Source organism: Apium graveolens, chromosome 7 (genome assembly GCF_009905375.1).
Source record: "Apium graveolens cultivar Ventura chromosome 7, ASM990537v1, whole genome shotgun sequence".
In the NCBI taxonomy this organism is placed as follows: domain Eukaryota; kingdom Viridiplantae; phylum Streptophyta; class Magnoliopsida; order Apiales; family Apiaceae; genus Apium; species Apium graveolens.
Window position 1 is genome coordinate 5,283,171 of NC_133653.1, and position 72,089 is coordinate 5,355,259.

Consider the following 72,089-nt stretch of genomic DNA (forward strand, 5'->3'; position numbering starts at 1 on the left):
AAACCCAGACGTGAAAAAGACACAAAAGCTGGGATAAATATCGCACAAACTCATGACGAGGAGCCAGCTTTGTTGTTGACAGAATGTGAAGACGAACCAATTGACAACTTGTTTATGAATAAAGAACTCAACCTGCAGAAAACGGTGGAACAAAAGATTGTCAAAGGAGATCTCAACATATGGTATTTAGATAACGGAGCGTCAAATCACATGAAGGGGCAACGATCAATGTTTTCGGATTTGAGCGAGAATGTAACAGGGGAGGTAAGGTTGGGAGATGGTTCGTTGGTAAACATTAAAGGAAAATGCTCTATTATGCTTAAATGTAAAAATGGGGAGGAGAGACTGCTAAGGGGAGTTTATTACATACCAAATCTGTGTAACAATATCATAAGTCTGGGTCAACTTTTAGAGGAGGGTAATAAGGTGTTGTTGAGTGGAAATTTTCTGTGGGTTCACGATGTGCATGGAAGGTTGCTCATGAAGGTTGAGAGATCCGTAAATCGTTTATACAAGCTGGTCATTGAGGTGAGTAAACCATCATGTCTGATTTCTAAGGTAGAGGAATCATCGTGGCTTTGGCATACACTCTTGGCCATGTGAATTTTCAGGCCATGCATCTGATGGTAAAGGACGGGATGGTAAATAGAGTTCCAGAGTTAGCTCAGTCAAAGGAACCTTGCAGAGGGTGTCTAATGTCGAAGCAATCACGTAAACCTTTTCCTCATCATTCAAATTTTAGTGCCCCAAAAGTTCTGGAACTCATCCACGGAGATTTGTGTGGTCCAATCACTCCACCCACAAAATGAGGTAACCAATATTTCTTTCTCCTTGTTGATGATTATAGTCGAATGATGTGGGCTTACATTCTGAAAAACAAAGATGAAACTTATGAGGTGTTTAAGAAATTCAAGGCTGTGGTTGAAAATGGAAAGGATGAGAAAATAAAGGTGTTTCGATCGGACATGGGAGGTGAGTTTTTATCAAATACATTCCTTAATTATTGTGAAAATGTTGGTATCACAAGACACTTCACTGCACCTTACTCTCCCCAACAGAATGGGGTGGTTGAAAGACGTAATAGAACGGTCGTAGCTATGACACGGAGTTTACTGAAAGAAATGAAATTACCAGCCACTTTACGGGGGGAAGCTGTGCGCCATTCAATGTACATTCTTAATCGCTTACCTACTAGAGCACTATCAGGGAAAATGCCTTATGAAGCATGGAAGGAGAAAAAGCCAGACTTGGGGCATGTAAGAGTATTTGGGTGTGTTTTCCACATGAAAATTCCTAGTGCTCTAACTAGGAAATTGGACGATAGAAGCAGGCCTGTCATTCACCTTGGAAATGAACCAGGCACCAAAGCATATCGGCTTTATGACCCAGAGACTGGAAAAGTGCATGTCAACAGAGATGTTGTATTTGAAGAGACAAAGCACTGGACTTGGAATGAACAACAACAAAAATTGTTTCCTTCGTTTCCCATAGTTTCTAATGTGACAAGTATGTATGCAACAGAGTCTGGAACAGAAGAACAAAGCGATGTGGGAGATGCGCACTAGAGTACTGGAACACTGTCACAGTCTGTAACACAGTCACAACCATCAGATGAAGAGAGCAGCAGCACCTCAATCCCAGATATGTCCAGTAACGAGAGCAATGAAAACTCTGGTGCTTCTAGTAGCGATAGCACACAATCTAGTGGAGCATCCAGGGGTGACAACATACAATCAGGTGCTTCCAGTGACAGTAGTGTACCGAGAAAACTCAGGCCACTTGCTGAAATCTATGATGAGACCGAGGAAATCGAACTTGGAGATGAATTATTCTTCCTTGGTGTCAATGAACCTGTAAAATATAAATAGGATGCACAAGATCAAGAGTGGAGAAAGGAAATGTTAGGTCACACACTGTAGAGGGGGGTGAATACAGTGTATAGCACAATCAAATCGAACTTTAATAACTCAAGTAACAGAAAATAAACTTTATTCAAAACAATAAACTCTGTTACAGTATGGAACTGTCCTCTCTCAGTGATGAACAAATATCACGAGAGCTGCTAGGGTTACAATGAATAATCTTCTCGATAATGATAACACTTTTTGTGTAAACCCTATGTCTGTGTTTATATACTACACAGTTACAAGATAATCGCTAATTGATATGGAATATATTTCTGCGTCCTAAAATATATCAATCAGATATCTTTTCTTCCAAGTATTATATTCTTCATAGAATTCCTTCTCCATGCATATCTCTTCTTATGTTTGTCTCGATCTTCTCTTCCTGTAAATCAACTGCTTTCCTTATCTGAACGTTTCCTTTAAGTCCTGATATTATCTTCTGATAGATATCTCCTGAACCTTAAGTACTGATGACTTAAGTTCTGACTTCAGTATAAGTACTGATTTCAGTTAAGTACTGATTTGTCCTGTTCAAGTAAGATCTGAAAACTAAACATAAATCACATTAGTCATGACATTATCAAATATATCTAATAATCTCCCCCAACTTGTAAATTAGCATAATATACAAGTTAGATATTTGATGATGTCAAAAATATTAAGTACAAATGCATGAGAATTTGACTAGATAACTACAACTTACAGTCCTTAAAGCTTTACCAACTTTAACTTCTGATAACAACTTCAGTCTGTATTCATATCAGAATTTGAGCAGTTATAGATCTTGACTTGGCTTCATCTTTTGATCTCTCTGATGTCAGGAGTTGTTCTGAGATAGTTCTTTAACAAACATCTCTCAGCATATCTAAGTTCATCAATCATATTCCTTTTAGCATCTTTAAGTTCTGCAGAATCTTTCCCAGTTTGAAAGATTGCAGCCCTGAGATCATTAATTTTAGCTTTCTTTATGTCCTGATCCATTCTGATCAAATACGCCTTGTCAGACTCAAGATTGAATTCCACAGCCTTGTAACCCAGAAAGGTAGTTATAATCTTAGCAGAGTTAGGCTTCATCTCAACAATATCACCCTTGTGATCTCTGTACTTTGGAAGATATGTGCTATCAGATTTAACAGAATAAAGCCTTTTATGTCTCTGAATTTGACTCTTCAAATAGTTTGCGGCACTTTCTGTTAATATGTCATTCACTTGAAGTAAGAATAATACATGTTCCAATTCTTCAAAATACTTCAGTGGAATGGCATTTTCCCTTATATGATAAACCCTACCATCTGTCATGAAGTACAACAAAATGTGTTCTTTCAAGTAGGTATGGTAAACCATCTGTACAGATTCTAGTTGATTCAATCTTTCAGAAGTTGCTTCAATACCTGGTTCACTTAAGGAAGTTGGATCATTGGTTGTGTTCTGTATTCTTCTTTTATCAGCACTTCCCAATCCAGTTTTATCTCTTGCTTCCTTTCTAGTAACCACTCTTGCTTCAAAATCACTTGCAGCAGTCTTCAAAGGTTGAGTCTGTTTGGCTTTGGTGAATCCTGGTAGGAGTATCTTTGAAAGTTTAACATGAGCAATGTCAGAGGTTTCCTTTGATTTATCTTCTGATATCAAGTTAACTTGAGCTATGTCAGAGGTTACTTGCTTCTTTGAGATATCATAACTAACTCTATCTTTACTCTAAACAACTTGAGCCATGTCAGAGGTTGTCTTAGAAATTTTTCTTGGAGTCAGAGCAAGATCAGCATCTTCAACAGTAATTTCTTCATCCATAGGAGGCACATAAACCTTGATAGGTTCACCAATTTTCTCTTTGCCCTTATACCTTGGATCTATCTGCAATTGTGATTTAGCCTTGGTTGCTTCAGGATTTGTTCTTTCTTTTATCACAATGCCTTTGACTTTTGGAAGTTTCTTTTTACCAACAGAAGGTTCAGATTTAGATTTGACTTTTTCTGACTTAAGTCTAGCTTCTTCTTTCATCAGACTTTCCAAGTCCATTCCTGGATTCTCCTTTAGAAATAACTGTCTTGATAATTCTTCATCAAGATCCAAAAGTTCATCAGAACTTATCCTTTTACCAGTAGCAGAAGTAATTCTTTTTCCAGCATCAGAACTTGTCCTGTGACTTGTAATTTCAGCTCTTCTTGATGAGAAACTTCTACCTTGACCATGACCTCCACCCATTCCAGAGTTTCCCTGGTCATCTTTTTCATCATCCTTCCCCTTCAGTGTCTAATCAGTTTTGCATTTGGACTTAATTACTTTTTCTCTCTTTTTGGCATCAGCAGGTAAGAGAAGAGAGACAAGCAATTCCACTAAGGCTTGGATTTCATCGAGTTGAGATTGCTGAGAAGCTTGATTTTTCAAAATATCATCAATCTGAGACTGTTGCTTCTCTTGGGTCTTCTCAATGTAAGCAACTCTGTCAAAGGTAGGTTGAAAGAAACTTTTCTTTTCAAGTTTCTTAACTGTTTCTTGCTTGAGCAATTCTTCCTGAATTTTATGTAACTATGTATGAGTTTTTGAATGAAGACCTTGAAGATGTCTAGTACTCAATGCAGTGACTCGAAGCTGTGTCTTGAAGTCATCATTAATTAATATCTGATTAGCTTTGTCCAAGTGCTCAGCAAGAATCTTTTCAGATGGAACAAAGGTAACTGAGTTCTATTCCTTAGTCCACTCCTGTCCTCTAGGAGTTTCACTCCAAGGTACTGGTGCTTCTCCTCGTACAAACTTCTTGACTAGTTCAGATTTAGAAACAGTTTGTGGAGGTGCATGTCCTGAAGGACCAGCTTCATCAGCATCTGCATTTGAAGCAGCATCACCAGTATCATCAGCATTTGCAGCATCAGAACTTACAGAATCAGCATCTGCTGATAAAATAACAGTATGAGAAGCAATCGAGGCTTCAGCATCATCCTCTAAGTGCTGATCTGTTTCCAAGTTCTGATCAACAGCCATATCCTGATGCTCACCTATATTCTGATCATCAACATCTAGATGCAGAGAAGGTGTAGTAGACAATTCTGGAGTTTGAGTAGCATCAGTAACAGGTGTTGTTGATGTATTAATTGTTGTTGGAGCTTCTAAGTAGAGAACCTCAGGCACAACCAGGTTTTGAATATCAATTTCAGAACTTGTGCCTGGGTGTACAGGAGATACAGTTTCATGTACAGGATACACAGATGGTGTGTTTGCCTTGTCTGTAGCAGCTTCCTGAGTTTGGGACAATGGAGAAGGAGATGCAGTAGCTTCAGCAAATTCTGGTTCTTTTGAGATCAAAGATTCCTGATCTCCTTCCTTAGCTGCTGCTTCCTCATCATCTGAAGCTGGCCTTTTAGCTCTCTGTTTCTTGTATCTCTTTGAAGGTGGGGATTCCTTGCGAGGTTCAGCAGAAGTCATTCTTCTAAGCCTTTTGAGAAGCTTAGATCCCCCAATATCAGAATCCTTCTGAGAAAGAACCTTCTCAGCTTCTGTAACAACAGGTTCTGATACAGAAACCTGTTCCTCACTATCAGAATCATCTCTCAGAACAATCCTCCTTCTCTTCTGTGGTGTCTGAGGAACAGTCTTTGTCCTCTTGGGCTTGGAAGATGAAGGTTTCACAGTAGGTGCTGAGGATGAAGGGTGAGCTGTCTTTGAAGGTGTGAGATATGTTTTAAGATATGTTCTGAGGGAGGGTTGAGGTATAGATGTATCTATGGTTTGTTCTGATGGTTGGTGTGGTGTTTGAGATGTGGTGGTAGATTGAACATCAGGATAAACAGATCTATAGGTTTGAGGATCAGCATTTACCAGGATCTGTTTTACAGACTGAGGAATCTGTAAAGGTCTAACCACCGTTTTCTTAAGGTCAGCATTTACCAAGTCATTAAAGGCTCGTTTAGCAATTTTAAAAGGTGGATATAAGTCAGTGGTAGGTTGGGCTTCATCAGCACAACAGAAATTATATATAAGCTGACAAAATCTAGCAAAGTAGACAACAGTCCTATCCTCTGTCATCCTATCCCCAATAAAACCTATCACAGCACTTGCAAAATCAAAATGAGTTTGGTTAATAATAGCAAACCCGATGTGCTGACTCATTATAAGAATGACATCAAAGTTGGAACACTTATTCCCGAAGGCTTTAATGATGCAGTCGAAGAAAAAGCTCCATTCCTTTCTGATATGTGCGCGTTTCAACTGTCCAAGCTTAGCCAAACTCCTCTCATATCCCAAACTGGCCATGAGCTGCTGTAGAGCTAGTTCATCCGGTGTTGAGAAAATGCAGCCTTCTGGTAAATGTAAAGCCTTGCGAACTATACCAGGAGTTACCACATGTTCAGAATTATCCACTTCAAAAACAATGTTGGGAGAACCATTAGTACCACCATTATCAAAATGCCTAGTTCGCCAAAACGTCAGAACTTGTTGGCTTGAAAAGATGGAAGGCTGGGTCAATGCATACCCAGTTTCACTATGTGCAAGAAGATCTTAATCATCCACTTCAAAAACAATGTTGGGAGAACCATTAGTACCACCATTATCAAAATGCCTAGTCCGCCAAAACGTCAGAACTTGTTGGCTTGAAAAGACGGAAGGCTGGGTCAATGCATACCCAATTTCACTATGTGCAAGAAGATCTTGCACAAAATGTAACTCAGACGGAGCTTCATCATGATTTAGAATTGCAGCATAGTTGTTGGGAACAAACTTGGCTCCATCGATGATCAAATCCTTAGGTGCCATGAGAAAAATTAAAAATTAAGATTGCCTGTAAGGTGTTTGATAAAATGTCTGTATGAAAAACCAACGTCAGGAGATGAGAGAGAGTAAAAGCAAAGAAATAGAGATAAACTGTAAAAGTAAATAAAAGATTGTATAATCTTCTCTCTCTCTTACTTATACTTGGTTAAAAAAAATAACCGTTGGACACCTGTGATACATGCAACAATAACGAATAGTTAATGGGCACGGGAGAACAGTAATCATTACTTATCACATGCAATTTTTCAAGGAAAAAGCGTTCCACTTCCCCAGTAATCCCATTAATTGAGATAAGTCAGTTTTAATTCAAAATTTAAATTGTTCCCACTTATTTAATTATTGGTACTGCAAAATCAATATTCTGAAAAAAAAATCAAATGTGAGAATGACCAAAAAAAATAAATCAAGTAAACAAGTACTGATATTTAAAAATCAGAACTTAATTTAAATCAAAAATTAAAAATGGTCATCAGAATATGGATATATCAGGATTTAACAGTGCAGTAAAATTGCAAACACCTCAGAAACAAAATCTTGCAAAAATAAGAAATTCCATTAATATATTAAGAGAATACATCCATGAAATTGAAATTATATCAGAGCATTAAGAGATTGTCCTAAGCTTCTAAACCTAACATCAACAGCTTTTGTCCTTGGCTAAGAAGCCGGACAAAGCTGACGATGAAGAAAAACAGGAAGAAGAAAATAAATTATTTCTTCTTCCGACTCTCTATAAAAAGAATAGCGAGTCGTATGATTCGCTCTTGTTGGCAGAGAGTTTCCAGCCTTTCTTCTTCCAATCGCTCCAGATGGCGATGGTAGTCCATGTAAAAGAACAGGAGGTGTGTGAGAACCTCCTGGGGAACTGAGTCCCAAATCTCATCAGGAATGACAGTTACGTACCATTCCTGCTGCCAGTCCTCACAGCTCAGCTCCATGTTGAAGGTCTCATAGTTCAAAAACATATTGTAGTTGACCATTTTGTGTTGGTATGAAGGAAAGAAGAGTGAGTATGTGAGAAAAAAAATGATTTGTAGGCTGATTTGAGGTGTTGGTTTATATAGGCAAGAGAATGCCAGGAGACGCAAGGAAATTTAATTCTGAAAGGTAGAAATAATTCTACCTCGTCTCCCTAGACTGGGAAGAAGAAAAACAGTCATTGGAAAAGTAAAACAGGGTTCAATGTGCACAACAAACCAGTAAAAAAAAATTATTGTGCATGTACGTGTTCTACTAAGCCTAGTTAGATTGACTGTTAATATTCCACCCAAGCATATTCTGATTGAAAATGAGACTGTTTCAGATTTTAACCACAAATAAGCCAAGTAAAGGATCATAATTTAATATCAGAACTTAGACTTATATCAGAACTTAACAGTCATCAGAACATGATTTCTTAACTCGAAAAATGAATGCCTATCTTTGTGATTCTGCACACAAATTCTGATTTCGGGTATTCAGGACTTATTTATCAGAACTTCCATCAGAACTTGTCCTCAGAATTTATGCAATCTGATACATAAACTGTTCATCTAAAACAACATTGATCACCGCAGTAATTTTCATCATTCATATGGAGTGTTAGTGTGTGCATTAAGCTAAATATCAGACAAAGAGTAAGGTCTGAGTCACTTCAGTACATCTTAGAAATAAGGCATAACTAAAACTTTACTTAAAATCTGTCATTATTCTGAAGCCTACTATTGAATGAGTTCATGCATGAGTCCACCTCAACTGTTTTGTGCTTGTTTTATGCATCTTTTGAAATTCCATTGTATAGTGGCTTCTCAGTGTAAGTGAGTCACGACTGCTTATCAAAATTTATGCTATTAACGGAGTATTTCTTCAGTAATCATAGAGTGTGAAAAGTCACCAAGAAAAAATTATTTGCTTTTCTGATGCATATTACTTAATACCAGCAATGAACTTGGGTCGTCCCTTCCACATTTTTACTCTAGACCTCAAAGGAGTACCTGATTTTTATTTCTTTTTCTTTTACTTTTTCTTTTGATGAGTGAGGTTTAATAGCACTTAGTACATTCATCAAACTTACAGACATCAGATCTTAACAGATGAGAAGCATGATTCTAGTTTTTAACTTAGTAATAAGATAGACAAAGTAAACTGAACTAAGCTCAATATCAGAATTTGCTTGTGTCAATAGATTTCCATATAAATAATTACTTTTAACATGGGATTTCTAGTATATTGAAGACTACTAGGTTAGCATCAAGCACAGTTATCTTCATAGGATTGAATAGTCATATAAACAGTCATATCACTATCAGAGTTTAAAAATACACATCAGACAACAATCAGTACTTAAGCAATTTTCAATTAAGCACAGAATACACAAATAGAGTAATTTTTGTAAATACTGATCATAGAGTCTGATGCATCAGAACAAAAACTAAACAGTTTTAGAGAAAGAACCTGAAACCATTCCAAGTTCATTTACCAATCTTGTAAAAGTAGCTTCACACAGTGGTTTTGTGAAGATATCTGCTAGTTGTTGATCTGTTGGAACAAAATGCAATTCCACTGTACCTTCATCCACATGTTTCCTTATGAAGTGGTACCTAATGCTGATGTGCTTTGTCATTGAGTGTTGAACTGGATTACCTGTCATAGCAATAGCACTTTGATTATCACAATATATAGGGATTTTAAAATATGTTAACCCATAATCCAGTAACTGATTCTTCATCCAAAGAATCTGTGCACAACAGCTTCCTACAGCAATGTACTCTGCTTCTGCAGTTGATGTGGAAATCGACTTTTGTTTCTTGCTAAACCAAGAAACCAATCTGCCTCCAAGAAATTGGCAGCTTCCACATGTACTTTTCCTGTCAATTTTACAACCTGCAAAATCTACATCTGAGTAACCTATTAGTTTAAAATCTGATTCTCTGGAATACCACAATCCCAGATCAGCTGTTCCCTTAAGATACTTGAAAATTCTTTTCACAGCTGTTAAGTGAGGTTCTCTTGGATCTGCTTGAAATCTTGCACAAAGACAGGTAGCATACATTATATCAGGTCTACTAGCAGTGAGATAGAGTAGAGAGCCAATCATACCCCTGTAATCAGTAATATCTACTGATTTACCAGTATCCTTATCCAATTTTGTTGCAGTGGCCATGGGAGTGGATGCACTTGAACAATCTTGCATTCCAAATTTCTTCAGCAAATTTTTGGTGTACTTGGTTTGACAAATAAAAGTGCCTTCTGCATTCTGCTTGACTTGAAGGCCCAGAAAATAGTTAAGTTCCCCCATCATACTCATTTGATATCTTGACTGCATCAGTTTGGAAAACTTCTTGCAAAGTCTGTCATTTGTAGAACCAAAGATGATATCATCAACATATATATGAACCAGAAGTAAGTCCTTTCCATGGTTGAGGTAGAACAGTGTTTTGTCTATTGTTCCTCTGTTAAATCCACTTTCCAGAAGAAACTGAGCTAAAGTCTCATACCATGCTCTTGGAGCTTGCTTAAGGCCATAGAGTGTTTTATCAAGCCTGTAGACCTGATTAGGATATTTGGGATCTACAAAGCCTGGAGGTTGTTCAACATATACTTCCTCCTCCAATTCTCCATTGAGAAAAGCACTTTTCACATCCATTTGAAAGACAGTAAACTTTTTATGAGCAGCATAAGCCAAAAATATCCTTATGGCTTCCAATCTAGCAACTGGTACAAATGTTTCATCATAATCAATTCTCTCATATTGAGAATATCTTTTTGCAACCAACCTTGCCTTATTCCTTGTAATTATGCCATCACTATCAGTTTTGTTTCTGAATACCCACTTTGTACCAACAACAGATCTGTTCTTTGGTCTTGCCACTAGGGTCCGGACTTTGTTTCTTTCAAATTCATTTAACTCTTCCTGCATTGCTTGCACCCAATCAGCATCTTGAAGAGCTTCTTCCACTTTATTTGGTTCAGTCTGAGAAAGAAAAGAATTGTAAAGATATTCACTTGAAGTAGCTGTTCTAGTTCTGACACCTGTATCAGGATTTCCAATTATTAAGTCAGGTGTATGTGATTTAGTCCACTTTCTTGTTGATGGAAGGTTTGCTCTAGAACTGGATGCTCCCCCATGATCCATGCTATCTTCATCAACATTTTATGATGCTCCCCCTGAAACTATGCTCTCTGAGTTGGATTCTTCAGAATTTGAGTTTTCAGAATTATCAGAACTTGGCTTATCAGAACTTGATGAATCAGAACTTGAAGAGCCAAATGTATGTTCTGATGCTTCTTGAGATGTGGTTGTATCTTGAGTATGCTCCCCCTGCATAGGTGCATCTTCCTTTGGCGTAGTCACCACAGTTTCAATAATATCAGAGTTTAATCCATCAGAGTTTGCAGTATCAGGATTTAGACTGTCAGGATTTTCAGTATCAGAATTTAAGTCTTCATTTTCAAATCTCAGCTGATCATGATCAATAAAATCTTCAAGTCCAGTAATCTTCTTATCATCAAAAGAGACATTGATAGATTCCATGACCACTCTTGTTCTCAAGTTATAGACTCTGAAGGCTTTTGTGGAAAGTGGATATCCAACAAAGATTCCTTCATTAGCTTTTAGATCAAATTTGGATAGCTGTTTAGGATGAGTCTTAAGAACAAACACTTGCATCCAAATACGTGAAAATACTTCAGATTTAGCTTCTTTTTCTTTACCATCTCATATGGTGTCTTTCCATGCTTGTTAATTAGTGTTGCATTCTGAGTAAAACAAGCAGTCTGCACAGCTTCAGCTCAGAAATAGGTTGGAAGCTTTGCTTCATCAAGCATTGTACGTGCAGCTTCAATGAGAGTTCTATTCTTTCTTTCAATAACTCCATTTTGCTGTGGAGTTCCAGGAGCATAAAATTCCTGCTTGATTCCATGGTTTTTGCAGAACTCTTCCATTATCAAATTCTTGAACTCAGTACCATTATCACTTCTTATTATCTTCACAGAATCTTTGACCAACTTATCCAGTTGCCTGACATGATCAATCAAGATAGATGCCGTTTCACTTTTTGTGTGCAAGAAATACACCCATGTGTATCTGGTGAACTCATCCACTATGACCATAGCATATTTCTTCTTTGCAATAGACATGACATTTACTGGACCAAATAGATCAACATGCAGTAGGTGATAAGGCTCAAGAATCGATGATTCAGTCTTGCTCTTGAATGAGGATTTCCTTTGTTTAGCCTTCTGACAAGAATCACAAAGGCCATCAGGAGCAAATACTGACTTTGGCAGTCCTCTCACAAGATCTTTCTTGACTAGTTCATTTATATTGTTGAAATTTAAATGAGAGAGTTTCTTGTGCCAATTCCAGCTTTCTTCAATTGATGCTCTACTCATCAGAAAAATTGCAGAACCGTTAGTACTTGTTGAAAGCTTGGCTTCATAGATGTTATCACGCCTGTATCCTTTCAGAACAACTTTGCCTGTAGATTTACTTACAACTTCACAGTGTTCTTCAAAGAAATCCACATGATAATCTCTGTCACAGATTTGACTAACACTCAGCAGATTATGTTTAAGTCCTGAGACCAGAGCTACTTCTTTAATGATGACATTCCCGAGATTGATATTGCCATATCCCAATGTTTTTCCAATTTTGCCATCTCCATAAGAAACACTTGGGTCAGCCTTCTTCACAAAGTCTGATAGCAGGGCTTTATTTCCAGTCATATGTCCTGAACATCCACTGTCCAGAACTAGGATGTTTTTCCTGTTGCCCTGCAATCACAAAGACCACTAATGATTAGTTTTAAGGACCCAGACTTGCTTGGATCCTTTGGCCTTATTAAGTTTGTTAACATTTGCAGCAGATTTAGCATCAGAGTTTATGTTAACATTTTTCTTATCAGAATTTACACTATCAGACTTTGAATCAGAACTTACACTAGAAGGAACAATTCTAACTTTCTTTAAAGAAGGTTTTATTTGATAATAATCATAGTACAGACTATGATATTCCTTACAAGTATAAATGGAATGTCATAAACTACCACAATGAAAACAAGGATTTTGTGGCTTATATCTAACAGACTGACTCTTAACTCCTGACTTTGAGGATAAGGAGTTTATATTCTTATTTTTCCTGCAAAAAGAAGCCAGATGATTAGAACTTCCGCAGTTATGACATATTTTTCTAGGAGCATCAAGAACAGACTTATAATCATTGCTTTTATTCACACCTTCCTTTCCATTCCTATTTTTCCTAGGTGATTTTACCTTGTTTGCATTCTTAACACCTTTCAGCTTATGCTTAAGCTGCTTCTTTGTCATTAAGCGTACGTTTACTTCAGTTGTCTTTTCCTATTTTAGTTTGTCAGAAGTTAATTCCTTTTTAACTTCTGATTTCTCAGTATCGGATTTTAAAGCTACAAACTTAACAGGTTTTAACTTGGGCTTTTGTTTAACAACTATAGGCTTAATATCTACAGTTCCTTTATCCTTCTTATCATCTCCATAACCTAAGCCTTCTTTCAAGTTTTCACTACTTAACAAATTCTGAGTTGTTCTGCCAGAGTTAGTCCAAGTCCTGATAATCTCTCTTTCCTTTTCTAACTCAGCTTTTAGAGATTCATTCATTTTAAGCACTTCATCCCTAACATAGAAAGCATCATCTCTATCTTTCTGAGTTTGATGGAACATGACTAACTCTTTTTCTAAATAATCATTCCTCTTTTTGCAAGCAAGATTTTCAGAAGTTAATCTTTCACATGTTAAAGTTTGATCTCTATAACTAATGAACATGGTTTTAAGATATCTTCTCAACTCATTAATATCATCAGTATGAAAGGCATAAGTAGTTTGAGGTACCTTTAACTCAGCAGCTTCAGAATTGCTTTCAACACTTGCCATATCAGCATTTGCCATCAAGGCATAATTCTCCTCACTTTTAGAATCTGAGGTGTCTGTCCAGCTTTTCTTCTTTGTGACAAGAGCCTTGCCTTTGTCACTCTTCACTTTCTTGCAATCAGGAGATATGTGGCCTTTCTCACCACAGTTGTAGCATTTGACATTTGTATAATCTCCTCTGTCAGACTTTCCTCCTCTGCCCTCAGATTTTCTGAAATTCTTCTTATCAGAACTTGCACCTTTCCTGGAAAACTTCTTTCCCTTCCTGAACTTCCTGTATGCAATCTTTGTGATTCCTTTCACCATAAGAGCACACATCTTCATCATCTCTTCATCAGCATCCGTCTCAGGCAAGCTTTCAGATTCTGAGTCATCATCACTTTCAGAACTTGATGACTCAGTATCAGACTTTGTGAAGAGAGCTTTACCCTTGCCTTTCCTTGAGGTAGCTGCCTTGGGGGATTCTTCTTCAGCCTTAAGAGCAACTGTCCTTGACTTTCCTCCTTTCCTCTTGCTTCTTTGTTCCATCTCAAGTTCATGAGTCTTGAGCATTCCATAAATTTCATCAAGAGTTATTTCATCAAGATTATAGTTGTCTCTTATTGTTGTTGCCTTTAAATCCCAGCTTTCAGGAAGAGCCAACAGGAATTTAAGGTTTGAATCTTCAAGATCATACTCCTTATCAACCAGTGACACATCATTCAAGAGTTTGACAAATCTATCATATAAATCAGTCAATGACTCATTAGCCTTTGAGTCAAAGTGTTCATACTCTTGAGTGAGTATTGTCTTCCTGTTCTTCTTAATCGTATCAGTTCCCTGACATCTTGTTTTCAAGGCATCCCATATCTCCTTTGCAGTCTTGCAGTTTATTACCCTGTTTGACATTACATTATCAATGGCACTATGCAGTAAGTGTCGTACCTTAGCATCCTTAGCAATTGATGCGATATCTTCAGCAGTGTAGTCACTCTTTTCCTTTGGTACTGACTTTGCTGCTTCACCTACAACTGCAACAGCGAGCTTGGTTGGTTTGTGAGGCCCTTCCTTGATTCTATGAAGATATTCTGGATCTGTAGCTTCCAGAAACATGGTCATCCTCACCTTCCATATGGGATATTCAGATGGTCTCAATATGGGAACTATAATAGTCTCATATCGACTTTGAATTTGTGTCTTTGGAGGTTCTTCAGTTTTGGTGAGCTTAGTTGGAGTTTCTACTTCAGACATGATTGTTTTTGGATCTTAAACTGTTTGTGTGTTAACAGATAGGCTCTGATACCACTTGTTAGGTCACACACACTGTAGAGGGGGGTGAATACAGTGTATAGCACAATCAAATCGAACTTTAATAACTCAAGTAACAGAAAAAAAACTTTATTCAAAACAATAAACTCTGTTACAGTATGGAACTGTCCTCTCTCAGTGATGAACAAATATCACGAGAGATGCTAGGGTTACAATGAATAATCTTCTCGATAACGATAACATTTTTTGTGTAAACCCTATGTCTGTGTTTATATACTACACAGTTACAAGATAATCGCTAATTGATATGGAATATATTTCTGCTTCCTAAAATATATCAATCAGATATCTTTTCTTTCAAGTATTCTATTCTTCATAGAATTCCTTCTCCATGCATATCTCTTCTTATGTTTGTCTCGATCTTCTCTTCCTGTAAATCAGCTGCTTTCCTTATCTGAACGTTTCCTTTAAGTCCTGATATTATCTTCTGATAGATATCTCTAGAACATTAAGTACTGATGACTTAAGTTCTGACTTCAGTATAAGTACTGATTTCAGTTAAGTACTGATTTGTCCTGTTTAAGTAAGATCTGAAAACTACACATAAATCACATTAGTCATGACATTATCAAATATATCTAACAGGAAATGACAAGCGAAATGGAATCAATCGAGAAGAACAACACATGGGTTCTAACCACACTGCCACCTGGACACATCCCGATAGATTTGAAGTGGGTTTTCAAGCTTAAACGGGACAAAAATGGAGAAGTGATCAAACGTAAAGCGAGAATTGTGGCCAAGGGATATGTTAAAAAACTCGGTGTGGATTTTCAAGAGATATTTGCTCCTGTGACTCGGCTTGAGACAGTCCATTTATTGTTAGCCTTGGCTGCTAAGAATAAGTGGAATGTACATCACCTTGATGTAAAGTCAGCTTTCCTCAATGGTGAAATACAAGAGGAAGTATATGTTTGTCAACCAGAGAGTTTTGTGAAACAGAATCAGAAGCAACTCGTGTATAAGTTGATTAAAGCACTATACGGACTACGCCAGGCTCCACGTGCATGGTATGCAAAATTGAGAAAAAGTCTTGAAGGTCTTGGTTTCACCATATGCCCATATGAACATGCTGTGTATACTAAGAAGGAAGGAGAAGAAGTTATTATAGTTGGGGTCTACGTGGATGATCTTCTCGTTACTGGTAAAAGTGTCTCCAACACACTGAAATTCAAGAAAGAGATGAATGATAAGTTTGAAGTGAGTGACTTGGGAAAGTTAACTTACTACTTAGGAATGGAGGTTAATCAAGGTGATAGGTTCATTGAACTGAAACAAACGGTATACGCGAAAAAGGTTTTGGAGAAGACTGGGATGTCAGAATACAACTCAACAAAATATCCAATGGAACCCAAGGATCAAATCACGAAGGATGAACAAGGAGAAGCAGTTGATGCTACACAGTACAAGAGCATGGTGGAGGGGGCTACGCTACCTCGTGCACACTCGCCCGGATATAGCCTATGCAGTTGGTATAGTGAGTCGCTTCATGGAAATGCCAACAACCATGCATTCCAATGCTGTAAAATGAATTTTAAGGTATATAAAGGGCACACTGGACTATGGGTTGGTGTATTCAAGTGTGAGTGGGAATAACATGTTAACAGGATACTCGGACAACGATTTGGCTGGGCACATTGATGATAGGAGGAGTACGGGTGGAATGGTGTTCTACCTAAATGAGAGCTTGATAACATGGGTATCACATAAGCAAAAATGTGTGGCCTTATCATCATGTGAGGCGGATCTCATGGCTGTAACTGCTGCTGCATGTCAGGGAATCTGGCTGGGCACCTTGATGATAGGAGGAGTACGGGTGGAATGGTGTTCTACCTAAACGAGAGCTTGATAACATGGGTATCACAGAAGCAAAAATGTGTGGCCTTATCATCATGTGAGGAGGAGTTCATGGCTGCAACTGATGTTACATGTTAGGGAATCTAGCTACGTAAACCGCTGAGTCAAGTGACAAGTACATAAGTTGTTCCAGTGATAATATATATTGATAACAGGTCTGCTATTGATCTAGCTAAGAACCCAGTATTCCATGGGAGAAGCAAACACATTAACATTCACTATCACTTCATACGTGAATGTGTAGAACGTGGAGAAATCATCATTAAACATGTCCGTATAGACTTGCAGTGAGCTGATGTTTTAACAAATGCATTATCCACAGTGAAATTTGAGCGTATGTGAAGGCTTCTGGGAGTAAAGGATCTGTGCAAACAAGTTTAGATTACGGGGGAGTATGTTGGCATTTTAGTTTAATCTGAACTTGTTTGTAAGATTGAATTGGAAATGCTAGTCGTTTGAGTTTGTATGCATTACTAGCGTAGTTATAGCTGCATGAATAAGTCAGCTATTAGGTTAGAGCATTTTTAGGATCATGGAGAAATAAGTGGAGTAGTAGAGTCTGATCAGGAGTCCAAGTTTTAGTGGTTACTAGTTTATCGCTACCACTCTGATGGTAAGTCTATTTCTGTACCTTGTTGTGCATTTTCTAATTTTATCAGACTTTTCACGTATTTGCTATCTTCATTTTTTTTCATATACATACATATAGTTGTTGGTATTTAGTTTATTTTCATCAGAAATTAGCAAAATATATAGATGGATTCATGAATGTTACATCCCACTTTCATTCATCATTAACTCATTTCAATACATCTCCAGATCAAAAATATACTAGCACAAAGTAACAAGATTAGGTGAATAGATAAACTCAAACAATTTTGATTTGAGTTGTGCACTGATTCGATTTTAAGCATGTTGATTTGAATTTTTCAATTTCAAGTGAGGAATTTATGTGTTACATTCGTAACTGTGTAATATTTAAAAATACTACTGTATATAGCCGGTACAATGTATGAATACTTGTAATGTACTAAAGGATGACATATAATATTTTATGTATGCACGCACTGCTAGGACTTGCACAAGTTTTGTGTATTTTCTCATGTAAATTTCTACAATTCACTGGTACTAGGTTGCTTTGTTAAGACTTGGAAATATGCCTCGATGGCTTGACTTACTTTCTTGTAGCAGTTAATGTGATCTTTATTATGTACCTATATATAAATTCTGTATTAATTAAGGCATATCGCACTAACAAGCCAAAATGCTAGATGCCGAAGAGTTGAGGTGTGTTGATGTTGGAACTATGTATTAATATATATTGCTAGAAAAACAAATAAAATAAAATGTAGACATTGATCATAAATTTTCAATTCTACCACTGGACATTTTCTTTTTAGTTTTATGCATAAGTGCGATAGCCGATAAGGTATAATAATTCAAATGTCTATTTTTATAATTTGTTGCCAAAAATTTTGCCTCCATTTAAGGCCTATAAGGAGATTGTGCCCCAATGAGATGGATTAGGAAATGGTAGGATGCAATTTGGTCCAAAGATTGATGGTTTTGATTTTGGAGGTACTTACACTAAGGTGCAACGTATCATGTGAAATGGCAGTTTATTATGAGAGGTTTTCCCAGCTATATGAAGCTGCAGGCCACCAGAGGAAGTTAAAGCTGACTAGCCGAGGTTCAATTGAATTTGGGCAGGCAGGAATGGTCAAGGCAGGTGCTGTTTCCTTGCAGGTGAAGCCTTGGTTAGACAAGTGAGGTGCTGGAAGCACTATGGTAGTTGGTCAAGCTGGAGAGGTACGGGAACAGGCGTACCATCGTACCTTCCTGAACAAAATTAGTATTTAACAAGAATTGTACCTCCTAAAATCTGGGAGAATGGACTCTATCTTTAAGGAATGGCTTCCTAATACATTTCTACCACTAAAAATGTGCTGATAACTTCTAATTAAAGGATATATACATGATTTAACGGATAATTACATTTAATTATGGATTAATCAAGTGTTTAGTGTCCTGCTGGAGCTAGGACACTAGAAGCTCACTTGGAAGTGGTTGGATAAACTTTGGGCACATGGAATGATTTATTAAAACGTGGCTTTCTCATCAAGTAAAGGAGTCCTAAATCTAAGAACTACATAGGACTTGAATCCTATAAATATGGGATATGTAGGCACTTTGTAAGGGTTGACAAATATTAATTCTCACTTTATTCTACAAGGATCATGTAATAGGTGGAACAATAGGCATTTTTGGGCATCCCCACGGCCATGTAGGACTTACTCCGCCCCTCATGTCCGAAAACCTTGCAAACTCAGTCTCAATGACACCACATCTCTCCACCCACTCCGACAGGTGAACCTGAAGCTGCAGATGCTACGCTGAAGACTAGGACGAAGAGATCAGTTCTTACATCCAAAAATCAAGGGTAAAATCAGTTATTCTGGCGATATTTACTCGTGGTGTTGTTACCAAATTCCTCTCACAATATTTTAGCGCTGGAATGAGGGGATCGTCATCATCTTTAGAGAGGAAAGTTGTCTGACGATGGTCGTACCTTGAAGAACAATTGCGGTAATCTTGCAAATGAGCCCATGAATGGTGTCTCAACGAAGGATTTCGTGAATCAAGACGACATGCGTGAAGGAGAATCAATCTTTCAAGAAGGTTTGTCCCATAAGATGAAGAAACGAAGAAAAAATCATGGCTCATTGGAGAAAATAGGTAAAAAGGTGTAAAAATGAAGATACGGCTTTCGCATGCATTGGTTACAATCTTGGTGAGAAAATACTAAGAAAATGGATATTTTACACTTATTGCAATATGGAAAATAGTCTCAGGTACGAAGTTGAACTTCAAGCTGCATAACCTCAATTTGGGGAAAAAAACCTTTTGCTAAAAGATTTTGAGTTCAATTTTAATCAACCGGAAATAGAGTGACACAGAGGTCTAAACAGAAGTCAGAAGCCAATTACAATAAATCTTTCTCTACAAGTCGACTTATTATATGTAAGTAACACTAGTGCTCGTTTGAGAAATCTTAAAATAAGTAACTTATGACTTAAAATGAATAAGCGATTTATAAGTGATAAGTAGATAAATACTTATAAGTTATATAAGTGTTTGGATAATTTCACTTATAAGCCAGATTTTTTTTAAAAATAAATCAAAAAAATAATTTTAAATATAATCATATTATTTCATGAATTTTAGAATAGATTAACATTTAAAAATATTTTTTTTAAAACTAAAGTTAATAAAAATGTAAAAAATCAAAATAAGTTGAGAAATAATACGTCATTACTAACATTCAACTTATCAGCTAATAAGTTAAAAATTCGACTTATAAGTTAGTAGAGAAACAGTTCTCGATAAGTACTTACGTGCTTATAAATCAATAAGTGACTTATATGTTGTTGGCCAAACAGGCATATATCTATTGAGCAAGTCCAATAGTATCTTAGTGTGTTCCTTATATATATATTATAAAAGACTTAATTGCAGGAAGATGGACCGGGTTATAATTTTTTTGCACAAAAATGTCTGACTTATGATAACAGGCGGCCGCATGACTCAACTTTAATTTTGTAAGCAGCTGATTGCGTTCCGTTACTTAACTCAAACGAACATTATCTTTTTAGGGGTAAAGTTGGAAATTTATGATTTTAACTATTAATTTGATACAATTTTAACTGTATGTATACATTAAATCATATATAACGAAGCCCTAATACTCAATAACCAAATCTAAACTTCTAATCATATATATTAGGTGAATATGCTACAAATTAATTGCTTAAAATGGCTCCCAACACACTACTGTGACGGTGATTGAACACTGTCAGATAACCTGAAAGTTCCAAGGCAAAGCTTAATCAAGGTACTGAAAAATCCATAGAACTTGTTATGATAAAAGAAGATGATGAAGTCAGAAAAGCAATAAAGAAAACACAATCAAAAGAATTCAGATTTGAGCAAAAGAAAGCTTAACCACATAATATTAGGACATGACTTTTCTTTTTTAGGAACTTCTGAGTAATTCCAATCTGCGTGGAAGGGGCAATAGTAAAAAGAGAGATCAAAGGCAATAAATTTTGATATGACGTCTAATCACGGTGTTATGTCAATTTAAAATGCACTCAATTTTGCAGATAATTTGAGGATGAGCTAGCTTGCATCATGGCATCGTGGCTAGGTCCAATTTAAAATTTTGCAGCATAGACTTCAAGACTCTTACATCAATAACAGGCAATACTCTGGAAAATTCACTCCCGCAGGTGGTTCAGCCACACCCATCAAGTTGCCTCCATCACAAAGTTAATTGGTATGATTAGGGGTGCCAGTTTGGTTCTTAAATGTTAGAGTTCATTTATACATGTTATAATATATACATACAGCTGAGATTATATCATATTAGCCGGTAGAATGACTACATACTATATTCCAACTTTACCCCTTCAAAAGTAACGTCCGTTTGAGGTAATTAACGGAATGCAATCGAGTGCTTAAAAAATCAAACTTCAGTCATGTGGATGCCTATTATTATAGGTCGGCCATTTTTGTGCAAAACAATTATAACTCAGTCCATTTTCCTGCAATTAAGTCATTATAAATTAATAACTCTTAATGATTTAAGACATTATTTTGTATTTCAACTCCAACAATGATTCTTATATATATTTTTTATCATTATTATAATAATATATTTATAAAGAATTGGACAAAAAAAGAAGGAAGAGAGAGAAAAGGAGTCAAAAAAGAGGGAGAATTGAATTTTTTATTGATAAGGCATGAGATGTTGCTCTTAATTTTTTAAGGGATTAGTAAGAAGCTGTTGGGGCACTATTTTTACTCAAAATCCATATAATATTAGTTAAGAGCTCATATAAATAATTTGTTAGACTTGCTCTTGCTGATCAACAATCATATGCATAACTTATCCGGATTATAAGCATATTACAAGATGCTAGAAAATTTCTACTCCCTCCGTCCCAATATACGTTTCCTCTTTTGACTTTCGGTATTGTTCACGGTAAGCTATTGACTACTAATTTATGTCTAATCTATAATATCAAACATAGTCATGGGTGATCTCGTTGGATTCGTATTTATCAGTACTTTAATACAGTGAAATTTTTATATTTAATACTAATACGAATTTAAAGATATTAACGATCAAAAGTGTGCATTGACAAACGTGTACAACACAAAGAGTAAACGTTTTTAGGGACGGAGGGAGCAGAAAATTTCTAGCAGTCTTCTGGAGTACAAGGACTATGTTTATTGTACATTTCATTAAATGTGCAAACTAGAGTTGGCCTAAGAGCATCCACAGCCCTCCGGGTCAACTCCCCCGGGGACACTTACGCATTCCCCGCCACGTCAACCGAAATGACCCCATAAAAAAAGTGACCCCAATTTATCCAATGTTAAGCCCACTTCCCACATTTATGTAGCACTCTTGTATTATTATTATATTATATATCTAATAATTGTTTTTATTATTTGATTTTAATTTTAATTTATTAGTATACAAATTTTAATAATAAAAGTAAAGTGATTATTTTTTTTAAAATGTCAGTAAAATAAAAAATATGACCCGTAATTAAAATGCATTATATTATTAAAAAACATTAAATTGAAAACAACACACAAGAAAACATAAAATTTAAACGTTACAATTTAACGATTCTCGTTGAACTGCGAGATATACTCAACTAAGTCATTTTGTAGCTGACGATGTGCTCGTCTATCACGCATCTGCATACTGTTTTGAATATATGTTTCGTACGGGATAGAGGGTTCTTCACCTAAATTTGGTTGTGATAAACCATTTATTGCATCGTCATAGGTTGGGAATGAACCAAATTGAGTGGCATATGTGTCCCTTTCATCTTCAACAATCATATTATGTATTATGATGCATGCTCTCATGATTCTCCCAAGATCTTCTTTGTCCCAAAAGCGTGCTGGATCACGTACAATTGCAAAACGAGACTGTAACATACCAAACGCTCGTTCAACGTCTTTTCGTTGGCTTTCTTGATATTTTGAAAATAATTTTCTTTTCTCACCTTGTGGACGTGGTATCGTTTTAACGAATGTTGCCCATTCAAGATATATTCCATCAGTTAAGTAATACCCCATATTATAATTATTTCCGTTGATAGTATAATTTACCTCTGGAGCACGACCTTGTAGGATATCATCAAATACCAGTGACCGATCTAAAACATTTATATCATTATTTGATCCGGAAACTCCAAAAAATGCATGCCATATCCATAGATCAGATGAAGCAACCGCTTCCAGGATAATTGTTGCAACTCCTTTATGACCGCTCATGAACATTCCCTTCCATGCTTTTGGACAATTTTTCCATTGCCAGTGCATGCAGTCAATACTACCCATCATACCGGGAAAGCCACGAGCCTCACCCATCTGCAATAGACGTTGCATGTCATTCGAGTTTGGCTTTCGTAGGTATTCACCCTCAAATATCGTAATTACATTTGAGACGAACTTTTTCAAGCCTTCAACCGCGGTGCTCTCTCCAATACGAACGTAATCATCAATAGCGTCAGCAGATACACCGTATGCCAACATACGCATTGCCGCAGTGCATTTTTGTAAAGGTGATAAACCTTTTCTTCCCACTGCATCAATCCTCTGTTGAAAGTATGGATCAAAATTTGAAACAGCATCCACGATACGAAGAAAGACATGTCTTCCCATACGGAATCTTCGTCGAAATATATTTTCTGGATATACAGGATTTGGTGAAAAATAATCATTCACTAGACGACGATGACCTCCTTCACGATCTCTGTAAATATTTCTTCGGGGTGTGGATGTTGAGCTATGTCCATGTATTTTATGAAAGAGCTCGAGTTGACGATTTCTTTTAGTGTCATCGAAAAACTCTTCTTCAAATTCTTCAATGAATTCTTCAGTGAAGCTTTCTAGTGTGGGTGTTTGATTCATGTTGATGTGAATTGAAAGAGATGATACGTCTAGTTTATATAGAAGGTAAAAATGAATATATTCTAGCTTCCAACGGCTAGTTTACAAATAAATTAAAACAAGTACTAGCTTCCAACAGCTAGTTTACAAATAAATAAAAACAAGCACTAGCTTTCAACAACTAGTTTACAAATAAATAAAAACAAGCACTAGCTTCCAACAGCTAGTTTCTTGCCATAATTTTCTCAAGTAATTTTGCATGAGCCATCCGCTGAGCATCATTCATTTTTTCAGTATCCGCCAAAATGACTTGTAAATCCATTTCAGCTTGCTTCGCCTCAAGCTCCCTTCGTCGAGTCTCAATGTCTTTTTGACGAATTTCATTCACGGTTTCCATTATAGTCATTTTCCTCAAATCATTAGCTTCGAAAGCTTCATATTCTTCAACTTCTACTGTTGTTGCCTTCCCCTTTCCCTTCCTTTTAGCTGCTTTTGTACCTTTAGGACGAATCGGTTCAAATTCATCAGATGTTGGCGTATCATTATTTCCCTCTGATGAGTAAGTTCCAGAACTTCTTAATTTAGTTCTTTTAGAACTTTCACTAGTTTTAGGAGTTCTCCACTTGGGTTGTCTACGAAGCTCACGCCAATGATTGTCAAAGTTAGACTTCTTCTTGTAATATTTTAAATGAAGTGCATTAGCTTCCTCAATTATGTTGTCCAAGTTTGAACCGCTCCCGACTCTTCGTAGAGCCTCATCATGACACGATCCAAATTTTTGAGCACCTTCATTTATTCGTTGCCACCTTTTTTTCATTGCCATAACTCCTCTCTTAATAACACCAGGATTATATTTTTCACAATATTGACGAATTCGGTCCCAAAATGCATCGGCTTTTTGATCTGTACCGACTAATGGATCGATTGACACATTCAACCATGCACTTATTAAGAGTTTATCTTCAACCCACTTCCACTGACCAATAGTTTCTCGTACCTCTTCGGTTTCCTCGCAATCATCATTTAGATCAATAATGTTTTCATGACCAAAGGCGGGGACTTGCGTTTTCGGAGAATTTTGAATATTGATAGGTGTTTGATGGGTTTCAAATTGGGGATTCGAAAAAGGAGGAAATGGAAACGGATATGGAGAATTTTGAGGATATGAAAATGAAAATTGAGAATTTTGAGAATGTGGAAATTGGTATTGAGAATTCGAATTTTGTGAATTAAGGGCTAAATTTTATGGGTTTGGAAAATAAGAATTTTGATATGGATATGGAAATTAAGGGTTTAGATTTTGAGGAGTTGAATTTTGATTTGAAAATGGGGTATTTTTTGGATTCATGTTTGCTAAGATAATTTTTTTAGAAGTAAAGAGTGTAAATAGTAGTGGCTTGGGGATTGGTATTTATAGGAGAAAAAAAGAGTTACCGTTTATATATACGTTAATATTCCAACGTTAATTTAGTAACGGCTATATACAACAGATGGGCACAGTTTTAACAAAAGGTAAATGAAAAATATATTAAAAAACTGAACTGTCCCAGCCCGGGGAAGAGGGACTGGGCTAGTTTTTTTTATTTCCCAAAATGCTGTCCGGTGCATTTATCTGATAAAAGGGTCATTTCGCGCGTTTCGAGGTGCAAAGCAGCCCCGCGCTGCACATGCTCTAAGTCTTCTGGAGTACAAGGACTATGTTTATCGTACATAATAAAGTTAAGATTAATGACTATACAAAATCAAACTAAAAAATATCCTTCAACTCATACATAGCCCGGTGTTTGCATTTATAAGATTACCTGGTTGAAGACTTGAAGTTGTTGTATGCAGGATCATCAGAACAATACTTTCTTCAATATGTGCGTTTTTCTTGCATTGTGCGTTTATTTACGTGAATATGCTTTTGCTTGTTTATGTGAATATGCCTTTAATTGCTAGCAATTTTACTCTTTTACCCGCCTCTTTACAAATTAATTACTAATAATATTGAACACAGTTTAACAGACTCGATCGGAGCCCTTTTATTTTTAAAAATTATTCTCTCTGTTTTTTTATTTGTCATTTTGATTTTCACACATTTCAGTATGTTTTCACCGGCTAGTTAGAAATATAATCTTAATTTTTCTTTTTGTAAATTAAAATATAATTTATCTACTTTTATTTACAAAATGAAAATTTTACAAACTCATTTGAACTAGTCGATCAAAATATATTGAAATGTGTGAAAAAAGTCAAAGCCATACAAAAAAAATTAGCAATGTATTTGGTTAAGATAATAACTAGGCCAAACTTGTGCATAAGTAATTATATGTCGGGTATCCAAAATGCAATTAATTATAAAATAGAATTATGAGGCGTACGGACGAAGAACAAATGCAATAGGAAAAGGTTAAAATGGGAGGAAAAATAATTGGATGAGACGCGAGGGGACAAAAAGAACATTCTGCTGTACGCCTTCGTCATAGTCCCTAAAAACGTTTTTTATTTATGTTAAACACGTTTGTCCATGTATATTTTTAATTGTAAATATTTTAAATTTTGTATTAGTATTAAATATAAAAACTTCATTATATTAAAGTACTGATAAATACGAATTCAACAAAATCACTCATGATTATATTTGATATTATGATGAAAAGTCAAAACAGGAAGAATATTCTGAGACAGAGAGAGTAGTAAAGTTATGGTCTCCTCAAAATCTTCACAGTACAACTGTAGCTCCATTCTTCTTCACTTGGTTTGTATTTTCTTTTTCCTTTGATTCTTTTATGCCTCACTATAAAGTTAAAATAGACAAAAAAAAATACATACACCTAGTTTGGTATAAATCTTTTAAATATAACAAGCTTTTATCGAACACAATTGAGTCGAGTCGAACCGAGTTGAATACGAGTTTTCTCCATCAAAACGAGCCGAGTCGGGCCGAGCTGAACAGAACCGAGTTGAAGTAAAAAAATTGGTCAAAACACCGGTTGACTATTAAAATAACAAGCCAAATACATTTAATTTTTTCCTAAAAATTTTGTCATATCACTAAAATATATAGATCTTAACATCCGTATGATTGAATCATTCATAAATATTTTTAAAAAATTGAAACATAATATGAGACTAAACACTAGTTGGAAGTACTATTCAAACCATTGGTTGATTGTTAAAATAACAAACAAAATAAATTTATTTGTTTTTGTCTTATCACTAAAATATATAAATCTTGACATCCGTACGGTTGGATCATTTATAAATACTTTTAGACTAATTGAAACATCAATATGAGACTAAACACTAGTAAGAAGTAACTATTAGGTGACTGTTAAAATAACAAATCAAAAACATTTATTTATTTCTAAAATTTTTATTATATCACTTGCATCCGTACGGTTGGATCATTCATAAATAGTTTTATAAAATCGAAACACCAATCTGAAAATAAACACTAGTTACAAGTAGTAGTCAAATCACTTGTTAATTATTAAAATATCAAGTTAAATAAATTTATTTTTATCTGAAACTTTTTCCAGATTACAAAAATATATATTTTGACATGCATACAGTTTAATAATTGAGAAAATATTTGTAAAAAATCTGATTAATATTCATAATAATCCAATATATAAAAATTATTATTTTTTAAAAAAATTTCGAGCCGAACCAACCGTGCTTGAGCCGAGCTCGAGGCGAACATGCCAAAAGCTTGGCTCAAACTCGTTTTCTTAACAAACACATTTTTCAGTTCGAGTTTGAACTCGAGTCCTTAACGACTGAGTAAAACCGAGCCCCTAACGAGTCAAGCTCGATCCTGTTATCTCTCGCTAATTATGTTTCCCAGCTCAAGCGGAGTTCAAACCACCAGGAAATATCATGAAAAGATTTGGGAATAACACTATCACTTGTTTACAATATTGGCTTTTACACGACCTTTATTTAAAAGTAAAATCAGAAGTCTATCTATGTAAAAAACAATGAGTGGATGGACATTAAAATTTCAAACCAAACATTGTCAGCTTATTTTCCATCCATTTTAAAACTCGGAAGAAAATGATAAGTAATTTAGAAGTAAAATATTTTTATCCTATTTTTAAAATGAAAATATGTTTAATTTACATTTATTTCCAAATTATGATTATTTCTAGAATTACGAATTTCGAAAATCGAAAATATTCTGTCGAGTTACTGAATTGTGATTGTTGTGTGAAATTTTAAAAATTGAAAGGTTTATCGATAATTTATTGTGAATTTGTCAAATCGTTTTTAACTGATTTATTAACGATTTTTAAAAAATCGATTGATTTGAATATCATATACTTGTTGATATAGTTTATCTAATAATTAAAATGATAATAATTATTAATTATGATACTGGAAATTAATTTTATGAAGAAAGGTCTTACTTTTAAATTCCGACAATATCATATTAAATTAAATATTTGTATTACTATTTCTATGTTAATGTTTCCGTTAAAAAATTTCCTACATTATAATTTATATTTTATGTTATAATCTCACCAAAGTTATATAAATAATTATTAAATTTAAGTGAAATATTATGAAATAATAATTAAAAAAAATCGATGATCCTCGTATAGCACGATTTTAAGCTAATTTCAAATAACTAATATTTTAACTTTGTACTTTTTCTTTTCGTAAATGTTTAATTAAATTTGGTTATATATATGTAGGGTGTCAATCCATGGAGGGCTCCTTTAGATAGATGTCAGTAGAGAATCATTGTTTAAAAAATATAAATACATATTTTATTTCATTTTTCATCATATATAGTTACAAATTTTATTTACCAAATTAAAAAAAAAAAGTTGCACAATTTTTTTATTTAAAAAATCATTAAAATTTGATGAAATAGTTTAAAATGGTTCTGTAGTAGAATCACGGTAAAATCACACTTATCCAAAATTATTCCACAGTAGAATAAAATTAAAAATCAATTATTTTTTTCAAATTTCAATTGTTAAACATTTTATTATATCTGAATATAATTATTATTCTACATTAGCAACAAATTTGATGAAATTCTATAACATAATCAAGTGTTATTTACGGTTCTCTATATAACAGGGTTCTTTCTTGAAAAAAGACCTATATATATAAAACTGCCAAAAGGGTCTGAATCCGAAAAATCGAACCAAAATTCATGAAAACGAGATTTGATCTGATATCCGAATTATACAATCTGATAATTATTCAAAAACCAATTTAAACCGATCCGAAAATTACCTGAACCGAAAATTTAACCGAAAATGATATGAAATACGAGATCTGATTATAACGTGGAACTGATAAAAATGGAATAATATACTACCGAACCGAATATGACCTGAAATAAGAAAAATTTATTCTTTAAATAATTTTATGATTACGATAACATAATTATTTAATCATATTTTTTTGTAAAATTACATTATATTATCTTAAAAATACTAAGTTTAATAAAAATATTTTTTAGGCTAACAAAAATTGAAAAATCAATAATTTATAATCGAAAAATATCCGAACCGAATTTTGTCCTATCTTAATCCGAATTTTATCCAATTTTAATATGAATTAGACTCGAAACGAATCACATCCAATCTGATCCGAAAACTCCTCAAATTTATCATAATTCGAAAACGAATTTGATCCGAAATTAATATAACCCGTGACCAAACCGATTATCCGAATTTGATTTTTCCTTTTTTTGTGACTAAACTGGTTATCCGAATCCGGTTATAAGTGGTTTTTCTTTCTTTTTTGCTCAATAAGGTATTTGTATGGATGTTACACGTAAGTATGTTAGATTGTGAGTCAATAGTCATGATATATGTGGCCTATATTGCTGCACCAACGAACAAGCAACAACCTTTAGCTTCTGCTTTCAACACTCCTCACTTTCTCCTACAATGCATTCTCAAGTCTTTACTTCAACTCAACTCTTAGCAACACACAAAGACAATCCAATGGCTCTTCATCAACCAAGTCTCTTTAACACTTCAACTCTCCACTTCACACACAAACCAAGATCATCTCTAAAGAAACCAAACCCTGCTTTATCTACACTTCAACTACACCATAACATACACCTAAAGACCAAGTTCTTGACTATTTGTGCAGTTGCAACTCAAACTGCAGGTGGGGTTTCTGTAGAAGATGATAAAAGTGATGATCATGAGGTTGTTATTGATAGAAATGAAGGGTTGGAGAAAGATTTGGTTGAGTATGATTGGACACAAGAATGGTATCCTCTGTATTTAACTAAGAACATTCCAGATGATTCTCCTTTGGGACTTACTGTGTTTGATAAACAAGTTGTGTTGTATAAAGATGGGAATGGTCAGCTTCAGTGTTATGAAGATAGATGTCCTCACAGGTATTCTTCATTTTTTTAATTCAAGTTCTTGAATTTTTGTGAGTTGATATGATTTTATTTGCTCTGTTACATTGGTGCACTGTGATTGCTTTTAAGGCATGAATTTTTGCATTTTGGTTAGTTTGAGCTTGATTTTGATGGAGATCTTTGAGAAATGACATTAAAGCTGAAAAAATAGTTTACTGGAATTTGTGACTAGTGATGATTTGCAGCTAGTGTGCAAGTTCTTGAAATTTTATGAGTTATTATGATTTTAATTGCTCTGTTACAGAGGTGCATTGTGATTGCTTAAGGCATAAAATTTTGTGTTTTGGTTGGTTACTTGCGCTTAATTTTTACGGTGATCTTTGCGAAATTATAGAAGCTTGTATATATTTAATGGAATTTGTGTCAAGCTAGGAAGCAAGGACACGGGTGGCGGAGTGCGAGTGCGTAGTGAGGGGATACGGGAATTCGACAAATATAATAATACGGGGATATGTGTGTGCGGTGACAGGGGAAAAATAAACAAAAAAATTCATATCATGTTAAACATTATAAAACCTACTTAAAAAACCAAAAATTGTATGGAAAAGTAAATCAAATTCATCGTTTATTAATCTAAAACACAAAGATACTAGTAAAAACTTTTTGTTTATGAAAAAATGAATACGATAATGAATGTTTTTGTAGTAACTAATAGACATTGATACTTAATTTTGTGAGTGTAGTTTGCTAAAATAGATTTTGACTACAATTCTTGAAGATAAAATTTCTGAATAGTATCGTGAAAGAATCCGCGTGTCCGATTCGGGGTTACGTGTGTCCGAGTATCCGACACGGGACTCGGCATGCGACCCAAGTATCCCTGTTTCCTAGGTGTCAAGTGATGATTTGCATTTAGTGTGCAAGTAGTTCTCAAGAAATTTGCAAGAATCACCATATAACCGTGTTATGACATGAAATTTTGCATTCTGATTACTTTGAGCTTGATTTTGATGGTGATCTTTGAGAAGTGATATTAAAGCTGAAAATTAAGTTTACTTGAATTTGTGTCGAGTGATGATCTGCAGTTAGGTTGCAAGTCCTTAAACTTGCAAGAATCATATGTTCAGATATAAATTTGGCATGCAATTATAATTACATATCATTACCCTTATATAACAAAAGTTTGGTGTCCTAAGGTTAGATATGGGGATATAGGCATCTGACTGTAAATTGCAGGGTAGATGAAAAGGGTGAATATTATCCAATATTTCCAGGCTGACCAGGCATATGGTATGGCTTGTACAACTGATCTCTAACTAACTTTTACTTAAGATCTGTGTACTAATTCAACAATGTATGTAATTACAAAATCCTAATTTTGGGGGGCTGAGGGGGGGGGGGGGATGTTCTCCTGATGTGTTTTATAGTATAATATATAATGGGATTTTAAAACTTGATTAACTTGCAATGAACTTGTTAAGTATAATAATTGCTTAGGAAGGCTGGTATGGTGCTTGTTACCAACATGGAGCATCATTATATGTTGCCTACAAAGTTTGAAGTTGATATTTTTTTCGAATAGGTTTCTAGATTATTCATACATTCTGTAAGGAATAGCTTGTTTACTGACAGGATTTCATCTAAGTGACTATCTAGTTAATCGCACACACTTGTGTGCTAAAGTTGGCATACTCTCTATAATCTCTCCTCCAAACATTAAACATACTATGAATCTGCTCTTGTAAACTAATTAGGCTTTAGTGATTGTAATTGTTGTGAAGCTTGCAAAATCTGTAAACGACATAAAGAACTTGCAGAGGGTAGAGAGAGAAATTATGTGGAGACGATGAACTCGCCCATTAGACCTGAATAGAAAATTATGAGCTATATAAAGAACAAATTGTATAATCCCTATCTGTATGTAAGTCACAATGCCATTAGAAAATTTGGCAGGAAACACTGTTACTTGAATAACTGAATATTTTTTGACTAGTACAAATACCAAGGAGAAACTGTAATGGTATTAACTATGTGATATGACCAACATTTTTCCTAGCATTGCCTTCTATCAACGGGACTTTAACCATTATAGGTAAATGCTTCAGGTTGGCAAAACTTTCCGAAGGTCAACTGGTTGATGGAAGACTGGAATGTCTATACCACGGTTGGCAATTTGAAGGCGAGGGTACATGTGTTAAGATACCTCAGGTATGCCTTCATATGCTAGAGATGTAAGGTTAATTCAAAATATGTAACACTAAATTGATTCTCAATTCACAGCTTCCAGCAGATGCGAAAATTCCCCGATCAGCTTGTGTGAAAACATATGAGGTAAGGGACTCCCAGGGAGTTGTTTGGGTGTGGATGTCTCGAACGATACCATCAACTCCTGAAAAAATTCCCTGGTTCGAAAACTTTGCCAGGCCAGGATTCCAAGATTTTTCAACTACTCATGAACTTCCATATGATCATTCCATCCTTCTCGAAAACCTCATGGATCCAGCCCATGTCCCTATTTCACATGATAGAACCGATTGGAGTGCAAAAAGAGAAGATGCTCAGGCTCTCAAATTCAAGGTGACTGAACGAACAGATCGAGGGTTCGCAGGCTGGTGGGGTAAGGAAAAAGAAGATACCATTTCAAACTTCCTACGCTTTGAAGCACCATGTAACCTCCAAAATAATAGAGAAATAGTTGATGAGAAAACTGGCGAGAAAAATTATTTTTCTGGGCTCTTCCTTTGCAGACCATCTGGACAGGGGAAGTCGATGCTTATTGTAAGGTTTGGAACCACAAAAAGATCTCCAGTAGCAAAACTATTTCCTGAATGGTATTTTCACCAGAATGCCAGTAAGGTCTTTGAACAAGATATGGGATTCCTTTCGTCTCAGAACGAAATACTAATGAAGGCCAAAGTCCCTACAAAGGAACTTTACATAAATTTAAAGTCATCAGATACATGGGTAGCAGAATACAGGAAATGGATGGACAAAGTAGGTCATGGCATGCCTTACCATTTTGGACATAACACTATTTCCTTGCCCAAAGAGCCTGCTGTAGTCGAGCATGCGCCTGCTGGTTTAGTAGCAAGTATTTCAGCCTCGTTACCTGCAAAGGGTGGGTTAGGATCCATGCATGCTCCGAACCTAGCCAATAGATATTTTCGACATGTTATTCATTGCAAGGAATGTAGCGGTGTTGTTAAAGCTTTCGAGACATGGAAAAAAGCCTTAGCTGCAATTGCTCTGGTTTCAACTACTTTAGCAATTTTAGCTACATCAAGGCAGTGGAAAGCTCTTCTACTGGTTTCAACAGCGTTGTGCCTGTCGGGATATTACTTTTGTACTGCTGCAATATCATTGAACACAACCAACTTCATAAGGACACACAGAAGACTGTGAGTTACTTTTTTTTTTTTTTTCCAGAAGTCATTTATTCTTATGTGTTTTATGTATAAGAATATGTACTAAAAAATGTATAAAATTTATTAGTTATACATTGATGATACTCAATACTGATGATAATCAAGAACATACATAATCAAATAGTTACTGAAGTTATAGGAAACACTCAATTCTCGCGTAAAATTTGAGCTTCCCTGTTTAGATTCCTCATGTCTTTTTCTGAAGAAACGGCTTGCATCTTTCTTCTTGAGCAAAACACGTAAGAATCTGAAATGTTCGATACAAAGGATCTATGTCACAAACTTTTCAAGTTCCATGGGACGTTATGTCTGCTTTAATGCCAGCTCTGGTAATGCTTGGCAAATTGCCTACAATAATCCATAGGAATTTCAAAGCAACTTGCTCAACTTGATGCTTTATGTGCTACACCGAGAATCTAAAGGGTTTAATGTTTTTAAGTTTTTTTTGTTAATCCGGTGTCCGGGCCAGCTTTTGCTCACCACGGTGGGTACGAGCAGTCCTCCGGAATGTTTTTAAGTTCGTACTCGCTCACCTAAAACTAGAAAAACTCAATCTCGTCGGCAGAGCCTATCGTTCTTGATTGAAATGTTGAAGGGTATCAAAAATTGTGGGGAAGAACATTTAAAAGAAGGGTGATTTGAATTGTTTACATCACTTTACTTTATCTCCACCTATAGTTTTGAGAAAGAAAGATAAATTTGATATACAAGTTGACGGGGACTTGGTCTGCCAGAAGAGACCTTATTCCAATTCCAAGGTCTTATTCAAGAGCTTAAAGACAAATAAAAGATGCAATAAAAAAATATATTGAATTGTACAAATTAGATTTGCAATTTTATGAGATTTGATTGAAATAACAAAGGTGAGTTCCTAATGAGGAGAGATACAAGTAGCTAGCCCGGTAAAATGGGTCTAGATTCCAAGAACCGAATTGAAAGTCATGAAATCGAGATTCGATCTGAGATTCGAATAATACAATCCGATAATTTTGCCCGATCTTAAATCGAATTTCATCCGATTCTTATCCGAATTAGATCCGAACCGAATCACATCCAATCTGACCCAGATTATCTCTAAATATATTATAATCCGAAAATATATCCGATCCGAAACGAAACAAAACCAGTTATCCGAATTCCCAAATCTATAAGTAACAAAGTAACATGGCTCATATTCGAATTCAATTTAATACCCGTTAACTGGGTTATGAATTCGAAATTAGAACCACCATTTATTTAAGAGTTGTAAATTCGAAGCTAAAACTTGTAAATTAGAATATTATGTGTTAAAAATCACAAACTATACAATGTCTGTTCTAATCTCCGTACTCTCGATTCTCATTCTTGTCATGACATTTGATAACAGCTATTTCAGTTCCTATCCCAACTGTAAACGAGTTAGCAATTTTAAGGGGGCGTTTAGACCGTTAGTTGGAATCAGATACGGGAATGGAAATAAAAGCTATGAGAATTAAGGTTAATGGGAAATGAAATGACGTGATATCCCAAGAAATAAGTGGGAAATAATATACCCATTTAACGGAAATGAAGTTCTCATTTCTAATCATCAATTTGTTAATCCAAACACTAATACAATGGATTAAGATTTCGGCTCTGTTTGAGATTGCTGTTAAAAATTGCCGTACTGTTAGAAAAAGTGCTGTTGAAAAAAGCGTTGTTATAAAAATCAGATAACTGTTTGGTAATTTTTTGGATACGTATATGTTTTGGTGTAAAAAATTAAAAAATAATGATGCTTTTGGTAAGGTTTGATGGTGAAATCAGCATCTGCTTTCCGCAACAGCTGAAAAGCAGCTTTTTCTAAAAGAATGAGAGGACTTACTTTCTCTAACAGCAGCTTTTAGGCCAAAAGCGCTTTTCCGAAAAACAGCTTTTAAATTTTACCAAATAGTTTTTAAACTGTTTTTCAGCGAAAAACTGTTGTTGTTGTCTGCAACAGCAATACCAAACACAGCCTTCGATTTCTGTTAACCGGACTCATTAATCATGAATCAAACACCCCCTAAAACTGAATATGCGCGAAATAATTATTGTCCATTTTCCAAATTTGTACAACGAATTGATGTGTTAATGTAAGGGTTAAATATCAAAGTAGTCACTGAAGTGAAGACCATATATCACTTCTTTCACTAATCTTAACGGGGTATCATTTTGATCACTAAAGTCATATAAATATCAAATAGATAACTCTAAAAATGCGATTATAAAGTAAATATTATCATATGTTATGTTCTACACATTTTTCTTCAACACTACTATAACCAAATGAAATGTTGTGAACTCTAGTATTTTAGATAATATATCTAGATTTTAAAAAAATTATTTACTATTTATTTTAAATTTTCTAGTTATTTTATCTTACTTAATTAAAAATAAATAGTAAATAAAAGTTTTAAAATCTAGATATATTATCTAAAATACTAGAGTTCATAACTTTTCATTTGATTATAGTAGCGTTGAAGAAAAATGTGTAGAACTTAACAAAAGATAATATTTACTTTTTCGTCACATTTTTGGAGTTATCTATTTGATAATTATACGACATTAGTGATTAAAGTGATACCCCGTTAAGATCAGTGAAAGAATTGATATATATTTCATTTTAGTGACCAATTTGATATTTAACCCGTTAATGTAACGTTAATACAGGACCCATGAACTGTGCATCAAAAAAGTTGTGAAGGCTGTTTGGTGACAAGTGACAAGGCGGAGATGAATATGCTTCATTTTGTTTTTATATTATTATTATTATCCCACTTCACGTGAAGCTCCATCTGCCTTTTAACTTTGCGGCGTCCTCTAGCTTTTAGGTCATGGACCTCTTTAGGGTCACAATCTTTGCTTCCACTTGTCCGCAGAGGCTAAAATTATTATCCACATTTCATGCCCCTTCACCTGCATTCATTATAACACAAACGTAATTGATCATCAAATTTGATTGGAAATTAAAATTATTCAATTATAAATGATATTATAAATGATCGGTTTAATTCTGATGGTAAATGTAATTACACTTGCTTTCACTTCTTTACTTTAATTTTAAGGAATTTCAAGTCTAAAATTAAACTAGTTGGATCCTTTTAACAAGATCATTTTTTACTCTAAGCCCCTTACAATAGAATCTTAATTGTCAAATTTTTTATTAGTTTTCTACTCATAAATAATATAATGAACCCTCTAAAACACACAAAAATTCCACAACTGAAATGAGCTAACTCATATAAATCAGTGCAATTGGCATATATATATATATATAGGAAAGATCCAAAATAATATCTTTAATAACTATTTCATTACTCTTTTCGTATTTTTTTAGTTGTGATATTTAATATTTGACCAATTAAATTGATTAAAGTTTGATTGAAATATATTAAAATTTTATAATTAAATAAAATGAAAAAAATTGTTTCATTGGAAAGCATATTTAATTTAATTTAATATATAATTTTTAGTTTTTTTCTTAATATAAGAGTAATTTTTCATTTTTGATAAATATTAATTAAGTTAACCGATAAAAATAGAAATGCCACAATTAAAAAAAATGGGAATCAGTTTCGAACATTGGTTAAAGTTCGAAGTATTTGAGCCGCAATGGTCCCCTGAGACATAGTAGCTCCATGTGATATGTGGGCACAACTATCTCTCATCTGCTAAATTAGTTTGAATGGCTTGATATATTTTTGTGGCAAAACTATTTTTGACCAACTAAAATTAGGTTCCTCCATAATGAGTGTCAGGTTCTGTGAACCCACAAGATTCTTACAAAATATCTACTATGATTGATTGACACTCTAGAAATCTAGACTGCAGAAAATTTAAGATGTGTGGTACTCTCTCCGTCCCAAAATATTACTGTATTTTCGTTTTGACTTTTTGTACTGTTCATTTGTAAGTGATTTACTATTAATTTACGTTTAATATATAATATCAAATATAGACATGAGTGATTTTGTTAAATTCGAATTTATGAGTATTTTAATACAATAAAATTTTTATATTTAATACTAATACGAATTAAAGATATTAACAATCAAAAGTGTACATTGACAAATGTATTCAACACAGATAGAAAATGTTTTTAGGGACCGAGGGAGTAATAATTAAAATAAAAGGGAAAGTAAACTTGTCATATATTTTTTTTATTAACCTTTTCCCAGTACGTAGGCAGAATTTGTTTAAGTATAAGTACTTTTCTTCTTTTGAGTAAGCTGCAGGTTTTATATGCTTATATTGAGTACATGTTATAATAAATTAGGGGATCACGATAATCGAACCGCATTCAAGAACAACCTAAGATTAACTATCATCAAACTCAAATTTTAAATACTCGATCCGTCTCAATTTATCTGTCATGTTTGATTTTTTATGGTCAAATTGACTAAACATTGATCGTAAATTAAAAATCAATCTTATATTATTTTAAAAAACTTAAAAATACTTATAAAAATAGATTACGTGTACTTTCTAATGATATATTTTTTATAAATAAAAAATCAAACAGGACTGATAAATTGAATCGGAGAGACTATTTATTTTCTATCGGAATGAAAGGTTTAGGCTCCATCAGCCATTGATTGACATGTACTATGCCATAAAGCAAAAGCCCTAGCTAAATTATTAACAATAGAATCAATTGTGCTCTAAATATGCTACACATGTAGGTCCCACAATATCCATATTCTCCACCAAAGCCCAACATGCCTTATCATTAGATACTCCTCCTCTATAAATAGCTCCTCTTTCCCTTTCCTCTTCATTAACAACTAACTAACCCTTCTCTGCACTTCTACATTCATACTTATTTTTTTGTCAAATTTCGAAATGTCTGGAGTTTGGGTATTCAAGAATGGAATCATGCGCCTCAATGAAGGCGCAACAGTGGATCAACAATCGAGCCGAAAGAAGGTGTTGGTGCACTTACCAACTGGACAAGTGGTCTCATCCTACAGCTCTCTGCGACAAATGCTGATGGAGCTTGGATGGGAGATATACTATGGCGATATCGAGCTCTTGCAGTTTCATAAAACCTCATCGATTGATCTCATTTCGCTTCCTAAGGATTTTCACAAGTTCAACTCCGTCTACATGTATGACATTGTTATTAAGAATCCTAATGTCTTCCTCGTCAGAGATTGCTAATCTCCGGGGTTATTGCATTTGTTTGACATTTGTGTTACTGCTATCTGCTGGCTCTCTTAGTTATCTTATTTCTGCTGCTTTGATCAGCTGCGTATAATTTACTTAATAATGTTATGGAAATACTATTTTGTTTAATTTGTACCTACTAAAAATTTATGTCTCAAGTAAGTTTTTGTGCTGATTTATCATAAAATCTATTACTATAAATATCATGATAACGACCCGTTTTTCTGAAAAAAGAGTCTGTAGAGCAAATTGAATACTATAAATTGAATATATTTTTGAATTTATTCTGAACTTGTACTTGTTTAAATTTGAGCACTTGGTTGGCTTTGACATTAGTTGGCGTCCATAAGCTTATAAGTTTGTTTATGTAGCTGGTTTGAAGAGTTGGCTGAGAATCACATTATATATATAGTTGATTTATAACGTACTTAATCTATTTAGTTAATTAGTTAATTTATAATTAAGATGTGTTTTCTTTTAGCAAAAACGTGTTACAATAATGATATTAAAAAATAGAAAAAGATGAAAAGTCGAACACTACAAGAAAACAGGGTAAAACCGACCGGACATAACCGACCGACGTCGATTTGGTCACCTTAAAACCGACCGACATCAGTGGTCGGTTATATGCCAACTAAACGACACCGTATCGATGACGTGACACACATAAACCCGACCATCAGCTGGTGGTCGGTTTTATAGAAAAAAACGACACAGTTTTACTGATGTGTCACTTTTAAAACCGACCGACTACAAGTGGTAAGTTATATACACAAATTCTGCAGGTTAAAACCGACCATATATGGTGGTCGGTTTTGTAGAATAATAAAAAATTAATTTAAAGTACAAAAAAGGTACACGTTATAGGGAAAACGGTGTCGTTTTATTTTTCTGACTAAAACCGACCGCTCTGACGGTCGGTTTTAACCTATTTTTTTTAATTTTTTTGTTATATCCCTCATTTATTGATTTCGGCCAAAAAATTAAAAAAACAGAGGATTGAAGTGGAGGAGTTTCAAAATTGTAAGTTATTTCCATATTTTGTAATAATGTGTGTGTGTTTATGTTGGTGGTGTATGTATTAAATGTTGTTGTATGTATTTAATGTTTTTATTTTTTTATATAATGTTTGTTGTGAGAATTGAAGTTTGGTAGTAGATAATTTGTAAGTTAGTTTCATTTATTGTAATTATAGTGTGTGTGTTTGTGTGTTTTATGAAATATGTTTATTTCATTTATTAATGTTTATTGTAGATAATTTGTTGTATGAGATTAATGATAAATTATTTATTAAATATGTTTTTTTAATTTTAAAAAATATTATTGTAGATGGGAACCATTGATCGAAGTTGGATTGGTAATTAATTGCAAAGAGATAAAATTTCATTGACCCCGGAATATAGAATTGGTGTAGAATTTTTTTTAAAATTTGCTAGCGAAAATGGAATGGAAGATGGTACAATGAAGTGTCCATGTAAATGTTGTAAAAAATTGAATTGGTTAAAGATTGATGATGTTAGATTTCATTTGCTCGCTAAAGGGATGCTTGAGGGTGAAAAAATAGGAAGAAAACGTAGTCGAACATCACATCACCGTTATTGTGTTCGGGAACCTTCGAGATTAGAAGAACCGGTAGATTTGAATGCGATGTTACATGATTTAGCCGGTGAAAATTATCAATTTTATGAAACTACGGATACGGGAACTATGAATGTAGAAGAAGCTCCAAATGATAGTGCTAAAAAATTGTACGAGGTTATTGTTGAAAATGGAGCACCTATTTATCCCGACAATACAAAGTACACAAGATTAAGTTTTACCACCAAATTATTGGAATTCAAAAATAACTCGCATTGTAGTAATAAAGCTTTTGATAGTTTGCTTAAACTTCTTACGGATGTGTTACCAAAAAAACATACATTACCCGAAAGTTATTATGCAATGAAAAAAATTATGAAGGATTTGAGGGTTGAATATGAAAATATTGATTTATGTGAGAATGATTGTATGTTATTTTATGGAGATGACAAGGATAAAGTTGTGTGTGATATATGTGGTGAAGATCGTTATCAGGATGTTTCTAGGAAAAATGGTAAAAAAATAGCAAAAAAAATCTTAAGACACTTTCCTTTGATCCCTCGATTATAACTCTTATATATGTCGGGACATACATCCGATCACATGAGATGGTACATAAAAAAAGATGTGAAAGATGGAGAAATAAGTCATCCCGCAGATGGAGAAGAGTGGAAATATTTTGACCGTCGGTATCCTTCATTTGCTCAAGAAATTCGTAACATAAGGCTCGGTCTTGCGACCGATGATTTCAACCCTTTTGGCCCTACCGGGAAAAAAACATATAGTGTGTGGCCCGTGGTGATAGTTGTCTACAATCTTCCACCATCGATATGTATGAAAAAGCCTTATATGTTCATGACCGATATAGTTCCGGGTCCAAATAATATTGAAAAAGATATTAACGTTTGTCTAAGGCCTCTCATCGATGAATTGAAGATATTGTGGAATACCGGGGTGAAGACATACGACCAATCTTTGAAACAAAATTTTACAATGAGAGCGGCTATTATGTGGACAATTAGTGACTATCCCGCTATGAGTATGATAAGTGGGTGGTCGGGCAAAGGAAGGATGGGATGTCAAGTGTGTCTTGGAAGAGTGCAAGGGTTTCAATTAAAATATTGTGGAAAATGTAGTTTCTATGGCACGAACCGAATATTCCTTGAATCAAATGATCCACTCCGTCAAAAAAATAATTTGTTTGATAACAAAGAAAGAAGATTGTTTCGTGGTCGTTTCTCCGGTGAGGGTGTTAAGGAATTGCTTGATGGTTTAGTTTTTCCACCACCCGGAAAGACTAATTCGAAGGCAAGGAGTGTCGGATACGGGGAAGAGCATCATTGGACTCATGTCCCAATCTTTTACGAACTCCCTTATTGGTCATCACATAGCTTACGATATTCAATTGACATCATGCATACGGAAAAAAATGTTTTTAAAAACATTTTTTTTACTATTGTCAATGCGGCAAAGTCAAAAGATCATAAAAAAGCAAGAGCGGATTGCAAGCATTTTGGGGTGTTACCACATTTGTGGATCGATGAGAAAGGTAAGTCACCTAAAACACCTTATTCCCTTACTAGAAAACAACGTAAACTTTTGTGTGAATGGATTAGTTCACTAAAACTTCCGGATGGTTATTCCTCAAATATATCACGTTGTTGCAATGTTGAGGAATGTACATTTTATGGATTCAAATCGCACGATTGTCACATTTTTCTTCAAAAATTATTGCCTCTCGCAATTCGTGAACTTCTACCGGCGCCTATTGCCGATGCAATCACGACAATTTCTAACTTTTTCCAAGATTTATGTTCATCCGTGGTTACAAAAACCGACTTGGAAATAATGGAAAAATCGGTTATCAAAGCATTGTGTTTGTTAGAAACGATTTTTCCTCAAAGTTGGTTTGATTCGATGGAACACTTGTTTGTACATTTAGCCGAAGAAATTAGACTTGCTGGACCTGCTTATTGGCATTGGATGTATTCGATTGAACGTTTGTTGGGAAAATTAAAACAAAAAGTCGGTAATAAAGCAAGGGTTGAGGGGTCAATTGCCGAACGATATATGGAGGAGGAGATTCTTAATATTTGTTCTTTTTATTTTACCTCTGACACAATCCATAATAAGGTACGTCGTAACGAGGTTTTGTTTGATGTGCAAAATTCCGAGAATTTAGAAGTGTTCAAATATCCAATTCAATCTCTTGGAAAGGAAGGAACTCGATACATGAGTGATGATGAACGAGAGTTAGCGGAAGAATATGTTCTTTTAAACTCTCCTGAAGTTCAACCTTATCTAAGGTACCAAATCTTACTTTAAAAAATATGCATAATAAATTTTGTTAATGACACATGCATGATCTTACTTTATATTTTAGGAAGTACCAAGATCGTGTTATACGACAACGCCCGGAAACAACACCTCAAGATTTAGACCGTATTGTCAAAAGTCGATTTAAAACTTGGTTTAAACAAAAGGTATTTATCTATTTTTAATTTGCATGATTTTTATTAAAATTCTTATAATTACAATGTCTCATCGATTTGAATTATTTTTAGGTTGATAAAGATGAGGTGGAAGGACCTCGTTTTAGGGACTTACTTGAAGGGCCGGTATTAAAAGTTATGACTTTTGAGACTTGTCATTTGTCAAGTTAATGGATATAAATTTTCAACAAAATCTGCATCCGGTTCTGGTATTGTTGTTAAAGGAAATTTGCACGGAAATAATCTTGATTATTATGGTCAACTACAAGAAATTATTAGACTTATTTATCAAGGATGCAATCATGTATATTTGTTCAAATGTATATGGTTTGATAGTGTTGGTAATGGTGTGAGGATTGATAAGAATCGTGTGATTACAATCGATATGACTTCAAGATTGAAGTCAAATGAGATTTTTATTTTAGCTAGTCAAGCCTCACAAGTATATTATGCTCCTAGTGTATTGGATCCAAAAGCAAAAATATATATGGTGGTCAAATCTAAAAGTCGCCCAATTGATGAATCTATCGTTGCGCAAAATGATATAGAGGACGCTTTTCAGGAAGATAGATCTAATGCATCGAACTTGTTTTCGCTCTTTGTCGATTTTGCACAATATGGAAAAATACCGTTTATTCGGCGTGAAGAAGAAGAAGAAGAAGATGAAGAAGACGAAGAAGATGATTTGAAGGATGACGAAGATGAAAATGAAGGAGAAGAAGAAATAAGTGAAGGTGACAATGAGGATGATGATGACGACGAAGATGATGATGGTTTTGACGATTTTGAATAATGTCATTTGTATTTTAAACATGATTTTTAGTAAATTTTGTAATAATTAGGATACTTTATTTATAAGTTATAGTAAATTTTTAACGGGTTTGTGAATTTTTGGTTTTAATGCTAAGTTTTTTTATGCGTTTACTACCGGTTAGGGCCAAAAAAATCATAATATTTGACCGTAATATTTCCCAGAAAACCGACCGTCTCCTTGACTAAAACCGACCACCTTCTTGATAAAACTGACCGTCTCCTTAAAGGGGTGGTCGGTTTTAAGGTGGTCAGTTATAATAATTAAATTGGCCTCTGAAATAAAACCGACCACTTTGCACATTTGACCTCGGTCGGTTTTAGCAGTCTTGGTCAAAGTACATTTTTAATACTTATTTTCAACGATCAAACCGTACGGAGGTTAATTTCATGTCAAAATATGCTTATGCACAAAAAATTAGCACTTTTGAACGAGTACCATTACGTTTTTATAAGTAAATTAATAAATTTAATTAAAAATTAAAAAAAAATGAATTCAATCTGACAAGTATAATTTTAAAAGGTATATTTAACGATTCAACCGCACGGATGTTAAATTCATGTCAAAATATGCTTATGCACAAAAAAATTGCACATTTTAACGAGTACCATTACGTTTTTATAAGTAAATTAGCAAATTTAATTAAAAAAAATAAAAAATATAAAATACACATGATCGAATCGTATGGATGGACTAACGTGGTGAAAACGAACAAATTTACCAAAAATTAGGCTATTTTAAAAATAGTATAATCAAAATCATATGGAATATAATTATTTCAGTAAATATGTCGGCATTCTGTACACATAATAAGTTGAACATACCATTCGATACTATAAGTATAATTTTAAAATTTATTTTTAACGATCGAACCGTACGGATGTTAACTTCATGTAAAAATATATTAATGCACAAAAAATTAGCACATTTGAACGATCACAAATACATTTTTATAAAAAATTAGCAAATTTGATTAAAAAAGTGAAATAATTAAAAAAATATATAAATTATAAAATACACATGATCGAACCGTACGGATGAACCGACGCGGTAAAAACGAGCAAATGTACCAAAAATTAAGCTATTTAAATAATAATAATCATGTTTTTATAAGATTTTTTTAAATTTAGGGGTTTGTAACCCCTAAACCCTAAACCCTAAACCCTAAAATTAAAAAAAATTAAAAAATTAAATACTATAAAACCGACCACTTTGGGTCATAACCGACCACCTAAAAAAATGCGGGTTTTTTTTGTGAAAAATTAAAAAACCCCGCCTAGAGCAAAACAACACCGTTTTGCATGCTACACAGGGTTCAAGGTTAAAACCGACCTGGTGGTCGGTTTTAAGTGCCAGACGGTCGGTTTTAAGTCTGTTATAAATAAAAAGAACGGTTCACTTTTCTTTTCTCTATTTCCTTCTCTATCTCTCTATTTTCTCTCTATCTCTCTCTTACACTCAAAACTTCACTAAAATACTTCGATTCAATGGCGTATTCACGAAGGAGCCCCAAATCATCTCGTATTGCCTCCGGTTTCGCTCTCGATGTAAGATTTTCTTACAATTAAGATATTTTTTTACTCAATTGCATATATGTATGTATGTGTATGTATTTTTTGTGTTTATATATATGATTCGAAGTTAATTATATATTTTTTGTGTTTGTTAAAGTATTATTCTCACATAAATTGATGTGTTTCACTTCAAATCAAACTTCATTGATTTTTCAGTTTTTATGTAAAGTTTTGCATGTTAAACATTCGTCGGTTATGTCAATTTGTTTGATATAGGTTAAAGTCATAATTTTTGGGTGTTTCGTTGGTTTGTTTACTCTTTTTAGAAGTATAAATATATTTTTAGGGTTATTTTTTAACACATAAAAGTACTCGAAATGGATAATTCTCAATTAAATTGAAGTTCATATGATTTTTCAGTTTTCATGTAAAATTTTGCATGTAAAAGATTCGTCGGTTTTGTCAATTTGTTGAATATATGTTTAAGTATAAATTTTAGGGTTTTATCGGTTTGTTTACGTTTAGGTAGAAGTATAAATGTATTTTTAGGGTTAATTTGTAGGGGTTTGCTCTTGTAAACATGATCCGTACTCGAAAATGGATAAATATTGCACTTTATATGTGAGTTTGGAACTTTAATTTATTGTATATATAGGTTAAGTTGATTTAATTGTTTAATTTGCGTAATTAAATAATACTCTAATTAGTTGTGTTTATTTTTACCGTTAATTTGTGAAATGGATACGTTTATATGCATTTTATATGCATTTTATGTGATTTTAAATGCTTTTTTATGTAATGTGATTTACTAATGCAAGTCGTTTCATCGATTTGTTTGTTTTCATATTGGCTAATATATTTTTATTATTTATTTTAGGATCTTTTTGCTTGGATGTTGATATTGGTTATGATAAGTCTTGTGGTGTTGGCAATGGCGAAAAAAGGGAAGGGGAAAGACAAGGAGCCAGAAAAAGATTAGGGGAAGGCAAAGGCCAAGGGAAATGCCAAAGTCGCGAGTAAGAAGGGCAAGGGCAAGGGTGCAAAGGGAAAAAGAGGGAATTTGCATTTGTAGGATGAGCCGACGGATTCGGATTCGGACCCGAATGATCCGACTCGGCATATGACAAATGCGGAGGAGCGAGAATGGCGAGGAAGGCGACCTCAATCATATTCGAGTGGTATATATGGAGAGAAACCGCCATTGAAGCCATATCGCATTGATATCTCCAATGGACAGTAAGTTAAAAAGTTTTTAAATTGCATTATTCCTATATGTTTATATTTTTGGTGCTGTTCAATATTGTTATGTGAATTGTTAATATTTATTATTTTCTTTTATTTAAATACAGTATTGAAGATGATACGGCTAAGAAAACGCTTTTGGCTATGATTCGGGAGAAGTGGCCTCTTGGGCGTTACACTTATACCGATATCGAAGAACGTCACCCGGGTTGGTTGAATGCATGAGTCGAGGAGTTTCAGGTAAGTTATTTTTTTTTGTAATTGTCATTTATTTCATGATTTTATGATGCATTTATCCTCGTTTTTTTTTTTGAAATATTATAGGCATCTTAAGGGGCAAAGCCGTTCAAAGGCCCGAAAAATTGTGGAAGATCACATTAAAGTGACGATAAAAAGGATTTTGAACGAGCTTAAGAAGAGGGTGGAGCGAAAAGCAAGGGAGGAGGACGTGAGCAAGTTGTCTTTGAAGCCGCCTTATTGATCCATTCCTTTTTGGAAGGACCTTTTGGAGTATTGGGAGAACAATGAAGGACACTTGTACCGGTCATCGGTTGGATCCACCAACCGACAACAAGTTGAAAGATTGCATAGTGCTGGTGCAAGGTCATTCAATAAAGTTCGGGAGGTAATATTATTATATTCCATCACACACACATACATACACGTTCACCATATTTAATATAATCAACTAATTATTAGGACATGCTAATATAAGTTCTTTAATATTTTGAAAGGTAATGACGAACAAGAACAAGAAAAAGCCGACGAGACTCGAGGTGTGGGATAAATATCATAGGAAAGTTGGATCCGATCCGGAAAATCCCGTCTACACTACACCGACCGCCATGCGTATTGCGGTAATTTTTATGTACTTTTATGACCATTTTATGTGATTTTAAATGCATCTTTAATAAGTGAATTTATATGTATTTTCATGTGATTTTAAATGCATTTTTATGTTTTTTATATGCATTTTTATGTGATTTTAAATGCATATTTAATAAGTGAATTTATATGTATTTTCATGTGATTTTATATGCATTTTTATGTGATTTTAAATGCATCTTTAATATGTGATTTTATATGTATTTAATGTGATTTTAAATGCATTTTTATGTGATTTTATATGCATTTTTATTTGATTTTAAATGCACCTTTAGTATGTGATTTTATATGTATTTTAATGTGATTTTAAATGCATTTTAATGTGATTTTATATGCATATTTTATATGTGATTTTATATGTATTTTAATGTGATTTTAAATACATTTTTATATGATTTTATATGCATTTTTATGTGATTTTAAATGAGGGTTAATATGTGATTTTATATGTATTTATGTGATTTTAAATACATTTTTATATGTGATTTTATATGCATTTTTATGTGATTTTAAATGCATCCTTAATATGTGATTTTATATGTATTTATGTGATTTTAAATGCATTTTTATATGTGATTTTATTTGATTTTAAGTGCATCGTTAATTGTTTTAAATGAACTTGCAGGAACGATATGCCGCCATTCTCGAGCGCATGCCCGTGGAGGTTACACAAACGGGTGATCGGGATGAGCCGTGGTATTGGTGGATGGAAGCGTTGGAGGTCCCCCAAGGTACAAAGCCGAAAAAGAATTATGTGGTGGGGTTCCCCAATGCTCGGGCCACCGATCTCTTGCCTACACTTACTACCCGGTACCGAGATTCCACACGGAATGAAGCCGGCTCATCCTCATCCGCTCCGAGACAACGTGAAGCCATCCCCGACAATGTATATCTTGCCATCGTGAGGAATGTGCTTACAGAGATCCGTGCTAATCCAAATCGGTTTGTTCGCCAACTTTCCGATGCGGAAATAGCTACATTCGCACGTACCGCCCTCGAGGCCTCGGATCCATCCTCCGATCCTAGCCAAAGGTTGTAATGGAATAACCTTATCGGTGGCGAGATCATGCATATCGTGGGCTCCTTGATTGAAGATATCGTCCAAAAGACGGAAGCTCGTGTTGCAGAAGTATAATTTTTGACCTTCTTGTTTATTTATTATTTTCATTCACATGTAAATTTTGTTTCTTCTTTTTAACTAGTTTAATTAAACTTATGTATCTAGGAAAACAATCGGCGTGCTATGGAAGTCGATAAGGATTACACGTCCGAGGATGAGACCTCCGATGATGAGGACTTTGATGATGGCGGCGGTGATGGCGGCAGTGATGACGGCGGTGATGGCGGCGGTGATGGCGGTGGATCGTCCGATGTTGATTTATCGGATTAGTTTATATTGATCGGTTTTAAGACTATTGTAATTTGATGGTTATGAGATATAATATAATACATTGTGATGGTTTGATACTTTGTTGGTTTAATCCTCCGGTTATCGGACTTTGTAAATGTTTGCGTTGGAGTTAATTACTATGGTTTAATTATGAAATATACTAGTTTTTGCGAATGATTTTGAATATTATAGTTTAATGATTATCATTGTTGTTTGTTTTGGTTGTGATTGGATTGGATTTGTGTATTGATTTGGTTCGGTATCCAGGGGCTGCAGAAAAACCTGCAATTTTTTTTAAAATCAGACCTTAAAACCGACCGACAATAGGCATAACCGACCACTTTTGACCATTACAAAACCCAGAAAACCGACCGTCAGGTGACATAACCGACCACCTTCTTCATAAAACCGACCGTCTTCTTTAGAGGGTGGTCGATTTTAAGACGGTCGGTTATGACATTTAAGTTAGCTTCTGAAATAAAACCGACCGATGTGCACACTTTGACTACGGTCGGTTATGAGTTCTAGTCAATATTTTTAAAATAGACATAACCGACCACCTGCGGTCGGTTATGACTCAGTGACGTGGCGACATGTTGGCACACGTGTTACCACGTGTACACAGTGACCCCATATTTTAGTAAAATGCCCAGGCACTTAACCGACCACTTTGTTGGTCGGTTATGAGTGTTAAACCCGACCAAAAGTCATAACCGACCAGGCTAAAACCGATCACGTCCTGTGGTCGGTTATGACCATTTTAACCGACCGTTTTGCCTCTTAAACGACCATTTTTAACAGTCGGTTTTGTCCTGTTTCCTTGTAGTGTTTATTGTGTAATTAAAATTTATTATAAATTAAAATATACAATTAATCTTAGTTGTGAATTGATATATATATATATATATATATATGCTTAACGACAGGGGCGGACCCGAGTATTTTAAACTTACTGGGGCTGGGGCAAAATATATTTTTTTGCGAATCCTATATATGTAAAAGTAAAATCACAGAGTTCAAAAAAAATAAGTAATAAAGTACTAATTTTTGGTTGAAAATAAAATAAAATTTACTCGGAATAAAAATAAATATTTGACCTAATACTCATTTAGTGTATTAAAATTATAAGATACACATATTTAATTTAATGATATATTAGTACTCACATTCAATCAATTGCCTTATATTTAATTATAAATAAAAAGAAAACTAAATAACTTGAAAAAAAGGAACAAAATAAATCTATCAACTCAACTGATCAAATAAATAAATAAATAACATCGTTAAAGAACAAAAGTCGATTCAAGGATGATTGATGAACAATATGATAACTGATAAAATAACCTCTTTTTTATTTGCAGTAGTGTAGCCTCGTGTGCTTGTCTTTTTTTCTACTTTGTTTGTAACATTAAATATGGTAATGGACTGTCTTATTTTTAAGATAATGGCCCATTTAGTTTTTAAATTATTATGTAATAGCTAAATATCTACGCGGTTATATAAACGGGGTTTCTCAAATATTTAAGTGGACTAATTTGTAGCAGGCTGGAATTATATATATATATATATATATAATTTTAATGGGCCACTAAAATTTCACAGGGGCCGAAGCCCACCCTAGCCATGGGCTAGGTCCGCCCCTGCTTAATGATTAACGCTTACGGTTGACGGCGGATTCATATATGGTATGGCTTAACGGGAACACATGTACTTACGAAAATGAAAATTAGTGATTTTTCATTAATATTTGAAGATGTAAATATATATATCTTATAAATTTTTCCACTAAAAAGATTAAGTGCCCTTATAATGTTGATAAATCTTTCATAATTGAGTCATATTTAACTTTATTTGTAATTATATGATTGAAACTTAAATAATTGAAATACTAATTTTTAGTATATAAATATTAAAAAGATTCAAAAGATGTTGTGATAATGACATTTTTAGCATTTTTTTTAAAATGTAGTGTCACATGATATATAACAACCTTCCTAAATATATGATGGTACCTGCATGCATAAATATGCTCATTTAAGTACACCTATCCCGCAAAAGGCCGGACCGATTCTGGTCTATTTTCTAACTTTGGATGTAAGGTTAATTGAATAGAGAGGACCAACAGCATCAACGAAGTGTCATCAGGCTGTGGGGTGACAAGGCGGAGATGAATATGCTTCATTTCCCTTTTATAATTACCCACACTTCACGTGAAGCTCCACATTGCATGTGTTCAATTTGCGGCTCCTCTAGATTTTAGGTCAATGGGGACCTTTCATGCCTTCATCAATTGTTATATATATATACAGTGTTATAAAAATTGGAAATAGGATAAGATCTGTCACCGCATCTTATAAGGATTAATCGATAGAGAAATCGGATCAATTAAATATTAATAATTTAATCAATTACTATTATATAAAAGACGAAACATTGAAAATTTTGGTACGATACGATACCTGTTTTTTGGTACACGTTGAATTTACTGAATTATCCTTATTTTACTTAAAATTAGCCTTAGGAATCGAATTATAATAGAAAAAGAAATAAAAATCGTTTTCAATTATAACAAGTTATCTTTTTTATTTTTTTAAATTAAAACAATTTCTTTAAATATCACACCCTTAGTAATCGAATTATAATAGAAAAAGAAATAAAAGTCATTACCAACTATAAAACGTTACCATTTTATTTCTCTCAATTAAAACAACTTCTCTAAATATCACAGACAAGTTTATTTAATAAAATATAATAATAATATTATAACCACCAATAACTAATAAACTACCTCTTTCAACTACTTAATTGTTTATTTTATTTAATTATTATTTTACTTAAAAACTTTGTTAAGCTCCTTGACTTTAACAATCAATAAATTCTTAACTGTTTTATAAAAATAACTTAGCATCATCATCTCTATTACTCGACAACAATAACAATCTCATCTCATAATGCAAAACCATCTCTTCTTGAAACAATGCAAAAGTCAAATCATCTGCAGTTCTAACCGGTAGCTGTCGCATATATATTTTTTACGGGGTCCATATTAAAAAATATTTGTTTTATATAATTTTTATTATTAATGTAAAGACAAATATACTTAAAGTAAGTATTATCTTACAATTCAATTACATAAACAAAATAGGAAAAAAAATTATTTAATTTCTGAAGTCGAATTATTTATCTATCTATATTATTATATTAAATACGAAACTTTACAATACTTCCTTCAATTACATAATTTCCATTTTTTTTAATATTTTACTAAAATGCCCTTACTTAATTAATATCTAACCAATTACCTTTATAAGTAAAATGCGTTGTTTTTTTTTTATTTTCACCAACTAAAACAACTCTTTTTCTACAAATATTTTAGGCAATTCTTTTTAATCTATCCCTTTTTTAAATAAAACATGTTCTCTTTTATATTTTTTTCAAATAAAATAAATCTTTCTCTTAAAATATTATGCACAATTCTTTTAAATATATGCTGATTATCTATCTATTAATCTATCTATCTTCTATATTATCTATACTATTATATTAAAGACGAAACAATCTAATTTTTGTTGGTAGTCGGTCTGGTCACCGTAATTATAGTATTATTTAAAATAAAACACTTTCATAAATAGAAAAATATTCATTACAAAATTATAATATGTCTAATGATTTTCGTTAAAACAAAAATAAAATGTAAAATTCACCCGGCCGGGCTAAACAAAATTATACTGTTGATCAAATTTTAAATACAATATTAAAAAAATTACATATAGTTAGTTGAATTTGAAGATCGGGATAAAATAAAATAATAAATGTTATTGATCCCACTAAAAATATTATATTATTGGACCAGACCTTAACAAGAATAAAAATTTGAAAATAAATTTGTGGGGTCGATATAATGTCATCAAACTAAAACAAAATAATATATATTATCCATTCAGTCTAAAATATAATAATAATCACCCTGGGTTAAAAAAAATAAAAATAAAATAGTAAATATAATTAGCTGGATTTGGTTAATATAACGGGACTCAAACTAACATCAATTTTTTGCCATTGATACATAAAATTTTAACATGGATTCGGGTTTTAACTTATTAAACAAACATAAATCTGAATATAGTTAGTTGGATTTGATCGGTGAACAGAGTAATGACAGTTCGTATACTATTAATCTCAGCTAAAATTTACCTTTTAATTAAATATAATAATCTTTCGTAAACGCGCTTATAACTATCAATACAAATATAAATTTTAATCATTAAATTATTTTAAAACTGTAATGTCACTAACTTATACAACTATGTGTATATTAATAAGTATTATCAAATCATATTCTTAAAATTTCAAATAAATAAGTTTCAAAACTTAAATTTTTTATTTCAAATTAAATTCAAAATAATTATATAATATTAAAAATAATCCGTGCATCGCACGGGTTTTAGGTTAGTATATAATTATATATACAATGAAAAAACATGAAAATAGAATAGAGAAATAACTAAAATCACTAAAATCCCTTATGAATTGGTGACGGTGCAGCAACTAATATAAAACTACACAATTACATCAAATCAACTCAGCTTCCCCTGTACATAAACTCCAAAGAAACGAGTCTCCATTCATTCAAACAAACAAAAAAATACTAACATTCCCGATCAACCAATTCACAGAACACACACATATATCACCGCATGCCCGTCACCGTAGCTTTATCAAACTCCCCGCCATGCCTCTCCAAGCTTCTCCACGCCATCAATAAATCTTAACACAATCTCCGTTGTCACCTCTGCCGTTATCGCGGTTAGGTTTCCGTCTACAGAAATCACAGTCTCAATTGCGAACACAATCGCAATCGCCGGTAGGGCTGCACATGGGTTGACCAACCCGACCAACCCGACCCAACCCAACCCTTTTTCAACCCGAAAAACCCGACCCAACGTAAACCGAATTATAGATGGGTTATTTTTTGATCAACCCGACATAAATGGGTTGGGTACGGGTTACAAATATTTTTACCCTAACCCAACCCAACCCGATTCATTAATATATCATCCATAATTTTATATAATTTTTTAAGTTTGATATGTATTTATAACACTTCTCGTATATTTTCACGTAACTACTATAATATCTTAATTTTTTTAAGTTTGATATGTATCATATGTTTTCACGTAACTACTACAATATCTTGAATGATTTGTATATTTTTTTCCATCTCCAATATCATATTAAGATTTCTAAGTAATATGATAGAATTTTATTTGTTCAATTTATGTTTGCATATTCATTTTCGTTTACAGATGTATGGTTAATTTATTTGGGGATGCATGTAATTTATGATATGATATACATTACTAAAACTATGATGTTAATCAAATTTTAATATTAGCACTATATTTATAAGTTATACACATTTCAGTTTTATTTAAATTTTCAAAATGAACGATAATAAATAGATTTTAATTTTTTTTATCGGATCATTCAACCCATCCAAACCGACCCAACCCGACCCAAATCGATGTACGACGGGTAGGGTTGGGTTACAAACTTATATTTTACGGGCTGGGTTAAAAAATTTCAAACCGATTTAATTGGGTCGGGTTGTAAAATCGCCTCTAACCCGGCCAACCCGACCCATGTGCAGCCCTACCGTTGAGAATTGAGCTCTACAATCAATTATTGATACTGAATTTTGCACCGTCTGTTTTCACTTTAGTTAACCTGCTAACCCGATTTTTCGGGTCAAACCCGAGTTTTGCCTAGTTTTTATCCAAATCGGTTAATGAGCCAATCCAGCCCAATAAGATCGTAACTGCAGGATGTAGCGATTTCTCGGCCGATATATCAGCTACGCGGCCGATTTCTGGAACATTATATATATATTATATGATAAATATAAAATAGAATATAGTATCCGCGGAAAAGGTAGGAATTTTCCGGTCATTCATATATAAATAATTTGAGTAACGAGGATAATAAATATATTATTTTTGATTTGGTACTGGGATGATAAAGAAAAAAATATATAATTTAGTGAGAAAAAATATAGAAGTTGGAAAAAATGGTGAAATTAATTATAAATATTTAATGTATAAATGATTTTAGTGGGAGAATGCAGTTGATTTTTTATAATATTAAATTTTTAAGTTACTTTTTTTTTGCTAAGTAAATTTTTAGGTTACTTTTAAAATGTATATAATTAAAATTTGACATCTAGAAGGAGAAAGTGTATAAAAATTGGGGCGTCAGAGGGAGTATATGATTAAAATACATGAAATTTTTAGAAAAAATGCTACTAATATAAATACTAATGAGTAGTTCATTTGTGATTTATAATTTGAGCCGCCAACCATGGACCCTGAACATAGTAGTTCCATGTGTGCAACATGTGATGTGGGCACAAACATTATCTACTGCTGCCCCTGGGTTTTGTATATTCCATCTTCGCTTAATTAAAACATTATTTTGTTCAATTAAATTTTTTATTCTTTGCCCGTGAGTGTTAAGGTTATATATATGCCACCTCACCAAGCACTTACTAAATTCTTGCCAAAAATAGTGATAGGATAGGTCAGTAACTTGCGCTTCGTTTGACAGTGTTGTTGAAAATTAATGTGTTGTGATAAAAAATGTTGCTGAAAAAACTGTTGTCGGAAAAATAGCTTTTTCCTAAAGTATGAATCTGATAACTATTTTTTACAAAAACTAAAACAACTTTTTTCTAAAGTACGAGGACATACTTTTGCTAACAGTTTTTCCATATAACAGTTTTTAGAATTTACCGAATATAATTTTTCAGCAAAAAGCTGTCTGTGTACAACAATAATAGCAAACGGAGCCTTAATTAGTGGAAAGAAGTTATGTTTTATATATTATTTTATGTTCGAGATTTTATTTTCGATTATTTCAAAATTTTATTAGGACAAATATTTATTTGCGAAACAAATGAACTTAAATATTATGAATAAAACATTGTTATTCAGATCAGTCTTGTACTCCTGCCGCGTTGGAAATTATAGCTAGCCATAAAGCAAAGCCTTAGCGGATTTTTAATACTGTAATAGCATCAATTGTGCCCTAAATATCAATTGTGCCCTAAATATTCTACACATGAAGGTCCCACAATATCTATATTCTCCACGAACAACACACAGACATCATTTGATACTCAATTATACCCATGTCTCCAGTCTAGTACTCCTATATATAATGTATACTTCTTTAAAAATTTCGAAATGTTCGGAGTTTGGGTATTCAAGGATGGAATCATACGCCGTAATATTGGCGCAACAATGGATCAACAATTGGGCCAGAAGAAGGTGTTGGTGCACTTGCCAAGTGGAGAATGTAGGATATTTAATTCAAACATATCTAAATATAATAAAACGTTAATGATGGTATATATATGGGTGTTGACATAGTCCATATTTCAGTATAGAGATTTTAGGATTGATTGAATAAAATTGAGGTGGCTGAGTCGAGATAGGAGATCTGGTGATCACGTTAGTACGTGATTTTAGCATTCTGTTTTGCATGTTTTCTATATATGTGTTTGTAATAGCTTTTGTACTATTCATCACATTTTGGAGTATATCAAGTAGTTGTTTTCTTTTGTTTTCTCCATTATCTTGCTGCATAAACAGAATTACAGCCTTTACGTGGTATCAGAGCCAACCTAGCCATGTCAACCTCATCAAACACAGATGCAAGCAAACCCAAAGAGAGCACTTTTGGCCTAAGCTATCCTATGCTAACAAAAACAAATTATGCTGCGTGGGCACTAAAAATGAAAGTCTTTATGCAAGCCCACGGAGTATGGGAAGCTATTGACCCCAAGGACCCAAAGACCACAATTGAAGAGAAGGTGGATAAACGGGCTTTAGCTGTTATATATCAAGGAATATCGGAGGAGTTGTTATTGTCGATTGCAGAGAAAGGCACAGCGAAAGAAGCCTGGGATGCCATTAAAACGGTGAGTTTGGGAGCCGATAAGGTCAAGAAAGCAAGGGCGCAGACTCTTAAAGGCGAATTTGAATCATTAAGGATGAGGGATGGAGATCTATTGGATGATTTCTACATGAAGCTGAATGGATTAGTGATAAATATCAGAGCGTTGGGTGAGAAAATGGAAGAAGCATATGTGGTGAAGAAACTACTTAGGGTCGTTCCTTCCAAATTCCTTCAGGTTGCTTCTGCCATTGAGCAATTTGGAGATTTGGAGGTAATGTCCATAGAAGAAGTCACGGGTTCATTAAAAACCCACGAGGAGAGACTTCGTGGTCATTCTGAAGTGAATCAAGGCCAACTTTTGTTAACAGAGGAGGAGTGGAGAAAGAAACAAGGCAGCGCACAGTTGCTGCTAACTCGTGAGGAGTGGTTGAAGAAGACGAGCAGAGAGGGAGCTCGAGGAACCTCAGAATTCCGGGGAAGAGACAACCGTGGGGGACGAGATAAGAGTAAGGTAAGATGTTACAATTGCCAGAACTATGGACACTTTGCTTCGGAGTGTCGGAAACCACGCAGAGATGTGAGGGCACATCAAGGGTAGTCAACCTCTCAAAACTGGAGGAGGACGAGCCTGCACTTCTATTTGTGGAGAGTGAAAATCAGGTAGAGGTTATACTGTTGAACGAAGAAAGAATGCTGCCTGAGTTAATGGTTGAGGATGACAGAAAGGAGTAGATTTGTTATTTGGACAATGGTGCTTCAAGCCACATGACGGGACAAAAGGGAAAGTTCAAAGATTTTGACGAAAGTGTGACCGGGTTAGTAAGGTTTGGAGATGGTTCTACTGTGAATGTAAAGGGAAGAGGTACAGTGTTTTTTGCGTGCAAAAATGGTGAAGTAAAACTGCTAAATGATGTGTATTTTATCCCAAGTTTGCGAAACAACATTATAAGTCTCAGACAATTGTCAGAAGATGGAGACAAGGTGGTCATTGAGGGAGAGTATTTGTCAGTATATGATGAAAAGGGAAGACTGCTAATGCGAGTAAGACGATCAGCAAACAGATTATATAAAATTTGGTTAGAACAAAGCACATCTATGGCTTTATTGGCAAAAACAGATGAGAACTCGTGGCTGTGGCATACCAGGCTAGGACATGTGAATTTCCAGGCGCTGAGTCAGATGTCTAGAGATGAAATGGTGTACAGGATACCAAAAATTGTGCAACCCAGAAAGACCTGCGAGGGATGCCTGATGGCAAAACAACTGAGAAAAGCATTTCCAGCACAAACTAGTTGGAGATCCAAGGAACGACTAGAACTCATACATGGTGACATTTGCGGTCCAATTTCCCCCTCCACACCAGCAGGAAACAGGTACTTTCTCTTTCTAGTTGATGATTATACACATAAGATGTGGGTATATTTGTTGAAAGAGAAAAGTGAAGCATTTGAGGTGTTTAAAAAATTCAGAACACTATTTGAGAAAGAAACGAGTGAAGTAATCAAGGTTTTTAGAACGGATAGGGGAGGGGAATTTTGCTCCACTGAATTTTTGAGTTACTGTGAAAAAACTGGGATAGTGCGACATTTTACTGCTCCATACACCCCACAACAAAATGGGGTAGTTGAGCGACGTAATAGAATTATAGCAACAATGGTGCGAAGTATGTTAAGGGAGACTAAAATGCCTTCTTGGTTGTGGGGAGAGGCTGTCCGGCATGTTGTCTATCTGCTCAACAGGTTACCAACTCGGGTCTTATCAAACAAGACACCCTATGAAGCCTGGAATGATAAGAAACCGAGTCTTGAACATATTCACTTATTTGGTTGTCTTGCGTATATGAAAATACCACAGGTTACAGTAAGAAATTTGGAGGATCGAAGCAAAGTTGTTGTGTACTTAGGCAAAGAACCGGGGACTAAAGCAAGCCGTTTATATGATCCCATATCGAAACGTGTACACGTCAGTAGAGACGTGACATATCAAGAATACAAGCACTGGCTATGAGAAGAAAATTCAGGGGCGGCTGATGAGGTGAATTTTCCAGATACTTATGTTTTAGTATCTACCCATTCTGCAGAAATTGGGGTTCAGGAAGAAGAAAATGATAATGTTGCTAGTACTGGTACCCCTCGGAATCACACTCAAAGTCACGAAGATGAACAAGATATGACAGTCACACCTATACAGTCTCGACATTCATCCACAGCAAATGAACAAAGTTCATCTTCAAAATATTCAGTTGGATCATCAACACAACAGTCAGTTGGAAACAACCACACTACTACAACGTCAAATGGAAGCACTGGACCCAGAAATTTCAGACTGCTGAGCGAAATCTATGATGAAACTGAAGAAGTTGAGATTGATGAGGAATTGTTACTACCGTCTACATAGGAACCATCGAGTTATGTTCAAGCAGAGAAAGAGTCAGCATGGAGAGAAGCTATGAAAAATGAGATAGATTCGATCGAGAAAAACAATACTTGGGTACTGACAGAGCTTCCATCCGGGCAGAAGGCAATAGGTTTGAAGTGGGTATTTAAAATCAAGAAGAACATGAATGGAGAGGTGGTAAAACACAAGGCCCGATTAGTGGCGAAGGGGTATGTTCAAAAGCAAGGAATAGACTATGAGGAGGTTTTTGCTCCTGTCACAAGAATGGAAACCGTGAGATTGCTCCTGGCGTTGTCAGCAAAACATGGGTGGGAAGTCCATCATATGGACATAAAATCTGCGTTTTTAAATGGAGACATCGAAGAGGAAGTGTACGTGTTACATCCGGAAAGGTTTGAGAAGGAAAAACAAGAACATAAAGTATACAAACTATTGAAGGCCTTGTATGGGCTCAAGCAAGCACCACGTGCTTAGTATGCACGGTTAAGAAGATGCCTTGAGAAGTTGGGATTCAAAAAATGCCCATATGAACACGCGGTATATACTAAACGGGAGGGAAATGAGTTTCTGGTGGTTGGAGTATACGTTGATGATTTGTTAATCAGGAGTTCAAGTATGAGAAACATTAAAAAATTCAAGGATCAAATGAAGAACGAGTTTGACATGAGTGACCTAGGAAAGCTTTCGTACTACCTGGGCATCGAGGTCGAGCAGAGGCGAGGAGGAATTAAACTAAGGCAATCAGGATATACAAGAAAGTTGCTGGACAAAGCAGGTATGTTAAACAGTAACCCAACTAAGTATCCTATGAAACCAAGAGTTCAACTAAACAAAGATACTACTGGAAAGGCAGTTGATCCAACACTGTACAAGAGTCTTGTGGGAGGACTGAGGTATTTAGTATACATACGACCCGATATAGCATATGTAGTAGGTATTGTAAGTCGCTTCATGGAGAGACCAACGGTACAACATATGAACGCTGTCAAACGCATACTACGGTATCTAGTTGGTACTCTGGATCATGGCTTGGTGTACACTGAGAACTCGGGAAACCATCTGTTATCTGGTTACTCTGATAGCGATTTGAGAGGGAGTGTTGATGACCGTAAGAGTACAGGCGGCATGGTGTTCTATTTGAGTGAGAGTCTAATCACTTGGGTATCACAAAAGCAACGCTGTGTTGCACTCTCCTCCTGCGAAGCTGAGTTCATGGCGGCAACGGTAGTAGCATGTCAAGGAATATGGCTCAAAAATCTGTTGAACACAATCATGGATATGAATGTTGGTCCGGTTGTTCTGTACATAGACAATCGTTCTGCGATTGATTTGGCAAAGAATCTGGTCTTTCACGGAAGGAGCAAACACATAGACTTACGTTTTCACTTTATCAGAGATTGTGTAGAGAAGGGAGAGATAGTTATCAAGCACATCAGAACTGAGGAGCAAAAGGCGGACATGTTGACGAAAGCATTACCTACTGCAAAGTTTGAACAGATGAGGGAACTTCTGGGAGTCAAGAAATTGACTTAAATATGTTTGAATTAAGGGGGTGTATATTGGATATTTAATTCAAACATATCTAAATATAATAAAACGTTAATGGTCGTATATAAATGGCTGTTGACATAGTCCATATTGCAGTTGAGAGATTTTAGGATTGATTGAATAAAACTGAGGTGGCTGAGTCGAGATAGGAGATCTGGTGATCACGTTAGTACGTGATTTTAGCATTCTGTTTTGCATGTTTTCTATATATGTCTCTGTAATAGCTTTTGTACTATTCATCACATTTTGGAGTATATCAAGTAGTTGCTTTCTTTTGTTTTCTCCATTATCTTGCTGCATAAACAGTGTTGGAATAATCTAAACTTGGTATCTATTTAGTTATGTCCGTTGATTTAGTGTCTGCAGCCCATGTCATCAGCTTGAATAAGTCCTCAGAGATGCTGTGCGTTTTTGTAGGAGCAGTGACATCGTTTTATTCGGGTAGTTTATTTGTTTTTAGGAAAGTTGTTTTCCCATCATCCTAATTTTTAGCTAATCTTTGGTTGTCAGTTTCCTATATGTATTGCTTTGCATAATAATCAAATCAAGCCATTTTGTGTATCAGCTTTTACTCTGTTTTTCATATGCGAGTTGTGTGATATACAGTTTTGTAACCTTGTTTTTCCAACACTGTGGTATCAGAGCTTCGTTTTACGTAGTGGATGCCCAAGTTTATGCCAAGGCCATCGACTATGGAAACAGATAAGAGCAAGGAGGGTACCGTGGGCTTGACATACCCCATGCTAAACAGAGGAAACTATACGGCGTGGGCGTTGAAGATGAGGGCTAACATGCAGGCTCATGGAATCTGGGAGGCTGTGGATCCAAAAGGTTCAAAAGCTGCCGTTGAAAATAGGAAGGATAATATGGCATTAGCTGCTATTTATCAAAGCATACCGGAGGATGTGTTGCTGTCAATCGCGGAGAAAGAGACAGCAAAAGATGCCTGGGAGGCAGTGAAGGTTTTGTGCCAGGGTGCAGACCGCGTGAAACAAGCGAAAGTCCAAACCTTGAGATCAGAATTTGAATCGATGAACATGAAAGATTCTGATTCTTTAGACGACTTTTGTATGAAATTGAATGGTCTTGTGACCAATATTCGTGCTTTGGGCGACAACATGGCTGAGTCGTACGTGGTAAAGAAAGTGTTGAGAGCTATGCCAAATAGGTTTCTGCAGATAACATCTGCCATCGAACAATTCGGTGATCTTGGGAAGATGACTGTGGAAGAGGTGATTGGGTCACTAAAAGCTCATGATGAGAGGGTGCGTGGACAGGTTGAGAATACTGGAAGTGCGAGTACTAATCAACTCCTTCTCACGGAAGATGAATGGAGAAAAAGGGAGAAAGAGGAAAGCAAATTACTGCTCACTAGGGACGAGTGGTTGAAAAGATCAAATAGGAATGATGGAGTTTTTCAAAAATACAGGGGAAAGGGAGACACTCGAGGGTTTCGCGATAGAAGCAAGGTTACTATACACTTGGGAAAAGAGCCCGGAACAAAGGCCTATCGTCTCTACGATCCAGTAAATAAAAGGGTCTATGTTAGTAGAGATGTAATCTTTGAGGAAGCAAAAGCATGGTCATGGGATCAATATGAAGAAGGAACGGAGTTGCAAGGGGAAACTTTTGTCGTATTTGGCATGAGTACAACTGATTCTGGGGGCGAAGAGTTGATGGGAGAAACAGACTCTCAGAGTTCTAGTGTAAGTGCAACACATGTAGAGTCAGAAAATAGTCAAAATATTGAATCTGATACAGAGTCCACAAGTGCTTCAAACTCAACAGGTGAGTCAGATACCAGCAGCGAGGCCCAAAGATATAAATCTCTTGCAGAAGTATATGCAAACACAGATGAAGTTGAACTGGAGACAGACGAATTGTACTTTGCAGCAGCAGATGAACCAGTAAATTACAAAGAGGCGTCGAAAGATAAAAGATGGAAGGAAGCCATGAAAAAAGAGTTAGAGGCAGTCGAGAGAAATAAAACATGGGAATTAACTACACTTCCTCCAGGCCACAAGCCTATCGGACTCAAATGGGTTTATAAATTAAAGAAGGACACTAGCGGAAATGTCGTGAAATATAAAGCAAGGATTGTGGCAAAGGGATACGTCCAAAGAAAGGGAATTGATTTTGAGGAAATTTTTGCACCAGTAACTCGTTTAGAGACTGTACGTTTGCTTCTCGCACTTGCAGCAAAGAACAAGTGGGAAGTACACCACCTAGATGTGAAGACAGCTTTCTTGAACGGAGAAATCGAAGAGGAAGTGTACGTTACTCAGCCCGAAGGTTTCGTGAAGAAGGGTAGAGAACAGATGGTGTATAAACTGATCAAAGCTTTATACGGGCTGCGTCAGGCACCCCGAGCGTGGTACGCCAAATTGAACAAGTGCTTAGAGGAGCTTGGATTTACTAGGTGCCCTTACGAACATGCTGTTTATACAAAGAAGATTGGTGAAGAGACACTGATTGTGGCGGTGTACGTTGATGATCTTCTAATCACTGGCACACAAAGGTCAATCATTAAGCAGTTCAAAAGGCAAATGAATGAAGTTTTTGAGATGAGTGATCTGGGGTTACTGTCACACTATCTCGGAATTGAGGTAAAACAAAGTTCAGGTTGTATAGAGTTGAGGCAAACAGCTTATGCGAAAAAGATTTTAGAAAAGGCTGGCTTGGGTGATTGCAATCCAACAAGGTTTCCCATGGATCCAAAGGAGATCATTACAAAGGACGAAGGAGGGAAAAGAGTCGATGCAACGCACTTCAAGAGTATAGTTGGAGGACTGAGATATCTCGTCCACACGAGACCAGATATTGCTTTTTCAGTTGGTATTATTAGTAGGTTTATGGAGACACCTACATCAGTTCACTTGAATGCTGCAAAGAGGATCATGCGTTATGTGAAGGGAACATTGGACTATGGGCTCACATATGCTGAAGGCAGTGGGAATAATTTGTTAACAGGATATTCGGACAGCGATTTAGCAGGCCATGTGGATGATAGAAAGAGTACAGGAGGTATGGCATTCTATCTAAATGAAAGTTTAATTACATGGGTCTCTCAAAAACAAAGATGTGTAGCTCTAAGTTCGTGTGAAGCTGAGTTTATGGCTGCAACGGCAGCAGCATGTCAGGCCATTTGGTTAAAGAATTTACTAGCAGAAGTGACTGGTAAAAGCGGAGGTCCTGTGGTGTTATACATCGATAATAAGTCGGCTATTGACTTAGCCAAGAATCCAGTATTTCACGGTCGTAGTAAACATATCGATATCAAATACCATTTTATCCGTCAATGCGTTGAGAAAGGGGAGATTGTGCTGAAGCATGTCAGTTCAGAAAACCAACGTGCAGATATGTTGACGAAGTCTCTGGCAACATTCAAGTTTGAAAAGCTAAGAAAATTACTTGGTGTGAAAGACCTGTCTGTAAAAGTTTAGATTACAGGGGAGATTTGTTGGAATAATCTAAACTTGGTATCTATTTAGTTATGTCCGTTGATTTAGTGTCTGCAGCCCATGTCATCAGCTTGAATAAGTCCTCAGAGATGTTGTGCGTTTTTGTAGGAGCAGTGACATCGTTTTATTCGGGTAGTTTATTTGTTTTTAGGAAAGTTGTTTTCCCATCATCCTAATTTTTAGCTAATCTTTGGTTGTCAGTTTCCTATATGTATTGCTTTGCATAATAATCAAATCAAGCCATTTTGTGTATCAGCTTTTACTCTGTTTTTCATATGCGAGTTGTGTGATATACAGTTTTGTAACCTTGTTTTTCCAACAAACAGAACTACAGCCTTTAGAGAAGTGGTTTCATCCTACAGCTCACTGCAACAAATGCTGATGGAGCTCGGATGGGTAATATACTATGGCGATATGGATCTCTTGCAGTTTCGTAAAGTTTGTTCCATTGATCTCATTTCGCTTCCTAAGGATTTTCACAAGTTCAACTCCGTTTATATGTACGACATTGTGGTCAAGAATCCTAATGTTTTCCTCGTCCGAGATTGTTAATCTCCAGGTTATGGCATTTGTTTGACATTTGACCTAATGCTGCTAGCTGGTTATCTTCTCTACGTAACTATGTTATTTTTATTGTTTACAGCTGTGTGTAATTTATGATTCCGTTGATTGGATACTCAACAATGTTAGGGCAATACGTTTTGTTCATTTTAAAATTTTCAGAATTTGGTTTGCAAAAGTACATTTTTTACTACTCCCTCCATCTCATATTTTATGTCCTGTTTTAACTTGTATGTAGCCCGTAAGGTTTACTCAGTACTAAAAGGAGGTTGGGTTACCTACGATAAAAAAAAATAAAAATTAAAAAAAAATTGACTCGTTTTTGACTCATAATTAAGAAAAAATTTACATATCATTTTAAAAAAATTGACATTTTAAAGAGAATTAGATATATTTTCTAATTATGTAAGTTTTTAGATTTATTTAATAATAAATTAAGTATAATTTACGATCAAAATATGTTAAAGTTGACTATAGACTAGTCAAAATATGACATATATAACATGAGATGGAGAGTACTAGCTACTGATTTTTGTATATGTTATCATGATAAAGACTCAAACTATAACACTTTACGTATTTATTGTCGAGGGTTATCGTAAAAAACTATATCTCCATCCACCTGTTACGAGATAGTGAGGGTTCAGAATTAAAAACAAGAAGAGCACGCGTAAATGTTTAGCTATCAAAACAAAATTAACAAAAAAAAGAGAGAGGCTAAAGCCGAATTACTTAATTTAATAATATCACTTAGACTGAGAATGAAAATTATATTCCCCGTCCCTCCCGATTGTTATCATTTCTGGAAGAGTGTCCGACACGCATTTTAAGATGAAGAAAAAGTATAGTTCTTTAACTTTTTTTAAAAATTTTATTTTTCTTAATAAAAGTTTAAACATTCTATTTTTATTCAGAAAAAGAAATTTTTAAAAAAAGTTATAAAACTATATTTTGTATTCATCTTAAAATGCTTGCCGGACACTTTACCAGAAACGATAACAATTGGAAGGGACGGATGGAGTATTAGTATACGAAAAAAATATATATATCTGTTATATCCAAAATTTGGCATTAAATTGACTCGGGTCAAACACGGGCTAGTTACAGTCACACTCGGCTTTGCGTTGTGGGAGTTAGGACGCGTCCAAGCCTACAGGACGCGCCTACTTGAGAAGGGATATGTTACGAGGCGGGGAGAGTGCATGGTCAAGGAAGGACGCGCCCAGGCGTTATGGACGCGTCAATGTTTATGAAAGTGTTTGGCAGATGAAATCTTATGGTGATGGACGCTCTAGGACGAGCCTACCTTAGCAAGGATGTGTCGTTGAAAGTGAAATGTTGTGCATGATGGTTTAGAGGAGACGGTGCAAGTCTAATAAGGTTAAGGACGCGCCCTATATTCTAGGACGTGTCCTGTAACTTTACATGTTATAAGAAACGATTAAAGCAGGGTTGGATTTGTGGAGGTTAGGACGCGTCCTGTGTTTGATCTATATACTTTTGATGTTGAATTCAGGACAAAGCTTGCATGCAGAGGAGCAATGAAGGATTATTTTTACTAATATATTTGTTGCAGGTACTCTCTGAAGAATTCCCTCCTTGAGACGGTCAAGAAGGGTGTTAGGTCCCAATGTGTTTGTAGAAGGGGGGGTTGAATACAAACAGTACCGAATAATCGAATTAAATGCGGAATAAAAAATGTGAAACAAAATTCAAGTTAAATAAAAATATTATTAAACTTGAAAGGTGTTACAACAACTGTATCGATTACAAGGTATTAATCTTAAATCAATTATCACAAATCTAGAATAAATTCGACATGAACTTTTTCTATTTTTGCAATAATTAGAATCAAATGCTAAACGCGATTTGAGATTAAGTTCTAGGGATTTTGATCCGCTAGATTGTTACACAAGAACAAGATAAAGGTTTCTAGTTGATTGGATTTAACTTTGCAATCTAGAAATTGATCTTTGAATTTCAGCAGAGAACAATGAAATATTTCTTAGGCGGCTGCTGTGTTCTTGTATTTTTCAGTTGGATGATTGAGTTATAGTGAACTGCTGCTTGTCTGCTTCTTTTTAATCAACAGAATAGAATTGACCTGGCAAGACAATCCTGAGCTCAGCAAGACAATCGGTAGGACTATCCTTAGAACTAGCAAGACAATCAGAATGAACTAGCAAGACTTTCGGTATGACAATCAATTGTCATACCGATTGTCATAGTAGTTCAAGCAGATTGTTTTTGCTGAATTAATAAGTGATTTTAATCTAATAATAATTCTGGTAAGACAATCAACTGAATTAGCATGACTTTCGGTATGACTATTGATTGTCATACCGATTGTCATACTAATACAATCAGTTGTCTTTTTGGAATTAAAACAGATTTTAACCAATTAAAAATTCTGAAAAACCTTAATATTAATTCTGAATTAATTAATCAATTAATTTAATTAATCAAATAAATTAATCTTTGTAGATATAATTTATTTTCTTAATTAAATTATATGACTTAATTAATTAATAGAGAATTAATACTAACCCTGAGCAGCAACCAATCTTCTGAATATCTTCTAAAAATCACTGAGAATTATGAATCAATTCCACCACTTCAACGTTGACACTCGATGTACTGTCTGGTTCATGAGTGACTAACTTCCGTGACGTTTCTTCATGTGTTGACTTTGATACTCTGATTTTCTTCTGATTTTCTTCAGATTAAATCCTTGTAATTAATGATACTCTGACGAGATCTCTGTCACTTGATTAAATCCACGATCTTGATTTATATCACTGAGGCATGATCAACTTCTTGAACTTCTTCCAGTGAATTAACTCCTCAAGTCTGTAGATGAACCTTGTTTCTGAATCCTTTGACATATATTACTTTGCGAGGTCTCTCTGACGGTCGATCCACTATTTACTTATTACATTCTTATTTGAGTTGAGTTGAATCCTCGAATATACAAATAGGCTATGACATATGACTTACAATCTCCCCCTATTTGTTTGTTAGACAATAACACACAAATACCTAGAGGATAACTCAACTAACAAATAAGAAAAAGATATAAACATACATGCAAAGTAAATAGCAGAAAAGTTCTGGATGAGATTTAACATTTTCCAGATTCCAAGTAGATGTTCCTCTAGACTGAACATATCTTCAAGTAGTTCCATCTTCATTTGTACAACCACATTTCCTGTTGAGAAGCCCATATCTCTTGCTTCTCCCCCTATGAGAATCAACTGATTAAAGAAGATCACCTTCGTTTTACCACCTCTCCCGTACAATAGGATCCGCAGATAAAAACCAATGGTACTCCCCTAACAGCTTCTTCCCTTACTAGGAAATCACCTTGTATTTACCACCTCTCCCGTACAATAGGATCCGCAGATAAAAACAACAATGGTGTGGTGTAGTGTACATATAGGATCTTTTTCTTCCTCCCTGCTATTTCTCCCCCTTAGTTGAGGAATCCTCCAAACTATTACTTAAGCTTTTATCTCCCCCTTAAAGAAGGAATGTATGCCGTCGTCTGAAGGAGTTCTCATATTTCACTTGGTTGGAAAAAAAAATAACAAGTAGTTTCTCTTTCTTCCTCACTGTGAGTGTGTGATTGTGTTTTAGTGTACCTCACATGTGTTTCACTCTTCTCTCCACTCGTGTTTACACTCATTCTCACAAGTGTATCACTCCTCTCATAGCTCCAAAAATCAGCTATACCTGCAAGGAAAATCACCTTAGCCATCCTTAAGGAGGTCACATGTGGTGCAATGGGAGTTCACAAATCCCCATCCTTGTTAAACTCGTCAGATAAATCTTAGTCATAATCTACAAGTTGCTAGTTTCCCTTTTAGGGTTCCAGATTTGAATTATGGGAAGGTAAACAATGATCCAACGAATTTAGCATAAAGATCAAAGTTCCCTTCTAATGTCTGTGAAGACATTTCCTTGTGACTTATCAGGTAATATCTGAATCATTGTCAACAAGTTGCCGATCTGCACCTATGTCAGATCCACTATCCGCAGATGCATCCAGGGGATTTAAGCCTGAGGAGGTAGACACTGACCACTGACATATGGCTTTTGGATCAGTATCCTCTCCTAACACCTGTAAAGGCAATTGGTCCACTAACGAACCTTGAACAATCGAATCTGACCTTAAAATGGTCGAAACTCTTGTTTCCGTCAACTCATCCTTTGTGTGTGTAACCTCTCCTTGTGCATCAAGAATTGATTATGTTTGAAGTGGTGACACTACATCGGATACCTTGGCCGACAGGCAAAATTCAATAGACGCACCCTGTTGAGAGAATGAATCTAGTAACTGTTTTTGTGCCTTTTTAGCCATTACATCTTTTTGAGAAGATGTATGGGGGCTAGCAGTTGTCTCAGTTTAAATACTACTCATCTATGTAGGAGACAGAGCTACTGGGTTGACTACAGAACCTTCCTTATGTGGTGCACTAGGCACTATCTCCCTCACGCTCATTCATACTACATTTAGTGGTAAGAGAGTGTTGGTTGGTTCTGTTTTTGTGTTTGTCTTTACAGTCTGGGATAGACGTTGTGGGTTTTCAACCTCATGACTGTCAATGAAAGAAAGTCATTGGAGACTGAACCTGTAACACAGAATATATGGTAATAGAGAGAAAATGATTTACAATAGTGATTTCAAAAGATTTTACATGAAATAAGAAATCACTAATGTAGAAAGAAGTTTAATTTTTGTTTTTCAAAATGAATGAGTTTTTGATAAAACATTGATCACTTAGGGTAAAGTCTATGTAATTCTCATTCATGTCAAAAGCTTACAAATATCTGCAACATAATGTTAACAAGATATCATTGACCGATACTTGTCAAGTACTTTAGATACTAATTGTTATGTTGCATAATCAATATACCACTGCACATATAAAACAATATGATTGTGCTTAGTGATAAAATAGTTATAAATATGACGACTCTACTAGTTCATATAAAATTACAACTTCTGTTAGAGTGCCATACCATGTCCTTGACGATTGCTTGAGCAGTATACTAGTTCATACCAACCTAAAGTGAGATTGTGAAGAAGAGATTGCATAGTCCAATAGATCTGCAGCTGCAAAGTCCATGAACTGTGGTGCACTGACTTCCTCTTTTGACTCACCAAACAGGAGTACACTTGTACACATCTTACTAGAGTACAATTCCAAGTGTAATGTGCAGCAGGTGTCTGATATGTCGTAATATTCTCAAGTCTCGTCACTGGTGCTATATGTTAGATACTGCTTCCTGATAATAACCTAGCACAATATACAAAATTACAATGATAACATTTCCAGCTTGCAAACAGCCATATCCCTCAGATAAACCTTTGTTGTTATCTCCAAAGGTAACCATGGGGCCAGCTTTCTCAATCCACATTTGATAGCAGGGCTCTATCTCCGGTCATATGTCTTGATGATCCACTGTCAAGAATTCACACTACCGGTTACACCTGTTTAATGCCCTGCACTACAAATGGATTAGACCTTTTTCGGAACCCAAACTTGGTTGGGCCCGGCATACTTGTAGAACTGTCCTTTGTCAGGCAAAACAACATTTTTAATTTTAATTGCCTCAACTTTCTCAATGACTGAACATTTGACCTTGTAAACAGCGTTAACAAATTTCTGTTTAAGCTTAGGCACAAATGTCTCCTTTCTAGCCTTAGAAGGACTAGCAGTCTTAGACCTATCATGCTTCTTGTTATTCACATGCTGACGAGGAGTAGTCTTATCATTAGACACATGCTTACCATTAAAATAAGCATACATCATATTAAAAGCACAAGACATACAATTAGCAACACCACATGCTTTATGAGAGTGATTAACAGCAGGCAATTTATGCATGGTAGACATGGCATTATTGTTATCCAACTCATGTGTGTCTGAGTTAGTCTCAGTTGCTTTCACAACTTTGACTGGAACTTTCGACTCACTTGACTTGGAAACAATCTTCTCATTAGCATGATCCTCAGCACGTATTTCTTCTTGAATAACAGAAGAGGTCGCATCAAATGGTTCAGCAATTGATGCTTTATAGAGGGGTTCATCAACACCCTTAAGCACATGTGGTACTTCCCTCCCTTTAGCACATACATGAGGAGGGGAGTTTATGCCTAATTCTCCAATAGCAGCATTGTAATCATAACCTATTCCAGATGTTTGATTAACAGCTTGCTTACTGTAGAACTCTTTAGCCTTCGAACAAGAATTGAAGTAGGCTCTAACCTTAGTCTCAAGACCGGTGATCTTGTCTTTGAGAATAGTTTCGAGTTTTCTATAACAGTCAACTCTATTCTCTAGAAAAGATACCTGTTCTTTTAACTTGTCTTGATTAATGTGCACAAGTCTTAATTCATTGACCTCTTTCTCAAGGTCTGTGATCTGTAAACTTAACAGTTCATTATCACGATGTGCACAATCTAAGTTACCTCTTAGATGATAAACCATTTCAGCATCAGAAAGTTTTACCTCTATTCTTGATGATGAAGCTTTTCCATCAACAGCCATAAGAGCAAGATTTCCTTCTTCTTCATCTTCACTGTCAGTATCATCCCAGCTTCTTCCCTTTGCCAGATAAGCCCTTTCAGAGTTCTTTCTTACTTGCTTTGGCTTCCTACATTCTGTGGCAAAGTGTCCCAACTCATTGCAGTTATAGCATCTAGTGGTGCTCCGATCAACCATCCCTGTTTTGTATCCACCACTGCTGGTGTTAGAGGATGAAGATCCACCTTTCTGGAATTTGTTGTAGTTGGACTTGTACTTAAGCTTGGGATTCCTCTTGAATCTGATATGGGAGAATCTCTTGACAATTTGGGCCATTGACTCGTCTTCCAATTGCTCCAGCTCTTCCAAGGAATAAAAATCATCACTTGATTGATTTGTAGTAGGGGGATCATATTCTGCTACTAACTTATTTTCCTCACCCTTGGAAAACTGTACCATTCTTTCTAACTGTTGAGATTGTTGTTGTTGTTGACCTTCAGCTACAAGTGCATTAGATGTGCTGACCATTCTATCCTTCCCGTAGACTTCCTTCTGTTGAATCTGCTCCAACTCATAAGTTTTTAACACTCCATAGAGCCTGTCCAAAGAAATCTCACTCAGATCTCTAGCTTCTCTAATGGCAGTGATTCTATGTTCAAGATGAGCTGGCAGTGTTAAAAGGAACTTTTTGTTGACCTCCCTGATTGAATAATACTTTCCATTGATGTTCAGGTTGTTGATCAACGCATTGTACCTCTCAAACACTTCAGTAATTCCTTCTCCTGGATTTGATTTGAAATGTTCATATTCAGAGGTTAGGATTTCCAACTTGTTCTCCCTAACTTCCTCTGTGCCTTCATTAATTACCTCAATAGTTTCCCACATGTGTTTAGAATTTTTACAGTTCATCACATGTCTGTTCATCAAGGGATCAAGGGAATCAATTAATATTAATTGAAGGCTGGCATCCAAGGAGGCTTCTTCCTTCTCAGCAGGAGTAAAATCTTCGGGCTCTTTTGGATAGGTTCTAGCTTTAGTAGTCACCACACCATCTATTATTACCTCCGGTTCAATAACCATCGGAGTTTTTATACCCTTCTTTAACA

General features: G+C 34.9%; 5 protein-coding genes across 5 annotated transcripts; 4 read left to right on the top strand and 1 right to left on the bottom strand.

Annotated features, from left to right (window-relative positions):
• Window positions 1-23,919: 23,919 nt before the first annotated feature.
• On the bottom strand, window positions 23,920-25,304 carry LOC141673156 (glutathione S-transferase T3-like). Its single transcript, XM_074479887.1, has 2 exons — window positions 25,182-25,304; window positions 23,920-24,705 (listed from the first exon to the last, which is right to left on the bottom strand). The coding sequence occupies exons 1-2, from the start codon at window positions 25,302-25,304 to the stop codon at window positions 23,920-23,922; spliced, it is 909 nt and encodes a 302-aa protein (XP_074335988.1).
• Window positions 25,305-29,529: 4,225 nt separating this feature from the next.
• LOC141671488 (protein TIC 55, chloroplastic) lies at window positions 29,530-33,524 on the top strand. The gene is made up of 3 exons (XM_074477764.1): window positions 29,530-30,060; window positions 32,133-32,235; window positions 32,308-33,524. The coding sequence occupies exons 1-3, from the start codon at window positions 29,594-29,596 to the stop codon at window positions 33,427-33,429; spliced, it is 1,692 nt and encodes a 563-aa protein (XP_074333865.1). The 5' UTR covers window positions 29,530-29,593; the 3' UTR covers window positions 33,430-33,524.
• Window positions 33,525-38,246: 4,722 nt separating this feature from the next.
• On the top strand, window positions 38,247-38,745 carry LOC141672754 (flowering-promoting factor 1-like). The gene has a single exon (XM_074479414.1). It carries the CDS (start codon window positions 38,295-38,297, stop codon window positions 38,610-38,612), a length of 318 nt encoding a protein of 105 aa, XP_074335515.1. The 5' UTR covers window positions 38,247-38,294; the 3' UTR covers window positions 38,613-38,745.
• Window positions 38,746-40,799: 2,054 nt separating this feature from the next.
• On the top strand, window positions 40,800-43,481 carry LOC141673157 (uncharacterized). The gene is made up of 4 exons (XM_074479888.1): window positions 40,800-42,502; window positions 42,580-42,679; window positions 42,761-42,810; window positions 43,025-43,481. The coding sequence occupies exons 1-4, from the start codon at window positions 40,800-40,802 to the stop codon at window positions 43,479-43,481; spliced, it is 2,310 nt and encodes a 769-aa protein (XP_074335989.1).
• A 12,290-nt stretch (window positions 43,482-55,771) lies between these two features.
• Window positions 55,772-64,513, top strand: LOC141674996 (flowering-promoting factor 1-like). Its single transcript, XM_074481703.1, has 2 exons — window positions 55,772-55,883; window positions 64,239-64,513. Exons 1-2 carry the CDS (start codon window positions 55,772-55,774, stop codon window positions 64,442-64,444), a joined length of 318 nt encoding a protein of 105 aa, XP_074337804.1. The 3' UTR covers window positions 64,445-64,513.
• Window positions 64,514-72,089: the final 7,576 nt, after the last annotated feature.

What these genes read in the sequence shown, in the direction of transcription:
- LOC141674996 (XM_074481703.1), top strand. Translation starts at nt 55,772, where the DNA reads ATGTTCGGAGTTTGGGTATTCAAGGATGGAATCATACGCCGTAATATT. An exon ending in GCACTTGCCAAGTGGAGAAT is followed by an intron (nt 55,884 to 64,238) that starts GTAGGATATTTA and finishes CCTTTAGAGAAG; the next exon opens with TGGTTTCATCCTACAGCTCA.
- LOC141671488 (XM_074477764.1), top strand. Translation starts at nt 29,594, where the DNA reads ATGCATTCTCAAGTCTTTACTTCAACTCAACTCTTAGCAACACACAAA. An exon ending in GAAGATAGATGTCCTCACAG is followed by an intron (nt 30,061 to 32,132) that starts GTATTCTTCATT and finishes TAAATGCTTCAG; the next exon opens with GTTGGCAAAACTTTCCGAAG. An exon ending in CATGTGTTAAGATACCTCAG is followed by an intron (nt 32,236 to 32,307) that starts GTATGCCTTCAT and finishes CTCAATTCACAG; the next exon opens with CTTCCAGCAGATGCGAAAAT.
- LOC141672754 (XM_074479414.1), top strand. Translation starts at nt 38,295, where the DNA reads ATGTCTGGAGTTTGGGTATTCAAGAATGGAATCATGCGCCTCAATGAA.
- LOC141673157 (XM_074479888.1), top strand. Translation starts at nt 40,800, where the DNA reads ATGAGATGGTACATAAAAAAAGATGTGAAAGATGGAGAAATAAGTCAT. An exon ending in GAAGTTCAACCTTATCTAAG is followed by an intron (nt 42,503 to 42,579) that starts GTACCAAATCTT and finishes TTTATATTTTAG; the next exon opens with GAAGTACCAAGATCGTGTTA. An exon ending in AAACTTGGTTTAAACAAAAG is followed by an intron (nt 42,680 to 42,760) that starts GTATTTATCTAT and finishes AATTATTTTTAG; the next exon opens with GTTGATAAAGATGAGGTGGA.
- LOC141673156 (XM_074479887.1), bottom strand. Translation starts at nt 25,304, where the DNA reads ATGCACCGGACAGCATTTTGGGAAATAAAAAAAACTAGCCCAGTCCCT. An exon ending in TAAAACTGTGCCCATCTGTT is followed by an intron (nt 24,706 to 25,181) that starts GTATATAGCCGT and finishes GATGATTGCGAG; the next exon opens with GAAACCGAAGAGGTACGAGA.